The following is a 72,089-nucleotide window of genomic DNA, read 5'->3' as shown; positions in this document are numbered from 1 at the left end:
CATTAATCCATAATTGATGGGAACATGCCACCTGAGCCTTCTAGGTACAATATTCTCTTTAATGTATTAGTATTAGTGCCAGGAAGCTAGCTGTTAGGTAATTTGGACAGGGTAAAATCCCCAAATCCTCACTAAATTTAATAGGTACGATGCCCGGCGGGTGTGGAGAGGCGACTCTTTGTACATCTTGCCGCATGTATGCGTTCCTTGATCATCCGATCGAGGGCGAATACTGCTGTGCAAAATGTAAGCACATTGTTTCCCTGGAAGCCCAGGTTCTGAATCTGGGGAAGCAACTGTCAGCACTGAGAAGTCCCTCCATACTAAAGGTGAGCCAGGAATGTACACGGCAGGTGCCGGCAGGGGCCAGCACAGAGGCGGGTGGAGACAAAGAGGTGCAGGCACTAGCAAAGAGTAGATGGGTGACAGTCAGGAGGGGTAGAGGGGGAAGTGCCAGAGAGGCTGATCCAGGACTGGAGCATCCCAATAAGTACGCTCCATTGAGTGATATTGGTGAAACCAGTCAGGGACCAGCACTGCTGGAGATGAGGGACTCTCCTAGCTGCCAGGGGAAGAACTCCTCCAGTGAGAGTGGGGGGGCAGCAAAGGGAAAGGAAAGACAGATTCTGGTGGTAGGGGACTCAATTCTTAGAAGGACAGAGAGGGCAATCTGTAACCAAGACCTGAAGCGCCGAACAGTATGTTGTCTACCGGGCGCTCGGGTTCGGCACATCACGGATCTTGTGGACAGATTACTGGGAGGGGCTGGGGAAGACCCAGCTGTCATGGTGCACGTTGCACGTTGCCAATGACAAAGTCAGAGGCAGATGGAGTGTCCTAAAGAACGATTTTAGGTTCTTAGGTGCTAAATTGAGGAAAAGGACCTCCAAGGTAGTGTTCTCAGGAATACTACCGGTACATCGAGCCACACCAGAAAGGCAGAGGGAGATTAGGGAAGTAAACAAGTGGCTGAAGAGCTGGTGCAGTAAGGAGGGGTTTGGGTTCCTGGAGGACTGGGCCGACTTCTCAGTCGGTAACCGGTACTATAGAAGGGACGGACTGCACCTAAATGAGGAGGGTGCAGATCTGCTGGGAATGAAGATGGCCAAAAAGTTAGAGGGGTTTTTAAACTAGGCGATGGGAGGGAGGGTCCAGAGACAGAGATAGCCAGCGCAGAAGATATTCCAGAGGGTAGTATTGGGGGCATTAGTGGTAGGTTAACCAAAGCACAAAAACACAAGGTGAGTATAGTAGCAAGTCCTAGTTGCAATCTCGAAACACCCAATACGAGGACAATATGCGACCAGTCTAAACTATGTGGCATGTTCACCAATGCCAGGAGCATGGCGGACAAGATGGGTGAACTAGAGATACTGTTGTACAAGGAGGATTTGGATTTTGTGGGAATTTCAGAGACCTGGTTCAACAGCTCTCATGATTGGCTGGCAAACATTCAAGGGTATACCCTATACCGCAAGGATAGAGAGGGTAAAAAAGGGGGAGGGGTATGCCTATATATCAAGAATAATGTACAAGCGAATGTGAGAGATGACATCACTGAGGGAGCTAGAGAGGAGGTGGAATCCTTATGGGTAGAGCTCCAAAGGGATGAAGCTAAGGGGAAAATAATAATGGGAGTATGCTATAGGCCCCCTAACCTGAGGGAGGAAGTGGAGATGGATCTCCTATCACAAATTGGATTAGCAGCAAGGATGGGAAGTGTTATCATAATGGGGGATTTTAATTATCCAGACATAGACTGGGCGGAGGGAACCGCGCATTCATTTAAGGCTCGCCAGTTCCTTAATGTCTTGCAGGACAATTTTATGGATCAGATGGTAGACGCACCAACTAGAAATAAAACATTACTGGATCTACTGATTACCAACAATACAGACCTGATCACAGATGTGGAAATATGGGGCAATTTAGGTAACAGCGATCACAGGTCAATTAGTTTCAGTATAAATCACACAAATAGGAAACATGAAGGGAACACAAAGACACTGAATTTCAAAAGAGCCAACTTCCCTAAACTACAAACCTTGCTAAAAGGCATAAATTGGGATAAAATATTAGGAACAAAGAATACGGAGGAGAGATGGGTTTGCTTTAAGAGCATATTAAATAAGGGCATTAGCCAATGTATCCCATTGGGTAATAAATTTAAAAGAGCGAACAAAAATCCTGGATGGCTTAACTCCAATGTAAAAATGCATATAAAAGCAAAGGAGAAGGCCTTCAAAAAATACAAGGTTGAGGGATCATCCTCAGCATTCAGACTTTATAAAGAATGCAACAAGAAATGTAAGGGTGCAATTAGGACGGCTAAGATAGAACATGAAAGACACATAGCGGAGGAGAGCAAAAAAAATCCCAAGAAATTCTTTAAGTATGTCAACAGTAAAAAAGGGAGGACAGACCATATTGGCCCCATAAAGAATGAGGAAGGACATCTGGTTACAAAGGATGGGGAGATGGCAACGGTATTGAATTTATTCTTCTCCTCAGTCTTCATGAGTGAATCGGGGGGCTTCAGTAACCAAAACTGCAGTGTTTATCCTCATGACACAACACAGGAAGCACCTCCATGGTTAACAGAGGACGGAATTAAAATTAGACTTGAGAAACTTAACATTAATAAATCACCGAGACCAGATGGCTTGCATCCGAGGGTACTTAGGGAACTCAGTCAGGTGATTGCCAGACCGTTGTTCCTAATTTTTACAGACAGTCTATTGACTGGAATGGTACCAGCTGATTGGAGAAAAGCCAATGTAGCACCAATATTTAAAAAGGGCCCAAAAAACATCCCTGGGAATTACAGACCAGTTAGCCTAACATCAATAGTATGTAAACTCTTGGAGGGGATGATAAGGGACTATATACAAGATTTTAGTAATAAGAACGATATCATTAGCAGTAATCAGCATGGATTCATGAAGAATCGTTCTTGCTAAACCAATCTATTAACCTTCTATGAGGAGGTGAGTTGCCATCTAGATAAAGGAAGGCCCGTAGACGTGGTGTATCTGGATTTTGCAAAAGCATTTGACACAGTTCCCCATAAACGTTTACTGTACAAAATAAGGTCCGTTGGCATGGACCATAGTATGAGTACATGGATTGAAAACTGGCTACAGGGGCGTGTTCAGAGGGTGGTGATAAATGGGGAATACTCAGAATGGTCAGGGGTGGGTAGTGGGGTTCCCCAGGGTTCTGTGCTGGGACCAATCCTATTTAATTTGTTTATAAACGACCTGGAGGATGGGATAAACAGTTCAATCTCTGTATGTGCAGACGATACTAAGCTAAGCAGGGCAATAACTTCTCCGCAGGATGTGGAAACCTTGCAAAAAGACCTGAACAAATTAATGGGGTGGGCGACTACATGGCAAATGAGGTTCAATGTAGAAAAATGTAAAATAATGCATTTGGGTGGCAAAAATATGAATGCAATCTATACACTGGGGGGAGAACCTCTGGGGGAATCTAGGATGGAAAAGGACCTGGGGGTCCTAGTAGATGATAGGCTCAGCAATGGCATGCAATGCCAAGATGCTGCTAATAAAGCAAACAGAATATTGGCATGCATTAAAAGGGGATCAACTCCAGAGATAAAATGATAATTCTCCTGCTCTACAAGACTCTGGTCCGGCCGCACCTGGAGTATGCTGTCCAGTTCTGGGCACCAGTCCTCAGGAAGGATGTACTGGAAATGGAGCGAGTACAAAGAAGGGCAACAAAGCTAATAAAGGGTCTGGAGGATCTTAGTTATGAGCAAAGGTTGCGAGCGCTGAACTTATTCTCTCTGGAGAAGAGACGCTTGAGAGGGGATATGATTTCAATTTACAAATACTGTACTGGTGACCCCACAATAGGGATAAAACTTTTTCGCAGAAGAGAGTTTAATAAGACTCGGGGCCACTCATTACAATTAGAAGAAAAGAGGTTTAACCTTAAACTACGTAGAGGGTTCTTTACTGTAAGAGCGGCAAAGATGTGGAATTCCCTTCCACAGGCGGTGGTCTCAGCGGGGAGCATTGATAGCTTCAAGAAACTATTAGATAATCACCTGAATGACCGCAGCATACAGGGATATGTAATGTAATACTGACACATAATCACACACATAGGTTGGACTTGATGGACGTGTGTCTTTTTTCAACCTCACCTACTATGTAACTATGTACTGCTCATGTGTGGTGAGGTCCCACCAAAGATTTGCTCTTTTCTCCATTAGGTGCCCAAACTTTCTGAAATTCGTATCTAAATCACCTGTGTCCTCAGTGTTATTCGTGGAAAAAGCATTCTCAAGATCCACCTTACGATTCTCAAAAAATGTAAATATTTCCATACCTGCTGCTAGAGTGGTTCTAGATGAATAATGTGAATAGTGAAAAATAGTACTCAAGTGCTGGTGTGGTAAAAAACTAAAATAAATAAAGTGATAAAAGCTGCAAACCAAAAAACGGTGATCTCTCACTGGTGCAGTAGTAAAATTGTTATAAGAAATGGTGCGGTAATATCACAGTGCTATGAATAGAATACAAAAATAGATACTAATCATATTAATTACTGTGAGGTATTGTGATCCCTGTGTATATCACAAGCAATAAGGTGCATAGTGCAAAAACGCAAACCTTGTGTACTAAAACAAATATTGGTATATTATAGCATGTGCCCTTTTCTTTGTGATTTTAGTGTGGACACTCAGCACTTTTAGTGCACATGCTCTAATATACCAATATTTGTTTTGGTACACAAGGTTTGAGTTTTTGCACTATGCGCCTTATATATTGGTTGTGACATACACAGGGATCACAATATCACACAGTAATTGACTGGGGTGTCAGAAGGGCATGATGCTGGGGGTCAGGATGGCATGACACTGGGGGTTTAGGAGGGCATAGCACTGGGGGCTGAAGATGTTTTTCTTTTAATGCAGAGTGGCGCAAGGAAGGTACAGTGGCACATGTCCTGGCTCTGATCCCTGATGGCAATCCTATGTCACCTTCCCACCTGGCATCACCCACAAACCCCCGTGAATCGGGGAGGAGGGCCGGTGGGGATGAGCGTGGAGGAGGAAGAGCTTGGGCATGTTTGTAAGAGCCCAAACCCGCCCGAGCTATTCTGGAGGCTTCCCCCGGCCTGCAGCCACACGTATGCAAGGGGCAGGGGCTGCCTCTGCTGGCTAGGATAGGGTAAGCATGCACCTGCACTGCTCTGGAGCGCTCAATGGAAAACCAGGTCGGCAACACTGGAATATGTGGGCGAGTTACCCGTCACCTATTGGCGGTCGACAGGTAGCTTGCAATCATCGGGTTGCTGCCCCCGGCTATAAAGTCACACATGTGGGTATATACAAAGTGTTAAACGACAGACCACTCCTTCTTGCCTCCTCCATGCCCAATAACCAGCTAAGCACAATGGGGGTGGGATATTACATGTAGATTAATGGAGGCTTCACCTTCCTCTTAATCTAAGACACAGGCTGGAGGGGTGTGACACAGTCTGAATGGCTGAAATCCACCTGCACCATGTTATTGCCAAAAAATAATAATGATTTGATTTCAAATATATATTTGTATGACAATTTAAAACAGTTTTTTGATATTAATCATTTATTTTTACTGTGTATTCCAAAGGATTGTTTGTTCAGTCACCAGCTCTCTGTTCTACCCCCTCTGTTCTAATCCTCTAGTGCTTACTGGAGTGCCAGGCTGTGGAGGTGGTGGAACGGCTAGCTCAGACTCTCAGCAGTGCACTGAGAGGCTGAACCAGCTGCATTATAGTCGAGATCACTCCAGAGTCTGGTCCAGCTGAGCAAAGTCAGACAACAGTGGAAAAGAAGAAGAAAAACCAAGGTATTTCTCTGTTAGGGATTTGGCATACTACCTTTATTTGGATGCTGTGAGTGAACTGCTTTGGGGTGTTTGGAGGACATTTTATATACATGCATACTGTTTGCCTCCCCTCTCCTTTCAGCAGGATTGAACAAGCCTTGTTTTATTGGTTAGTACTTTATCCTACATGCAGGGTTTTCCTGCTCTAGGTATGTGTCCTATTTTATTTAATCTTTAAGATTCTAAATAAAAAAAAAAAAAATTGTGCAGACTTTGATTTTATGTTTTATTATCTGCATTGGCCTGCTCCCATGTCCGCCCCCAGAGAGGGATCTCGCCCGGGTTCCCCTTTTGATTTCTGCATGGGTTCCTGCCATTCAAGCAGTGGGTAAGCCTTATGGCTCAGCCTGGCATTTAATAATATATTGATGTTTTGTGTATATGATTGTTATTATCAATAATGTTTTATTCTGTCTGATTAGATCAACTGTTAAACTACGCCTCCATCTCTGCCTCCTGAGCAAGCAGGTCACACCACGAAACATGTAAAGATTCATATTATGGTTGGCGTTTGTGTTCCCTTGTTTTATGCCTCAACCCAGAATTGGGGTATTAGATCTATACCTGTATAGTTGCCAAGGGAAATGATTGTAGAGGCTGATCTTTTAATAATGCATGTGTGATTTTTAACCTGATTTGTGCAATAAAATGTTAATTTTGCAATAAGTTGTTGTATGTAGAATCAAGCAAAAAAACTCTGCGCTTAGGACAAAAAGAAGGTGTGCAGCCTCCCCTAATAGACCCCCTAGGGGGTTAATGCATGCATGAAATCAATAAAATGGGGTAACTGGCGCTCCCTAGCTAAGGGGGTAAAACTCTAATTAAACACCAACAGTGCTTGCGTAAACAAAAAAGTGATAATCCACTAGTGATAGCCCCCTAAGATATTTAACTGTATCCAATCAAATCAGTTAGTGCTATATGAATAATATTAATAGTGACTCGTCAAATCAATTAATAGTACTAAAAAGTACCATAAAACACTAGAAAAAATAATAATATGACAAAGTGATAAAAATTAGTGATATATCAAATCATGAATAATACTAATGCCCCGTACACACGGTCGGACTTTGTTCGGACATTCCGACAACAAAATCCTAGGATTTTTTCCGACGGATGTTGGCTCAAACTTGTTTTGCGTACACACAGTCACACAAAGTTGTCGGAATTTCCGATCGCCAACAACGCGGTGACGTCAACCACGTACGACAAGACTAGAAACGGCCAGTTCAGAACCAAGCGCGGCACCTTTGGGCTCCTTTTGCTAATCTCGTGTTAGTAAAAGTTTGGTGAGAGACGATTCATGCTTTTTCAGACTCGTGGCTTTCAGATCGTTTTCTGCGGTTCAGTTTGTGCTTGTGGGTTTGTATCTGCTCTTCAGTGCGTGCAAGCAAGTTCCGCGTGACTTATAGTCATTGTGTTCTTGTTCGTTCGTTACTGTTTTTCAGGTCGCTCTTCACAGGCCTTGCTGTTCTTCAGTGCGTTCTGTTACTTCGTTCTGAGTAGCCGACCGGTTTCTAGCCATGTTGCGTATACGTACTCCTCGTAGAGTTCGTGCTGTGCGGGGGCTTGGTGTTGGGGTCCTGACCTTGACACAAGTCCAGTCCATGAACAGGGTGGGGAGGAGTTCATGGACCAAGAATTAGTTGCTTCAGCGTGACCAGTTCTCTCATATGCCTTTGCTCCGTGAGATCCATGAGAATAATCCTGATGATTTCAGGAACTTTGTCAGGATGACAGACCCTGTATTTCACCGTCTGCTGGCTTTGCTGACCCCCTATATCAGCAGGCAGGATACCTGCATGAGGCAAGCCATCACTCCGGAGCAGAGGCTCGTCGCTACCCTGCGGTACTTGGTGACAGGGAGAAGTCTGCAGGACTTGAAGTTCTCGACAGGCATCTCCCCCCAGGCTCTGGGTATCATTATCCTGGAGACCTGTTCTGCCATCATACAGGTCCTGCAGAAGGAGTATATGAAGGTAAGATTTTTATCCTTTAATATCACATTTTATTGTATTGAATGTTTGATAATATATTGTATTTCTTTCCTCATTCCCTAATTACCATGATTGTAATATGCTGTGAATGTCTCCTTTGTCCTCATGCATGCTGGATTTTTCTGGAATTATTTTTTTAGTCCTTCATACAGATTGGCCTTCAATAACCCCCCCAGCATGCTCTCCTGCCCTATATTCACTTCATGTAGTCACTTAATGTATTTTGTCAGCTCCATAGTAGTGCTTTACCCCAAACACCCCCTAAAATGATTTTAAATGTGATTTGTGCTTTAAATTCAGGCAGAGTGCCAGAGGCTTTTTTTGTGGTGTCCCCAAATCATTTTTAGTAACCCTCCCTCCCCCCAACTGCTAAGTCAGCTGATCCCAATTCTCTATCTATCCTCAATCATCTATCTGCTGACTTTGCCAAACCCATACACACTATACCCATCTCTTTTGTGCTCAGATGTATGGATGAATTCCCCAAAGCATGTAGTGCAAGGGCCTGCCTGTATACTTTCAAATGGTACTGTTTAAAGTTTTTGTATCCTATTATTATCTTGACAGGTAATAGCAGAATGTCCAAATGTCCTCAAATGTGTACAGTGTGTATTTATATCTTTGTATTATGACACTTCTTACCTGTCCAGTGGGCTGCCAATAGTGTAACTAAGGAGGGGCTGTTCCAAGTAATACCCTGTATTTAGGCATTCATCTCTCAATGAAGTGGAGAGGGTTACCTGTCCAAGATTTCCCCCCCTATAATGTTAGAAATGGCCCATGAGAGGGGGGGGAGAATCTGATAGGTGTACCTTATACTTGTGTCTAATCTGCTTGCCATGTTTATGTGCAAAAATACTAATTTTTTGTTTTGTTTTCCTCAACAGTTTCCTTCCACGCCACAGGAATGGCAGACTGTGGCCTCCCACTTTGCCCAGTGGTGGGATTTTCCTAACTGCGGAGGGGGCAATTGATGGGAAACACGTCAGCTTACAAGAATAAAAAGAAACTGCACCAAAGAAGAGGACTACCTAAACCAAGCAAGAGTGATTGGGGAAAGATTTAAAGCAAAGGGATATGATGATCAGTGGATAAACAGCCAGATTGAACATGTAAATCTAATGGATAGAAAAAACAATGATTGAAGAGCATCCCAAGAAGAGGTTCCAACAAGAGGCACCCAGCATAATCCTAGACTTCAACACACAATTTAACCACCTCAATACAGGGCACTTAAACCCCCTTCCTGCCCAGACCAATTTTCAGCTTTTGGTGCTCTCACACTTTGAATGACTATTACTCAGTCATGCAACACTGTACCCAAATGAAATTTGTGTCCTTTTTTTCACACAAATAGAGCTTTCTTTTGGTGGTATTTAATCACTAATGGGTTTTTTATTTTTTGTGCTATAAATAAAAAAAGACCGTAAATTTTGTGAAAAATTGCCTTTTTCTTTGTTTTTGTCATAAAATTTAGCAAATTAGTAATTTTTCTTCATAAATTTTGGCCACAATTTATACTGCTATATATCTTTGGTAAAAATAACCCAAATTAGTGTATATTATTTGGTCTTTGTGAAAGTTATAGAGTCTACAAACTATGGTGCCAATCACTGAAAATTGAAAACATCTGATCAGGCCTTCAGTACATCAGGTGAATCTCATTTCTTGAGGTACTAACAAGTCAGAAAAGTACAAATACCCCCCAAATGACCCCTTTTTAGAAAGTAGACATTCCAAGGTATTAAGTAAGTAGCATGGTGAGTTTTTTTAAGGTGTAATTTTTTCCCACAATTCTTTGCAAAAGGAAGATTTTTTTTTTTTTTTTTTCAAAATTTTCATATTAACTGGTTATTTCTCTCACAGAGCATATGCATACAACAAATTACACCCCAAAATACATTCTGCTACTCCTCCTGAGTATGGCGATACCACATGTGTGGGACTTTTACACAGCCTGGCCACATACAAAGGCCCAACATTGAAGTAGCACCATCAGGCGATCTACGAGCATAAATTGCACATCTCATTTCTCAACCACCTATTACACTTTTGAAGGCCCTGGAGCACCAGGACAAAGGAATTGCCCACAAAATGACCCCATTTTGGAAAGCAAACACCCCAATGTATAATCTATGAGGCATAATGAGTCTTTTGAACGGTTATTTTTTTACCAGATGTTTTTGGAAAATGTGGAAAAAAAATGAAAACGCATTTTTTTTTTTTACACAAAGTTGTCCATTTTATAAGATATTTCCAACACATAGCAAAAATGACACCCCAAAATACATTCTGCTACTCCCCCTGAGTATGGGGATACCACATGTGTGAGACTTACACAGCTTGGCCACATACAGTGGCCCAACATCCAAGTAGCACCATCAGGCGTTCTAGGAGCATACATTACATAGATAATTTCCTGGCAACCTATCATTTTTGAAGGCCCTTCATATTTCTAACACATAGCATGTACATACCAAGAATTACAATCCAAAATAAATTCTATTGCGGAAAGGATTAAAAAAAAAGTATTACCTGTGCTTTTAGTAGTGTCCACAGAAGAGAGCACTGGTCCAGGCAGCAGTCAGGGATGTGCTTAGCGACAGCAATAACTATCCAGGCAGCAGGCAGGAATATTGTCTATATTCGGCACAGCACAGTCCATAGGAATTGTCCAGGCAGAGACAGCCAGCACAGCCATAATATTGGTCCTGGTACACTGTTACCTGCAGACACACATTATTGTACCGCTCTCCAGCCCTTCATAAACATACTGCCTCTTGCTACAGCGAATTATTTGCATAGTCCAGGTAGCAGGCAGATGTGTGGTCCGTTCATGCGGCAGGCAAAGGCATGATGGCAGTAAGTCAGCAGAAGGCTGAGGGCCGCAATCGGGTAAGACCTGTGCACAGGGGCACAGGGGTAGAGGCTTCGACCCACCCAAATCTCTATGAAGCCTCCGGACTCCAGACCCTAATCCGGAAATTACAAAACCGGGAGAAAACAAAAAAAATTGTTATCTCCATCCGGAAAAACTTTTCTGGAGCCCCTCACATATGTGAGACCCCTGTGTACTATAGTAGCAGGGCAACAGATCAGTCCAAGTGGTAGGCAAAAGCATAGTCCATAAAACAAGCCAGGGTCAGTTAACGTGCAAGCAGTCCAAGCGGTAGGCAGAAGAGTAGTCACAAAACAGGCCAGGGTCAGTTCACGAGCAAGCAGTCCAAACGGTGGGCAGAGGCATAGTCAAAACAGGCCAGGGTCAGTTCATGTGGAAGCAGTCCAAACGGTAGGCAGAAGCATAGTCAAAAAGCAGGCCAGGGTCAGTTCACATTGAAGGCAGTGGCATGGTTATTTTGGGGAAGCATGGAAAATGATCAGCGAAAATGGGGAAAATATGGGCTAATAACTTGGGGATGTATGATACAGTTCGAAGCATTCACCAATGCAAAGGCCAGGTTGGGAGGGACACTGGGGACAATGGTAGCTTGTATCTTTTCGAAAACCTCTTCTGCTGCACACACGACATTTTTTTTGCCGTCTTCGGCCTGTTTCCGATGGTGGAATGTTGTACTGGAAGTGGCGTTCATGAAGTCGGCTAACAGCATCAGAACGAGGTAATTCTGGGAGGGGTCTTTGTGGATAGATGAGGGACGTGACTACTTCTATGAATTTTAGGAAGGAGGCGGGGCTTTCTGTGGATTTTGTGTAGATTATGTAGGAATTGTAAATGGCCAAATGGATTAGATATATTGCTACCTTCTTATACCAGAATCGGGACCTCCTTATTGACAAATAGGGCTGAATCATTTGGTCATTGAAATCCACCCCCCCCATGTAGAGATTATAGTCTTGGACACGTCGGTTTTTCAATGGGACCTCGTCTTCGCTGAACTACAACTGCAGTGTCATCATGAATGGTGGACATCATGTGCACGTTCCTGTTATCCTTCCACCTCAAGGCCAGCACTTCATTACATCTCAGTGTTGCTCTTTCCCCCTTTTTCAGCCTTTTGTTCACAATGGATTGTGGGAAGCCCTTCCTATTTTTTCTTGAAGTTCCGCAGGCCAGGGTTTTTTCAATATAAAGGTGTCTGAAAAGGGGCAGGCTGGTATAAAAGTTGTCCAGGTATATATATGATAGCCTTTTTTTAGAAGTGGGTAAGCCAGGTCCCATACAATTTTTCCAGTTGTGCCCATGTAGGCCGGGCACTCAGGGGGCTGGAGCTGGGAATCTCTTCCCTCATATATGCGGAATGCATATAGATATCCCGTGGCTCTCTCACACAGCTTGTAAAATTTGACTCCATATTTGGCTTTTTTGGTAGGAATATACTGTTTTATTCCTAGCCGGCCTGAAAATGGTACCAGGGACTCATCCACACATATAATCTTCTCGGGGACATAAAGTTCTGCAAATCGTTGGGAAAATGAATTTATTAGTGGGCGAATCTTGTACAGCTTATCGGAATTTGGATGATTGCGGGGAGGGCACTGGGTGTTGTCGTTAAAATGAAAGAATCTCATAATCATCTGATATCGGGACCTGGACATAGCGGCAGAATACATGGGCATATGGTGTATGGGGTGGGTGGACCAATAGGTATGTCCTTCATTTTTTTTTGTAAGCCCCATATTTAGGGTGAGGCCCAAAAACAATTTGAACTCCTCCATATTCAAATCTCTCCACTCAAACGGACAGGCATAAGATGATTGGGGGTTGCTGGCAATATACTGCTGGGCATACAAATTTGTCTGGTCCACAATGAACTGCAGCAAAGTGTCGGGCAAAAACAGGTGAAAAAAATTGATCTCTGTAAAATTTTGGGTGTTGGCCTGCACACCTGGCTGTGCTGTGAAAGGGGGAATATTTGGTGATCCCGAGTTGGAAGGCAGCCATGTTGGGTTGGCAAGACCATCTGGCATATAGGTAGCGGCCCTGGCTCTTGGGGGACGTGACACTCCAGTGGTTGGGGGAGTTGAATTTCCTGTGCTGGAACTCAGGTGTGATGTGGCAGCACTGGTACTGGGCATTTGTGCGAGGGGCCTATCTCTGGTGGCAGCACTGGTACTGGGCATTTGTGCGCGGGGCCCATCTCTGGTGGCAGCACTGGTACTGGGCATTTGTGCGCGGGGCCCATCTCTGGTGGCAGCACTGGTACTGGGCCTTTGTTCCTGGGGCCTATTGCTGGCGGCAGCACTGGTACTGGGCCTTTCTTCCTGGGGCCTATTTCTGGCGGCAGAGCTGGTACTGGGAATATAATCCCGGTTGCTGGCGACTTCCTGGGTTCCAGAGTGTCGTGCCCCGTGTTGAATAACATCATTGATTTTTTTCTTGAGGTTTTCCAATTCTAAATTACACCCCATGATCTCCCCGATCAGCATCTGGGCACTTTCTGATGTGAAAGGATCTCGATCCACAACATCACGATCACCTAAAAAGAGAGAAACCAAACAAAAACAGGTATCAAAAATCTGCCGGCATCCATCTCTTACCTGAGTCTGTGGTCGCAGACACTCACCTGTTGTGGTGCCAATTTCCACCACATTTTCTTCCTCCTCCTGCTCAGCTTGGGTTGGGGGTATTTCCCCTTCTTCCAGAGGTGGGGGGTCTCTGGTCTCCTCGGATGAGGGGTGTCCGAGTCTTTTCTCCCCTATGTAAAACAAAAATGGTATAATTAGCACACAGATATTTGATGGCAGAACTATAAATAGGAAACATTGCTTGGAAGTGGGGTACAATTGTCTATTTGGGCAGAGTTCCAAGATGTAGCATTTTTATTGTCCTTTGTCAAGCTTCAATATTTTACCTGTCTTGTACAAGCTTCACAGATGGAGACCCCCCTATAGTATACACTGAAGCACCTGTGTGGGCCCCCTAATAAAAAGGGTGTTCTTGTGTCCCACACTAGTGCTCCAGCGTCCAGATGTGAAAACAGCTGCTGAGTGTCCTCTCCTTACACAGAATTTAGTTTGCATTTCATTCTAGTAACAAACCCATCTACACAACCAAATATTTTTCATACAAGTAGGCCCTAAAAAATGTAGGAAAATGCATATGGCCTAAACAATGGTGTTTTAGAGGCCGAAAGAAAAATGTTCGATACGAACGAATAATGGGCCCATGAACATTAAAGTTGCCATTTTAAACTGTACAACAATTAAGAAAAGCATATGGAGCAGCACAAATGTAATAAAGACAAAAAGAATAGGAACATAGCACAACTACTTACTTTTTTGCAGCACTCTCCGGATCTTTCGGTACTGCTCGGGCTCTCTTAATTTCAGGTCCGAGCACCACTTCCTGAGCTGATCGTCGTACCCCGAAATTCCGGTGCAGACTTTTGACCACTTTCGCAATGATCTTGGCCTTTCTGATATTGGGGTTGGGGTAAGGCCCATACTTTCCATCATAGTCGGCCTTCTTCAGGATGTCGACCATCTCCAACATCTCCCCAAAGGACATATTTGTGGCCTTAAATCCTCTCCTTCTGGATCGGGACGTGTCCGGATCCGGGCTTTCCTCCTCCTCCTCCTCGTTCCTGTAATTAGCACGCACCTGCTGTGTATCCGCCATGCGCTCTTCCCCCACTGCGCAGAACGAAAAGGGGCAGGGAATAGACTAGAAAGAACGTCAGGGGCGGGTGGAGTTACACCCATGCGCAGTGTGTATAAAGCGTACCACACGTGCGTATTACGTACGATCTGTAAGCGGAGGAAGAAGCATTGGAGGCGCCGATCGATAGAACGAAGGTAAGAGACATACTTGTGCCTATACTGCTTCTACATTGAGGCCTTGTTATGAGAGGGTTTACCCGTTGGTGGCGCTATCAGTCTCTTGGGTCGCAGTACCAGTGTCCACCAGCGGCTGTCTTCCAACACTTAGGACCTGTAGTAAGAGGACTCTCCTGCTGGTGGCACTGTTGCATCCTTGGGCCGTAGTACCGGTGTCCACCAGCGGGTGCACTCAGGCAGTGTGGATCAAACAGCACCCTCTGCGCTCAGCTGTAACATGAGGCAAATTACTACAGCCTTATAAATACCCGGCAAGCCCTCACAGGCTGGCATTGGTATCTTTCTTCCTTGCGCCCTGACCTGTATCTGTAACCTGTACCCGTACCTGAGCCTGCTTCTGAGCCTGTATCCGATCCCATCCTGATCCTGTCCCTCCTGTGTTCCTATTCCCTTGTATCCATATCCCATCCATTATCCCCCTCGCCTATCCTGCCCTTGTTCAGTTGCTGATCCCCTGTGTATGACCCTGGCCTGGCTTATGTGTTTGATTTTGGTACTTCCCTTTGGCTGTATATGTTATCTGTTTGTGGGTTTCTGTTGGTTGGTTGAGCACTATTTATATTTGGGGTGTTTGTTTATTTATATCACTTATCTTAAATAAACATTATTCTTATTTCACTTTACATGCGTTTTGGTTTCCTCTTTGCAGTCCACACAATCTGGTCACACCTGTTCATGACAGTATACCAAGGCCATCTCTGACCAGAAGTGGCTGCACAGGGGAACCATCTCGGTTCTGTTTCACATTGCTGGGATGAATTCAGATATAATTGTTTATTATGCTCTGCTGGCAACAGAGAGTTCTGAATATCTCCGCCAGACATTGAAAGGGTGGTCCAGTGATCAGCTGCTGGAAATAATCCGTTTAGCTCACTCTGTGGTCGATCAGGGCAGTATACTGTTTGAGGATGTTCAGCCTTTGATTGGAATGTGTACAGAGCTGGCTCTGCCTTGTATCCCAAAGGGCCATGTTGACTTTTCTCCCCCCTTCAGCATTAACCAGGTTGCGTCCTTAGTATGGCTGTTGGAGGATGACTCTGCATCCTTTTTTGAGCATTATTTGGTTTGTCCCAAACAGTTGTTGAAATATTGTATATATGAAGTGCAGTCGCTGGTCAGACAGAGGAAATGTGAGCCCACTTTTGTGCTACTTGTACTTCAGGCATGGTCAGACCTGTTATGCCCAGCTTCTGTCAGCTCTCCACAAACCAGACCTGCTACTAAACACCTGCCTGCTCAGATGTCCTTTCTCCCATCACCCCTGGTAACCTCAGCTGCAGTCCAATATACCCTGCTCCCCACCAGGTATCAATGCCCTGTTTCTACTTCCTGCACCTATCCTGCCTTTAACCCACCTGCCTCTTCTCTAATACCTGCAACTTCCCCACAAGAACTTCCTCCGGCCGCTGTTCCCCCTTCCTTGCCATATCCGAGCCCTTCCTTTCAGTATGCCTCACCTCCTGTCTACAGTCCTACAGCCAGCAGTTAAGCCAAAGAAGAAACGGAAGTTCTTCCCCACTCACATGATCCTGCCAGTAACCCAACTTGCTTCCACACCAACCAACCTGTTCCAGCCTGCGTTCATGCCAGTTGAACTTGATGACCCACCTAAACCTGCCAACCCAGTGCCTGCTTCCCAGTCTGATGTCTTGATGCCTGCCTTCCAGCCCAAAGTCTCGGTGCCTGCCTTCCAGTCTGATGTGCCTGCCTTCCAGTCTGATGTGTCCACTTTCCAGTCTGATGTACCCGCTTTCCAGTCTGATGTCCCGGTGCCTGCCTTCCAGCCTGATGTGCCTACCTTCCAGCCTGATGTGTCCGCTTTCCAGTCTGATGTCTTGATGCCTGCCTTCCAGCCCAAAGTCTTGGTGCCTGCCTTCCAGTCTGATGTGCCTACCTTCCAGTCTGATGTGCCTACCTTCCAGTCTGATGTGTCCACTTTCCAGTCTGATGTGTCCACTTTCCAGTCTGATGTGTCCACTTTCCAGTCTGATGTGTCCACTTTCCAGTCTGATGTGTCCACTTTCCAGTCTGATGTGTCCACTTTCCAGTCTGATGTGTCCACTTTCCAGTCTGATGTGTCCACTTTCCAGTCTGATGTGTCCACTTTCCAGTCTGATGTGTCCACTTTCCAGTCTGATGTACCCGCTTTCCAGTCTGATGTCCCGATGCCTGCCTTCCAGCCCAAAGTCTCGGTGCCTGCCTTCCAGTCTGATGTGCCTGCCTTCCAGTCTGATGTGTCCACTTTCCAGTCTGATGTCCCGATGCCTGCCTTCCAGCCTGATGTGCCTACCTTCCAGTCTGATGTGTCTACCTTCCAGTCTGATGTGCCCACTTCCCAGTCTGATGTTTTGATGCCTGCCTTCCAGCCCAAAGTCTTGGTGCCTGCCTTCCAGTCTGATGTGTCCACTTTCCAGTCTGATGTACCTGCTTTCCAGTCTGAAGTCGCGGTGCCTGCCTTCCAGCCTGATGTGTCTACCTTCCAGTCAGATGTGTCCGCTTTCCAGTCTGATGTCTTGATGCCTGCCTTCCAGCCTGAAGTCTCAGTGCCTGCCTTCCAGCCTGATGTATCTACCTTCCAGTCTGATGTGTCCGTTTTCCAGCCTGATGTCTCGATGCCTGCCTTTCAGTCTGATGTGCCCACTTGCCAGTCGTGCCCGCTTTCCAGTCTGATGTGCCTGCCTTCCAGCCTGATGTCTCCGTGCCTGCCCTCCTGCCGGATGTCTCGGTGCCTGGCTTCCAGCTTGATGTGCCCGCTTCCCAGTCTGATGTGCCAGCTTCCCAGTCTGATGTCTCAGTGCCTGCCTTCCAGTCTGATGTCTCAGTGCTTGCCTTCCAGCCTGATGTCTCGATGCCTGTCTTCCAGCCTGATGTGCCAGCCTCCCAGTCTGATGTGCCAGCTTCCCAGTCTGATATGCTCACTTTCCAGCCTATTGTCCCAGTGCCTGCCTTCCAGCCTGATGTGCCAGCCTCCCAGTCTGATGTGCCAGCTTCCCAGTCTGATGTGCTCACTTTCCAGCCTATTGTCCCAGTGCCTGCCTTCCAGCCTGATGACTCAGTGCCAGCTTCCCAGACTGATGTGCCTGCTGCCCAGCCTGAAGTGCCCGTGCCTGCTGCCCAGCCTGAAGTGCCCGTGCCTGCTGCCCAGCCTGAAGTGCCTGCTGCCCAGCCTGAAGTGCCTGCTGCCCAGCTCGAAGTGCCCGTGCCTGCTGCCCAGCTCGAAGTGCCCGCTGCCCAGCTTGGTGTGTTCCTGCCCGCTGTCCAGTTTGATGTACCCGATGCCCAGCCTGATGTGCCCTCATCTGTTGTTTGGTTTGAGGCCATGAGCTTTGGACAATTTTATCTTGTTGGAGCGTCCGGAGGCCGCTCCTTTGAGGGGGGGGTACTGTCATGAGAGGGTTTACCCATTGGTGGCGCTATCGGTCTCTTGGGTCGCAGTACCAGTGTCCACCAGCGGGTGTCTTCCAACACTTAGGACCTGTAGTAAGAGGACTCTCCTGCTGATGGCACTGTTGCATCCTTGGGCAATAGTACCGGTGTCCACCAGCGGGTGCACTCCGGCAGTGTGGAGCAAACAGCACCCTCTGCGCTCAGCTGTAACATGAGGCCAATTACTACAGCCTTATAAATACCCGGCAAGCCCTCACAGGCTGGCCTTGGTATCTTTCTTCCTTGCGCCCTGACCTGTATCTGTAACCTGTACCCGTACCCGAACCTGAGCCTGCTCCTGAGCCTGTATCCGATCCCATCCTGATCCTGTCCCTCCTGTGTTCCTATTCCCTTGTATCCATATCCCATCCATTATCCCCCTCGCCTATCCTGCCCTTGTTCAGTTGCTGATCCCCTGTGTATGACCCTGGCCTGGCTTACGTGTTTGATTTTGGTACTTCCCTTTGGCTGTATATATTATCTGTTGTTTGTGGGTTTCTGTTGGTTGGTTGAGCACTATTTATATTTGGGGTGTTTGTTTATTTATTTATATCACTTATCTTAAATAAACATTATTCTTATTTTACTTTACATGCGTTTTGGCTTCCTCTTTGCAGTCCACACAATCTGGTCACACCTGTTCATGACAGGCCTATATTGTAACAAGATTAGGAGAGTTTGGCCTGACATTAGGGTTTGTCTTGTGTTGTGTCTTGCAGTGAAAATGGATATCTTTCAAGATACTGACTTCATGGCAATATTCATTGACATGTTCAGGGAGCTGCCTTGTCTGTGGGAGATCAACCACCCACATTATAGGAACCAAACAAAGAGGAAGGCAGCGCTGGATCAACTGTTGGAAATTGTGAAGCAGGTGATCCTCACGGCAGACATCAGGAGGAGGAGTGCCCTAGAGGAGGCTGCCATAGGCCTCTTTTGGAAGGCTACAGAGGCCCTGGGAGCACCACACCATGGAGGATGACTTCACTGCCATCATTGCCTGTAAAATGCAGAGGATGGAGGAGGGACAACAACTCATGTGTGAGTCCTTAATGTTGGAGGCTCTCAATAAGGGGTTGAGGGCCCAAATAACATCTGATACACACCTTTGTGACCTCACACATGGTCCTCCTCCTCCTCCTGCAGGTCCTCCTCCTCCTCCAGGTCCTACTCCTCCTCCTGCCCCATCTCCAACAGCAGAGCCACAGCGTGGAAGGAAGACCAGAGAGTGATGACCCTGGATCCAGTCTGGTCTGGCAAAAGATGCAGCCTCTTGTGGTACCACAGCCTGGGGCCACAGATGTCATCTGCTGCTTTTCTGGATCTCTGGGACTTCTGGACCAGACTGCACTTCCTTACATATGGTCTCCACAGGCCACCAATTTTGATGTTCAAGAATTCATGTCTGCCCTGGGGGTCAAAGGCTTCACTAATTTCTGCTGTTTATCCAGCGTTGACTCCCTCTTTGTTTGGTTCGGAGCTCTTAATAAAGGAATTTTGGTTTGAATTATACTTGCCTATGTGTGTTTTACTTCAAAAAGGACAGTTTGTTTGTGAGGATTCAGGTACATTTCAAATATATAATGTGAAATTAACAAGGGACACCAACACCAAACAAACAAACAAACAAACAAACAATCTCCTTGAGCTTCAATAATAAAAGATATCAATGGTGTTGTGGTAACTTGACACACAAAACACACACAAAAATATTCTGGAGTAAAACTAAAAATAACATTAAAACAAAGATCAGCCTTTGAAAAAATACAAACATAAAATCTAAAATAAAAATGGCTTTAAATAAAAAAAATAAATAAATAAATAAAAAATATTTATGTCAGATGTGACAAATAACAATATATTCAGGTAATCCCAATAAAAAAAAAAAAAAAAAAATAATAAGTTTGTGAGAAGTGTGTGTGAATATGAGCAGCAAAACTACTTAATTCTTCTCACATTATAAAGAAGAAGAGAGTGCGCTGTATTAAACCATTTTTAACATTGCAGCGTGACAAAAGTGCTGTACCCATTGCGAACACTAATTTTACCAGACCGAGCTGTTCGTGTCTGAATTTCTTCTGAGCATGCGTGGCACTTTGTGTGTCGGAACAGGCTACACACGGTCGGAATTGACGCGATCGGATTTTGTTGTCGGAAAATTTTATAGCCTGCTCTCAAACTTTGTGTGTCGGAAAATCCGATGGAAAATGTCCGATGGAGCCCACACACGGTCGGAATTTCCGACAACACGCTCCGATCTGACATTTTCCTTCGGAAAATCCGACCGTGTGTACGGGGCATAAGTGTGTGTTCAAAATTGCACCAATCATATCTCAGAATATGTGCATCATAACAAGTCCAACAGTAAAATATCCCCCCCCCCAAAAAAAACGTCCAAAAATGATGTTAAAACGAAAAAAGAAAAATGGTGAAGCTTCCTGCTCAGCTTCTCCCGGTGACTCCGAGCCGCCACCTGCTGCCTAGCTCTCCGCTGACCTCGCGGTTGCTGAGCAACCGCGGAGTGAGAGCGAGGCGCGGCCGGGTGGAGAGGTCAGTGGAGAGACACCGAGCCAGGCAGCAGGCGGCGGCTCGGAGTCACTGGGAGAAGCTGAGCCCTGAAGAGTTGTTGGACTAGTTTCTATATATGGTGGCGGAGGTTGCGCTGAGTGGATGACTGGTCCAGACGTCTTGTTTTGGTGTAAGCACGGGCCTTTGACAGAGCTACCAAAAGGAGACCATCCACGATTATCCATACATGCCTACCACCCCTGTAGGGGTATAAGGAGCTGGTGAGTGGGGACCCATAAGGGGGAGCACAAGAGTCAGATTGTTTGAACACTTTTGCCATTTTGGAGCTTCACCATTTTTCTTTTTTCGTTTTTAACATCATTTTTGTACGATTTTTTGGGGGATATTTTACTGTTGGACTCGTTATGATGCACATATTCTGATATATGATTGGTGCAATTTTGAACACACAATAAGTCCCCACCCTGTTCATGGACTGGACTTGTGTCAAGGTCAGGACCCCAACATCAAGCCCCCGCACAGCATGAACTCTACGAGGGGTACGTATACGCAACATGGCTAGAAAACGGTCGGCTGCTCAGAACGAAGTAACAGAACGCACTGAAGAACAGCAAGGCCTGTGAAGAGCGACCTGAAAAACAGTAACGAACAAGAACACAATGACTATAAGTCACGCGGAACTTGCTTGCACGCACTGAAGAGCAGATACAAACCCACAAGCACAAACTGAACGGCAGAAAACGATCTGAAAGCCACGAGTCTGAAAAAGCATGAATCGTCTCTCACCAAACTTTTACTAACACGAGATTAGCAAAAGGAGCCCAAAGGGTGCCGCGCTTGGTTCTGAACTGGCCTTTTCTAGTCTAGTCGTACGTGGTTGACGTCACCGCATTGTTGGCGATCGGAAATTCCGACAACTTTGTGCGACTGTGTGTACGCAAAACAAGTTTGAGCCAACATCGGTCGGAAAAAATCCTAGGATTTTGTTGTCGGAATGTCCGAACAAAGTCCGACCGTGTGTACGGGGCATTAGTATTATTCATGATTTGATATATCACTAATTTTTATCACTTTGTCATTATTATTTTTTCTAGTGTTTTATGGTACATTTAGTATTATTAATTGATTTGACCAGTCACTATTCATTATTCATATAGCACTGATTTGATTGGATACAGTTACATATCTTAGGGGACTATCACTAGTGGATTATCACTTTTTTGTTTACGCAAGCGGTGTTGGTGTTTAATTAGAGAGTTTTACCCTCTTAGCTAGGGAACGCCAGTTACAACAATTTATAAAATAAATAAAATGGGGTATGTATCTATGGGGTACCAAGAAAGTCCATGTATGTTTTTTCTTCAGTTATATTTTTAGTGATAGGACATGGTATCTCCCATCCTTCTGTTTTTTTTATTTGGTGCTAGCCCAAGGTCTAAAGTAACAATTAATAAAATCCGAAGATATTCTTATTTCAACCAATCAGATTTTACATTAGTTTTGTAAAATATTATTTATGAATGTTTTCTACAACTAGTTTTTTTTTTTTTATTACTAAACTGACTTTTCATATTTAAAAAATGTCCAGTGATACAAGGAGCAATGGTGTTTTACCTTAAAGATCACAATTCAAGAGCTTGAACTTCCAAAAAATTTTAACCTGCCATTTACTTTTTATATACTGTATCTTTAACTGTTCTAATTAGCTTTAACGATAGTTTGTTCCTAGGATAGTTTCCCAGCTACACTGACTGACTAGTTGTAGTTATTAGGTATATCAAAATGCTAGAAAATGAATTGGGAAGGACCTTATAAAATGTGGAAATATAGCTTACATTAAAAGAACATTATATTCAGTTTCTATATTTCCTGTTCTTCAACTCTGCTCATTCCAATTTTATTCATACAGACTCTACATACAGCAACATTCAAAACAGAATACACCCCTTTAGCAACATGGCTCTGGACCTACAGTGAGACAGCCCTTATGCTGCCCAGACATTTTGTTTAAATTTCAACCTCTTTCAAACAGCTTTCATTCACAAAATGACTACATTAGTAAAGTTAAATGTAACACCAACGATCTCTATCTATATATAACACCAAGCAGGCAAAACCTTGATCTGATGTGGTGAATAAAAGCTGCTTAAAACAGACACATAATTGCTTAGTTTATAGCCAGCATAAGGGTCTGGTAACATGTTTCTAGGGCAGTCTTTTTTAACCAGAGTACCCAGGCACCCTGGTGTGCCTTCAGGTTTCTTCAGGGGTGCCTTTGCAAAATGCCTAAAAATTGCCAAACAAAAATTCTATACAAGCCAGCGGGTGGATCAAGCCTGGCTTTTAGTTACACTAAGCCCCAGGTTTTCATTGTGTACCATGTGTATCAACCTTTCAGCTGCAGGTGTCCTAAAAGTCAATAATGTTGATAAGGAAGATGTCAGGCACCTGCACAGCATCCTTGTCTGAACTTCCACTGCCCCTCTCCGTCAGCACTGGAGTCACATTAGCTGAAGGAGGGAGAGAAACATTTTAATATTAGTCAGTACCAATGCAAAAGTGTATTTGCTTTGAAAGACTAAATCACTTCAAATGTTGGATGTCCTATGTGTGTGGATGTTGCTGTGTTATGTAAAACTTTTGGTTGAGTTTTTAGAATGGGTGCCTCGAGAGGCAAAAATTTAAAGGGTGCCTTCCCTGAGTAAAGGTTGAGAAACGCTGTTCTAGGGTGATTGCCTGTATTTAGTGGTTGTTTATTTAAGAGGATACAGCATTAACAGATACCATTAATCACGTCTTTCAAAAAGTTTGTGGCTAATCCTTACATCCCACACATGTATGAAATGGATATGGAGTGCCATATTCTGCAGATCATATCAACAAAATGGAAGACCACAAACACTGTCAGCAATGTACATGTGACCAAATGGAAAATCTTTACATCTCTGATATACATAAATTTGCCATGTTTTATGTGGTGATAACACCACATACGCCAACTAGCAAGGCTGCATATTGTTTTTGTGGTGCCGAAATTAACAGTAAAATATTTTTGAAAGGTCACTGCTTACACATACACAATCAACTCCAACCTATGATGTTTTATTACAAATGGTTCCAGTGTCAAATATTTTCTTTTTTAATCAACTATGAAATTCAAATAATACGGGATATGTAATTGTACCTAGAAACATTTACATAGCAATTATGCTAAGTGAAAAGTTGTGGAATTGTCAGAAACTAGAAAACTTTATTACCTAGTCATCAAACTGTGGAAATGTTGCTAATGTCTAGCAACATATGCTAACTGCAACAGGGGAAGGAGGAAGTCCCCATCTTGTGCTATGTTCTAACAGTTGCTATTTTGCTAAATCTGGGGAATTTACAAGTAGAGATAATAAATCTGTCTGGGTTCAATTTAGGGGAGTTTGCTGCATCCTGCTTGAAAAGCCAAACTTAACAGCGAACCCCATTAATGTCTATTGGGTGGGGGCGTGGTCAAGCTGGGGACCTGATCGGACATGTCTGATCGAAGCTGTGCTTCTACCTGACTATTTTATCTGGCTCAAACGGGATCTACCTCTGGTGACCTCTGGGTATGAAAAGGGGCAAATCCGGCTCTGGACGGAGAAGCAGCTCCGCTCCTAAGGCGTGCCCACAGCAAAAGAAGCAGACTCCCATAGGCCACTCGCACATGGCGACCCAAACTGCATCAGCGGATCCGGCGACGGTGGAAGAGGATCGCTTCCAAGCCCTCATGTGGGCCATCTCCAGCTGCAAAACTACCCTTATGGCCAAGATTGATCTGCTTCAGATGGATTTTGTGCTGATGTGGAGGGACATGGACAAATTTTGTGGCCGTTTGGGAGAGGCTGAGCGCCACGTGGGGAACTCTGAGGACTCCATCCGGGATCACTGCACCTCTATCCACACCCTCCTAGATAAAATGAAGGCCTTAGAGTCCCGAGCGGAAGATAGTGAGAACAGGAGCCGCCAGAACAACCTGCGGGTGGTGGGACTGCCGGAGGGAGCCAGGGGAAAGACCCCACGGCCTTCACAGAGAATCTCCTTCGCACTCTCCTTCCTAGGGCAACTTTCTCCCAGCACTAAGCTGTGGAAAGGGCCCATCGAATGCCGCCTGTCTGGGGCCAGCCGGGGGCCCCTCCGTGCACCTTCATCTTTCGGCTGCTGAATTTTCGGGACCGGGATCTGGCACTCCGAGAAGCGCGTAAAGTGGAAGAGCTTTGGCTTTTCCCAAATTATTCTGTTGACACTCAGAGACTCTGCAAAACCTTCGACCATGTCAAAGCTCAGCTTCGCACCAGAGGGCTAAAATACTGTATAGCATGCTGTTCCCGGCCCACCTACGTGTCAGATGGTGAGTCCACTCGCTATTTTACCTCACCTGATGACGTTTCCCAGTGGCTGGACACCCTGCCCAGAGCCTGGTAAATATGTGCTCTCTCATGTTCCTACCCTGTGGGTTATACCTTCTCTCCGTCAATCTGACATCCTCCCCCCCGAGATGTTACCCGCCATGATCTAGACTATGCTATCTGTGTGACTCGTTTACCCCTGTTCACTTAAAGGGGGCTGCATCTTACAGACTTTTCCTGAGCCACTCTATTAACAGCTAAGTTGTCTGATCTGCCCTGCGGAATTTTTCCTGGCAAGGTATGACACTACCGCTTCTTGTGATATGGAACTGTGGGGGGAACCTGTCCTCCTATTAAGTTGTCGCACTGGTCTTGTTTTGGCGAGTGAGTCTACAAGTTTTGAAGATGGACACAGCCCAAGTATTGCACTCCTGTTTCTTCAGTGCTCATGGCAGCCGGGAATACTGTAACAGGTCATTGACCTCCTGGGTCACTTAATTTCCCATTCCGCTGCTGCTTCTTCCCCATGGTCAACCGGAGGATACACAGGGAGACTTCTTTGTGGAGAGTTCTCAGTCTATAATGTTCTAATGTTACATTTTACTAATTACAGTTGTGCTCATAAGTTTACATAACCTGGCAGAATTTATGATTTCTTGGACATTTTTCAGAGAATATGAATGATCACACAAAAACTTTTCTTTCACTCATGGTTAGTGTTTGGCTATTAATCATAATCAATGGTGTTTACTATTTTTATTATTATTTCATAATGGCAACAGACACTACCCAAACGACCCTGATCAAAAGTTTACATACCCCATTTCTTAATACCGTGTATTGCCCCCTTTAACATCAATGACAGCTTGAAGTCTTTTGTGGTATTTGTGGATGAGGCTCTTTATCTTCTCAGATAGTAAAGCTGCCCATTCCTCTTGGCAAAAAGCCTCCAGTTCCTATAAATTCTTGGGCTGTCTTGCATGAACTGCACGTTTGAGATCTCCCCAGAGTGGCTCAATGATATTGAGGTCAGGAGACTGAGATGGTCACTCCAGAACATTCACTTTATTCTGCTGTAGCCAATGACAGGTCGACTTGGCCTTGTGTTTCGGGGGTGGTCACCTGCACATCGGCACCATGTTGTCCATGCCCATACACTGACGTTTCCCTGACGTAACTGAGGTGTGGGCTGTGTGGGTCATCCTGAACGGTTGGGTGGTTGTTGCATCTGTGCACCCCCTTTGATGGTGGACATCTCATGGACGCCCATGCGTCACCGCCCGTACATGACGCTGGGGGCGTAGCCTTCGGGCCCTTGTGGGTATATTTGGACGTTCAGCATGGCTGGGATTCTGATTCACAACTTGATGATTGGATAGAGCGGTCACATCTCTAAGAACAAACTGACAACCATTGGATATTTTTCACTCCATTGAGGTACAACTTTTTTACTTTCTTGACACCTATTGGGTTTGTTACATTGTCTTTATACACATGTAATATATATATATATATATATATATATATATATATATATATATATATATATATATATATATATCTCTCATTTCTATATTGCCCCATAGTCTCTCAGCCCATACCAGCTTTATAACCATGTTAGTCTGCATTCATGCATTTACCATATTCCATATCTCAGATAGTCCTTCGTACCAACATACTCTAATAAGCTTAATTCACCTATCTACATCTTTATGTATATATAAATAAAATTTTAGAACCTTATACATTAAGCTCGTTTTGCAATCATGATGCCCTCTGATATATGTGCATTCTTGCAGACATTTTCCAGACATGATTTTAAGAGGCTAAGTGGAGACCGCAGTGAGAAATACCCCTATCCAGACCGTGCTGATCCTCCCGATGTTCCCCTGTTGTGGTCTTTGTTTGTTCCGCCTCCCCAGCTCCCAAGCTGGTTGCACTACACAGCTGCCATCTTAATATCCAGCATTTGGCGATTTATCTCAGACCTTCAGTAAGTATGAGGTCTCTGTTCCAGACCTCTCTTGCCAATTACTCAGCCTGCCCCCATTTGTCAACAACATACATTTATTGATCTTATTACATACATTGCAGATACAACATTCATGCATCTGCCCCTGAAGAAGAGAGCAGGGTCTCGCAAAATGTATAGGGCTTTATTGATGCTTGTTTTATGCCAGTACATGCTGGGTATTAGTGATCTCTGCATTATGTTTACATACTTCCCTGTCCACATGTATGTACATTTTATTTTCTTATTGTGTATGTGTGTTTACTGACCCAGCAACTTTCTGTCATTGTTGCTCATTGATGTATAACATTTGTAATAAATCTTTGTATATTTACTTTCATCTGTGTTGTGTACATTGGCTATTATGCCGGGTAACTCACAATCATTGTTGTTGCCGCTCCGTTACATAACATTTTGAAACTAATAAATTGATTTTGTCTCAGTGTTTGCTGTGGACATTGGCTAAACCTCTCTCACCTCATCTAAAGTCCCAGGGCTATTTTTCTTGTTTTTTTTGTGCACTATTAGGGATGGAGTTGTCAGAGGGGTCACACCAGACCTTAATCTCCTTTCTGTGTTTTGGATCATTGTCATGTTGGAATGTCCAACATGACAATAACTTTCACCTGAAGTTATTTGTGGGTTTTTCTTTGCATCCCGAACAATTTTCCTGGCAGTTGTGGCTGAAACTTTAGTTGGTATACATGACCGTGATTTGGTTTCAACAGAACCCCTCATTTTCCACTTCTTGATTAGAGTTTGAACACTGCTGATTGACATTCTCAAATTCCTTGGATATCTTTTTATATCCCTTTCATGTTTTATACAGTTCAACAACCTTTTCCTGCAGATCCTTTTGACAATTCTTTTGCTTTCCCTATGACTCAGAATCCAGAAACGTCAGTGCTGCACTGGATGAAAGATGCAAGGGTCTTTCAGGAGTCCAGAAACTCATTGACCATTTATACACACACACACACACACACACTACAAGCAAACAGATCACAGGTGAGGATGATTACCTTTAATAGCCTTTCAAAACCCTTTGTGTCAACTTGTGTGCATGTTATCAGGCCAAAATCACCAGGGTTTGTAACGAAACGTCCCACACTCCGCTTGAGTGCTTTTCATCATACACCGCTTCCTTCCAGTCTGAATATAGATATCAGATATTACAAACTGCTGACAACCACAAACAAAGCAATACTTGTTTTGTTGCTCACCATGAACTGTTTATTAGAACAAGAATACAGTCTTATATACATTTGAAGAGGAGGTTCCCTCCCTCCTGCTCATATTACTCTAACAATACACATGTAACCAGAAACATAAATTAACATGAGGTAATTAACTAGTCCCTTAAAGCAGCCAAGGTAACTCCATGCCCACCTGGCCATTGTTGTGAGTAATCAGGATTTCACTACAGGTCAGACTTGTTACCGAGCTTCACACAATAGATTATACATTATCATAAGTATAAACACAGGGCACCTTCTCACAATAGCAGGAGCTCCAGTAGGAGTCGGCCCATCTTCCACATTGTACAGATGCCAATGTGATTAGCTCTTTCAATTAACATGTCGAGTTCAGAATCAAACAAACTAAGAATAGTCTTTATATATATCCTGGGACATATTGTGGATAAATATTACTGTCCCATTATAAGTAATCCAAGCCACATTTTCTCAGTCACTTTGTGCCACTAATGGACACAGGGTGACTTAGACACAGGAGGTGCATGGGGAGCTGAAACAAGGGTTTCCCAACCTCTCCAAGGGATTCTGGGTTCCACGGGCCTTCCCGTCACATCTCTCCCCTTTTGGCAGAAGACTAACACAGGAGGAGACCCCAGACAGGTTGACTCTGAAGTTAGTCCATAGTTCCAGTCCCCTAATGTCTGTACCCACACAGTACCCCAAACAAATTGTTCCAAACAGAGCATTACTCACCCAGCCAACCTCTGCCTCTCTCATAGAACATACCCACTGCTGGGGGGGGAAGTGCGGACTGGTCCTTCCCCCTGGAGTCCCTTTAGCCGCTGGAGAGAAGACAGGGTGGCTGGGCTCAGTCTGTCATGCTGTTGGGGATCTGGGTCAACTGCCCAGCCTCCCTGGGGTATACAAGTGGAGACCATAGTCCCATCCACTTTCACAGGAAATCCATCCTTTGTTAGTGGAGGGCAGAGGTCACCAGCGCTCTGTCCTGTTGCCAGTGGTTCAGCTGAGCGTCAGAGCTTTCATACATCATCTACTTCAGCTAACTGATGGGGAGACAGGCTGACTGCCCCGGCTCCCTGGAACTCCGAAGTACTTGCCGGTGCTGGGCAGGGGTTGGTAGCACTCTGAGCTGTTGCCAGCACTTCTGCTGGTTTTCTGTTAATGGAGACTGCAGGCCCATCCGCCGACACCAGATCAAGGTGCAGTTGTGAGGTGCCGACTGCATTCTCTCCTTGGATCCTGATTTGCAGCTTGGGAGTGACTGCCACCTCCTCACCCTGGGCCTCCAGAACTGCCGCAGGTGTGGGGCAGAGGTCTTGGACATTCTGTCCAGTTGTCAGTACTTCAGCTGGGTTGGTGTCATAATTGTGGGGAGCCGTCTGCTGCTGAAACTCCCTTTCTCTGTTATTGTCTCCCAGGTGCACGAATCCTTGTTGGGGAGGTGAATGGCAGCTTCCCCTCCCTGCATCTCTGAAGTCCACTGGGGAAGAAGAAACACCACCTCCTCACCTCGGGCCTCTGGAAATGCCACGGGTGTGAAGCAGGGGTCTGCAGTACTCTGTCCTATTGTCAGCACTTCTGCTGGGGGTTTGCTAAGTGGTCCCTCCTCTACAGAAACGTCTATTAAATCTCCAGTCTCTGGAATTTCTAAAAGTCCAGAGCATGGGCTGGTGGCCCTTGGGCCCAGTGCCAACAATTTGGCAGGTGACTTATCATTAATAACATCCTCTTATAAAAAGAAAATTAAATCCATTGCTGACACTTCAGTTGAGATTTCAGAGCTGTCTACTTCCTGATAGTCCCAGGCAAAGGGAGCCCAGCCCTGGAGCTGTGCAGAGTCTAGAAGCCGTCTGTAGGCGATCTCCAGCTCCCATTCCTGAACGGCCAGAAACTCTATATCTTCCAGTGCCCAATGCACATTCAGTATCTCTCCTCTGAAATCCATGATTTCATCCAACTTCCAAATCGCTCCTAAAGTTATGGTCCCATGTCAGCTTCTTCTACAACAGTCAAATCGTAGTAAAAAAACGCAATGGGTGGGGTCCTGATGACCAGTATCTTTGGTCAATTCAGGTAACAGGTTACTGGCTTACCTAATAGGGTGGTTTCCTTGTCAGAACAGGAGAAGTAGTCAAAATAAACGGGGAGTGGGAATAGGACCCAAGGTGTCCTTACCTTCAGTGAAGGAAAAGGAAGAAACTGCGGTTTAACCTGATATAACTTTATTAGAACAATTAGTAGAAAAACATTTTAATCATTAAAAGGAAAGCATAAGCAATAAGTGATTGCATAAGGTAAAAACTGACAACGTTGTCACTTAAAAACGCATGCCCATGAGCTCAGCTATATCCCAGTCATCCACACATGTCAATCATCTCAATAAGTGTGACTTAATATATAATGCTTATATATGTTTAGGTGAGGTGAGTTCAGGGAAACCATGGTAGCACAGGTCAGTACCCGTATTGTGCTTAACCATGGACCTCCAGACTCCCTATATGCCTATAGAGCTGCTGCATTAAGTCTTTACAATGTTGAAGAAAGCATTGGTTATCTCAGACAAATAAATGCAATTCTGGCTAGAAAGTATTCCTGATAGTTAGTGAACAGGACAGGTTTGATTTCTGGATGTAGAACTGTCAATCATAAAGATAATATATATAAAAAAAAAAAAATGCAGCACGCTCTGATGCAAGCATGCAACTTGAGTCAAGGAGAAACAATAGATCCACAACAAGCCTGTTAGTCATTCAACACCATGTTTCCATGAAACATTAAAGATAGCACCGCATATAGTTTGGATAGGAAAATATAGTTAGCTGACTCAAAACACAGAGCCTCCAAAAAAAAAAATGTTCAGGCTGTGATTGCTTGCTGGATATACCAGTTGAAAAGGGACTCACTGTTTAGATGATATTAGATTGGTCCTCAATTGCAGCGACAAGGTGGTGAATCCAGAGTCCTTTGTAGGGGTCCACAGGTGTGCAGGATGCAAATCTCTGTATTCCTAGTCCTGGTGACACGCACAGGATGTTATCCACTCAAAACCAGCATGGGGCCGCCTGGCCATTTACTTCCAGTTTTCGGTTGTTTGTGGATTTCCAGTTTGCGGAGATAGGATGAGGGCTAAAGAGTGATGAAAAGCCCAAGCTATCGGCAGAAGGCATGTGAAGGCACACACACCGACATGCTTCACTCACTTGTGACATGGGTTTCTTCAGGATGAAGTGTTTGCATGGACAGAATCCTTTTGTAGGCAGAGTGACACTCAGTGAATTACTTCCTTTTACATCACTTCCTACCTAGACATGGTCATGTTAACCCCATAGGTGAATTCAGATTGCTGTAAGGAAAAAGTGTTTTTACACCGCTGCCATCTTGTGGCAGTATATGACTATTGCAGTTCTTAGTATATAATCATTGATGTACAGTATAAGGTAAAATCGCCATTCATAACTTGACATATGCTTTTAATCACATCTATTAAATTCAATAGTAGTTGTAATAAGATGTGAATGTAAAGCTAAATACAGATAGATACATTTGTACAAACTGAGGCTTAGTATGATATTTTGACAATCGATCAGTTCAGTGGGGATCAACTTATGGAATCAATAATACCTGTTAATTCAACTCAGTGTTTAATCCATTCGGCGTGAGCGTCCCCAGCCGAAAAATCCACTCCTTTTCTTTTTGAAAAAGTATCAGGTCGAAGTCACCTCTTCTTACTGGGAGTTTTAAGGCATAGAACACCTTAATTTTAAATCCGTTTGTTTCCCTATTGTGATATTTTGAAAAGTGTTCTCCTATGGGGGTATCGTCATCTGGTGAACGAATACTTGAGAGATGTTCTCCTATATGGACCTTTAAAAGGATGCTTTGTTTTGCCTATATACAGTTTATGACAGGGACCTTCCAGCATATACTGTACTCGTGTAGTATTGCAGTTAATGAAATGTTTAATTTGATACACCTTTCTTCCTGTTGCATCTGTAAATGAGTCAGATCTATCTACAAATATGGCATTTTCCACAAGCATATATCCCTCGCAATGGAGGCAGGTCCGTGAGCCAATTACAAGGATTGGGTCTGGTATATTCAGATCTGACGAGTTCATCAGTCAGATTTTTGGCTCTTCTTGCTACCATGAAGGGTTTAGGGCCAACGGAGCTCGATCATTCACACATCTTTCCACTGTGTACCATACGTTGTGATGATTTTCACTTGATCAGAAAGGCTCTTGTTGGCATCTTGGTCATTCTTTGGTACTAGCAGTTCTTTCCGGTCAATTGCGGATGCTCGTTTTCTTGAGTTCTTTAAAGATCTATGCGGGTTTAGAGAGTCGCTTTGATTCAGACTGATAGTCTTGATCCAGTGAGCAGTTGCGTCTAATTCTCTGAAACTGGCCTGTTGGTATACCTCTGACCAAGGACTTAGGATGATGGCCGTTTGCCTCAAGAAGGGTGTTCATGGTCTAGATAAGGTTCAGAGCAATAAACAACTTCCTCTTCCCAATAACCAAGATGTAAACATGCGTAGGAAGGTGCCCAAGGGGCCCCCATGTAGGTGCCTTGTATTTGTCTATAATAGACCCCTAGGAATTCAAAACAGTTGTTAGTCAGGGCAAACTGCAGCATCTCAAGGATGAACTCATTCTGAGGTCCCATACGTGGAAATTTCTGGTCAAGAAAGTGTGCCACTGCTGCCAAGCCCCATGCATGGGGTATAGATGTACAGTGGGGGAAAAAAGTATTTAGTCAGCCACCAATTGTGCAAGTTCTCCCACTTAAAAAGATGAGAGAGGCTTGTAATTGTCATCATAGGTATACCTCAACTATAAGAGACAAAATATGGAAACAAATCCAGACAATCACAGGCCAGGCCACTCCAGGACCTTGAAATGCTTCTTACGAAGCCACTCCTTCGTTGCCTGGGCGGTGTGTTTGGGATCATTGTCATGCTGAAAAACCCAGCCACGTTTCATCTTCAATGCTCTTGCTGATGGGAGGAGGTTTGTACTCAAAATCTCATGATACATGGCCCCATTCATTCTTTCATGTACATGGATCAGTCGTCTTGTTCCCTTTGCAGAGAAACAGCCCCAAAGCATGATGTTGCCACTCCCATGCTTCACAGTAGGTATGGTGTTCTTTGGTTGCAACTCAGCATTCTCTCTATCCAAACACGACGAGTTGTGTTTCTACCAAACAGTTCTACTTTGGTTTTATCTGACCATATGACATTCTCCCAATCCTCTTCTGGATCATCCAAATGCTCTCTAGCAAACCTCAGACGGGCCCGGACATGTACTGGCTTAAGCAGGGGGACACGTCCGGCACTGCAGGATCTGAGTCCCTGGCAGCGTAGTGTGTTACTGATGGTAGCCTTTGTTACGTTGGTCCCAGCTCTCTGCAGGTCATTCACTAGGTCCCCCTGTGTGGTTCTGGGATTTTTGCTCACCGTTCTTGTGATCATTTTGACCCCACGGGGTGAGATCTTTTGCGTGGAGCCCCAGATCGAGGGAGATTATCAGTGGTCTTGCATGTCTTCCATTTTCTAATTATTGCTCCCACAGTTGATTTCTTCACACCAAGCTGCTTGCCTATTGCAGATTCAGTCTTCACAGCCTGGTGCAGGTCTACAATTTTGTTTCTGGTGTCCTTCGACAGCTCTTTGGTCTTCACCATAGTGGAGTTTGGAGTGTGACTGTTTGAGGTTGTGGACAGGTGTCTTTTATACTGATAACAAGTTCAAACAGGTGCCATTAATACAGGTAATGAGTGGAGGACAGAGGAGCCTCTTAAAGAAGAAGATACAGGTCTGTGAGAGCCAGAAATCTTGCTTGTTTGTAGGTGACCAAATACTTATATTCCACCATAATTTGCAAATAAATTCTTTCAAAAATCAGACAATGTGATTGTCTGGATTTGTTTCCACATTTTGTCTCTCATAGTTGAGGTATACCTATGATGACAATTACAGGCCTCTCTCATCTTTTTAAGTGGGAGAACTTGCAGAATTGGTGGCTGACTAAATACTTTTTTGCCCCACTGTATAAAGAGACTCTACATCAATGCCTACCAGGAGAGTTCCAGGAGATACGGTTACCTCTTCAATTTTTGCTAATACATCAAGGGTATCTCTAATGTATGAGGGTAACTCAAAGACCATTTCTTTCAGTAGGGCATCTAAGTATCTTCCAATTTTCTCCAGAGGAAACTTCACCGCTGAAACGATTGGCCTGCCTGGTGGGTTCGTCAGGGATTTATGGACTTTAGGAATGATGTAAATTGTAGGGGTGTTAAACTCCTTCACTTTCAGATACTCATACTCATTTCGAAATGAGAAAAGGCCGGCTTCCTGCGCAAACCTAAGTTTAAAATTCAGTTGATTGATTATAGAGGTAAAGGGGTTAGCAGGAAGTTTTTCATAGGTGGATCGGTCATTTAACTGTCTTTTTATCTCGTTTTCATAGTATTCTGTTGAAAGCAATACCACATTACCCCCTTTGTCGCTTTTCTTTATCACCAAATTTGGTGCCTCCTTCAGCTCTCGTAAAGGCCTGGCGTTGTTCAGGATCCAGGTTGTCTTTTCTTCCTCTTTGCCAATTCACCTTAGTAAGGTCATCAAATTAAACATTTCATTAACTGCAATGCTACACGAGTACTAAATATGCTGCAATGTTCCTGTCATAAACTGTATATAGGCAAAACAAAGCGTCCTTTAAAGGTCCGTATAGGGGAACATCTCTCAAGTATTCGTTCCCCAGATAACCATGTCTAGGTAGGAAGTGATGTAAAAGGAAGTAATTCACTGGGTGTCACTTTGCCTACAAAAGGATTCTGTCCATGCAAACACTTCATCCTGAAGAAACCCATGTCACAAGTGGGTGAAACATGTCGGTGTGTGTGCCTACACATGCCCTCTGCCGATAGCCAACTTGGGCTTTTCATCACTCTTTAGCCCTCATCCTATATCCGCAAACTGGAAATCCACAAACAACCGAAAACTGGAAAGTAAATGGCCAGACGGCCCCATGCTGGTTTTGAGTGGATAACATCCTGTGCGTGTCACCAGGACTAGGAATACAGAGATTTGCATCCTGCACACCTGTGGACCCCTGCAAAGGACTCTGGATTCACCACCTTGTCGCTGCAATTGAGGACCAATCTAATATCATCTAAACAGTGAGTCCCTTTTCAACTGGTATATCCAGCAAGCAATCACAGCCTGAACATTTTTTTTTTTTTTTGGAGGCTCTATGTTTTGAGTCAGCTAACTATATTTTCCTATCCAAACTATATGCGGTGCTATCTTTAATGTTTCATGGAAACATGGTGCTGAATGACTAACAGGCTTGTTGTGGATCTATTGTTTCTCCTTGACTCAAGTTGCATGCTTGCATCACAGCGTGCTGCATTTTTTAAATTTTTTTTTATATATTATCTCTATGATTGACAGTTCTACATCCAGAAATCAAACCTGTCCTGTTCACTAACTATCAGGAATACTTTCTAGCCAGAATTGCATTTATTTGTCTGACATAATCAATGCTTTCTTCAACATTGTAAAGACTTAATGCAGCAGCTCTATAGGCATATAGGCAGTCTGGAGGTCCATGGTTAAGCACAATACGGGTACCGACTTGTGCTACCAAGGTTTCCCGGAACTCACCTTGCCTAAACATGTGTAAGCATTATATATTAAGTCACACTTATTGAGATGATTGACACGTGTGGATGACTGGGATATGGCTGAGCTCATGGGCATGCGTTTTTAAGTGACAATGTTGTCAGTTTTTAACTTATGCAATCTCCTATTGTTTATGCTTTCCTTTCAATGATTAAAATGTTTTTCTACTAATTGTTCTAATAAAGTTATATCAGGTTAAACCGCAGTTTGTGCCTTTTCCTTCACTGAAGGTAAGGACACCTTGGGTCCTATTCCCACTCCCCTTTTATTTTCATGTACAACAGTCCCAGGCCACTGTAGCCAAAGCCTTCCATTGGGCTGTCATCTGCTATCTAAGGGCATGCTTAGGATATATGCTACCGCAAGGCTCTGTAGCTCCCATCCAGCCCCATCTCTGCCCAGACCAGCCTGCTTAAATTGGCTGTCTGTTCCTTGTGCATTTTATTTTCTACCAAAAACAGCACCCGCAATCCATACTGTGACCAGCCAGTAACTTTCCTGGATGGAGGGGAGAATTTTTCCCTGGTGGCGCTGCTCACGGGCTAGCGTTTCTTTCCAGAGTTCACAGTAGACAGAATCATACCATCCCAGCAGCAGCTGCTCTGATACTGGTTCCCTGTGCTGTATCTGCATCTCTTGCAACCTCCTTTCGAATTCCTCTTCCATAACTTGTATCTGTACCTCTTCTCTCCTGCTATCCGGATCTTGGATCCAGGTGGAGGTTTGGATGTCCCAGACTGCAGGAAGCATCCCACTGTTGCCACCAGTGTAACAAAATGTCCCACACTCCGCTTAAGTGCTTTCGCCATACACCACTTCCTTCCAGTCTGAATATAGATATCAGATATTCCAAACCACTGACAACCACAAACAAGGCAATACTCGTTTGGTTGCTCACCATGAACTGTTTATTAGAACAAGAATACAATATAAAAGTGGATTGCGCCAACTTCTGTGTATAATACCACTGCTGAAATATGCAAAAATAGAATATCTATCCTAGGTAGCATGCTTTTCTGTATCAATTAATATTGTGTCAAAGATATGCTGTCCACATAGTGTTACTAGTGACAAAATAATATTCCAAGAAGCTACCCAAAAACTGTTTAAAGTGCTAGTGCTAAAAAAATGACAAAATATTAAAAAATGTGCAATGTGCCAATATTACTTAGTGACCATCAAATATCACGTATCACCATGCATATATACTACATGCTGCAAAAAATGTCCTCAACATATGCATAAACACTACAGCACACTAGATGTCCTCAGTTGGTGATCACTTCTGTGCAATGACGTTAGGTGCTACCAAAAACTATTTAAAGTGCTACTGCTACAAAATATCAAAAAATGTGCAATGTGCCAATATTACTTAGTGACCATCAAAATATCACATATCAACATGCATATGTGCTACATAGTGCAAAAAAATGTCCTCAACATATGCATAAACATTTTTTTTCCACTTTTTTTTCACTCACATATGCATGTTGATATGTGATATTTTGATGGTCACTAAGTAAAATGGGACATTGCATATTTTTTGATATTTTGTAGCACTAGCACTTTAAATAGTTTTTGGTAGCACCTAACGTCATTGCACAGAAGTGATCACCCACTGAGGACATCTAGCTTGCTGCAGTGTTTATGCATATGTTGAGGGCATTTTTTGCAGCATGTAGTATATATGCATGGTGATACATGATATTTGATGGTCACTATGTAATATTGGTACATTGCACATTTTTTAAAATATTTTGTCTTTTTTTTTTTTTTTTTTTTAGCACTTTAAACAGTTTTTTGATAGCTTCTTGGAATACTATTTTGTCACTAGTAACACTATGTGGACAGCATATCTTTAACACAATATTAATTGATACAGACAAGCACGCTACCTAGGATAGATATTCTATTTTTGCATATTTCAGCAGTGGTATTATACACAGAAGTTAGCGCAATCCACTTTTATATTATATTATTGATACTCTACCATTTTTGTGTAGGCTTACATGATTGCAGCAAACTAGTATATTTTTAGTTTTGCGCCGGTAGCACATCTGGTCGGAGAACAAGAATACAGACTTATATACATTTAAAGAGGAGGTTCCCCCCCTCCTGCTCATATTACTCTAACAATACACCTGTAACCAGAACATAAATTTACATGAGGTAATTAATTAGTCCCTTAAAGCAGCCAGGGTGACTCCATGCCCACCTGGCCATTGTTGTGAGCAATCAAGATTTCACTACAGGTCAGACTTGTTGTCACCGAGCTTCACACAATAGATTATACATTATCATAAGTATAAACACAGGACACGTTCTCACAATAGCAGGAGCTCCAGTAGGAGTTGGCCCATCTTCTACATTGTACAAACCAAGAATAGATATATATCTATATATATCTATATCTCTATCTATCCTGGGAGATATTATCGATAAATATTACTGTCCCATTTTAAGTAATTCAAGCCACATTTTCCCAAGGGCTTCCCAACCTCTGCATGGGATTCTGGGTTCCACGGGCCCTCCCGTCACAAGGGTCATTTGAGTAGATTCTGTTGCCATTAGGATTTAAAAAGAGTAAACACAGTTGATTGATAATAAATGGCTTCAGCCAAACACTATTCATGAGTGAAAAATGTTTTTGTGTTATCATTCATATTCTCTGAAAAATGGCCAAGAAATCATAAATTCTGCCAGGGTATGTAAACTTATGAGAACAACTGTATGTTCCCCTAGCTTACACTAGGTGTTTTTTTATTTTTCATAATTATGTAGATCCCTATTACCCTTTTTTCTATTTACAGGTTTCAAATGCTGTTGCCTGCGGACTGATCTAATAGTATAAACCACCTCTATGTTCAGAGGTCGCTGACTTTTCCATTAGCACCGTAGGAGACTTTCCTGATGTGGGAGGGGTTTGTTGTTGAACTATGGTTCTGGGTCTAAGCACTCCGAGTTCCCTAACGGATGTGCGCAGTGGGACTCTATGTTTGTTTTGTTTTTTTTTCTGTTCTTTTTATTTTTCTGTGTTGGTTATTACTCACTGCAGTGGTCTTCCTTGGATGTCTAAACTAGCCATTGTACTGACAACTTCAATTGATGTAGTTTATGTACTGAGAGCTGCATGCCTCGCTCCGGGTTGGATAAGTAATTGTTCCCCTAATGATTATACTATGATAATTCTGTCTTGGCCCCCATAAGATTCCTTTCCTGGAATGTCCAGGGACTGAATGATCAGATCAAGCGCTCCCGAGTTATGGCCTACCTTAAAAAATACAGTCCTCATGTCTGCATCTTACAGGAGACACATCTAGTAGAAAGCAAGGTTCTAAGCCTGAAAAAACCATGGGTGGGACATTATTATCATGCCACATACTCTGGGTATGTCTGAGGGGTTGGTATATTAATACATGAGTCCTTATCTTATGCTCTGTTAGATGTCAAGATTGACCCGGAGGGTAGGTATATGCTACTCCATGTAGTTATTGATGCTGTTGAAATGTTGATTCTTGGGTTATATATACCACCACCTGCTACAGTGTCCCTCTTGAAATGTCTGACCCCCCTTCTTTCTGTATACCCTACTGAAAAGCTTCTTATTGCAGGTGATTGTAATATGATTCCGTACCCGTATCAAGATAAGCTGTCCCCAGGTGCTAGTACAGACTCTCCCTTGTCCCAATGGACTTCTCTCTATGATCTAACAGATGTTTGGTGCTGGAAATATCTGGGGGATAGGGCTATATATACCACCACCTGCTACAGGTATAGACCTGTCACTCCACATACTATTGCACAAAGTCCAGAATAGATTTGATTTATGTTAGTGGTGGGATGCTACCCCGGGTACGTGAGGTAACTATACTCCCAAGGGGCATATCATGCACCTGTGGTCTGTTGCCTGCAAACGCAGACACCCCCATCGGAGAGGCTGTGGCAGCTGTCTCGCTATTGGATCTCTGATGAAACTATAGAAATTGAAATCTCCAAGTGTATATCCGACTTTTGGTTGACAAATGCCGGGTCTACCTCCCTAAATAATCTGTGGGATGCCTTTAAAGCATATGTCAGGGGTTGTTACCAATCCTCCATCTCTCAGGCTAGTCATAATGCTGCAATCACCATTGAGGAAGCTGAGGTCAAGGCACAAAATCTTGAGTCCCAAAATTTCTTATCTAAAAATCCGATTACCTATCTTGATATGCAAGTGGGCTACCGAGAAGTGATGCTTTTTTGGGTGGCGAAAGCAAAAAAGCAGCAACTAGCACAAACGCAGCGTATCTTTAAACAGGGGGAGAAAACCGGACGGCTTTTGGCTTGGCTATCCAGGGAACAACAACCACTAGCCTTCAATGCTCGTATACAGGATGCCAACGGTGTACTCGTGATGGACCTGGTAGCTATTAATGCCCGTTTTGCCTCATATTATGGGGCTTTATACTCCTCCAAGGCGGACTACTCGGGGGAGGAACTGGATTCCTTCCTTGGGCAGATCACCTTTCCCATTCTTACCGATGAGGTATGTAAATGTCTAGACAGCTCCATTACTATTAAAGAGGTACAGCAGGCTCTCTGTGAACTGCAGGTGGGTAAAACCCCAGGGGTGGACGACTTACCCCCGGAGTTTTATGAACAATATGGGGAACAGTTGTCACCTAGACTGCACAAGATGATAGTTGGGACTTTTAAAAGTAGAAACCCTCCCGGCTTTGATGGCTGAAGCATGCATAGTTGTAGTCCCTAAACTGGGTAAAGGGACATAAATCTCCGGAGATTGTACATGGTCCTGGGCTCAAAGAGTCTCTCACCCAGTTTGATGCAGTGGCCTCCTTAGATGCTGAAAAAGCATTTGACTCGGTGGAATGGAACTACCTCTGGGAGGTCCGGCATCGCTTTTATTTTGGCCCTAAGTTTATCTTGTGGGGTCACCGAGTTCTAGAGTTCACACTGGATCGATTCTTTCCTTGCCCTTCTATGTTCACAGGGTACCAGGCAGGGTTGCCCGCTCTCCCCTGTACTCTCTGCGTTAGCCATAGAGCCAATGGCGATCCTTTTGCGCTCTTCCCTGATGGTCTGTGGTATCCCGCTAGGTTCCGTTCAGGAAAAAATATCCCTCTACGCCGAAGATACCCTTCTGTATCTTAAGAACACAACAAATTCACTGGGGGCTTATCAACATCTTTGGTAGATACTCAGGCATATGTTTTTACTGGGAAAATCTTTTATATTTCCATTACAACCCTCCGATGCAGCGATCCCTGCATATAATATATTATATACTTAAAAGACCTAGACAGGAGGGTGGGACTTTGAAAGAGGCGCAAGGTGTGTAGGGCCAGGCGCCTCCATCCTCAATAATTTGGACAAGGAACAAAAAAGGTGGGACTTTAAATGAAACATGCACTCCAGGAGACAACACCGCCACCATGAATATGGCAGGTACCCAAAAATAGAGCAGAACCAAAGACGTTAAGTAGAAGCATCACATGACATCGATTGGCATAAAATGATTTAATAATATAAGATTGTAGAAAAGGTACACATTGTAACATGGTCCATAGTGGTACTATAAACAACCTGGATCTAAGAGAGCCGAGTCTTACATCATACATAAAAAATATCATAAATACAAAAATAGTTTTATATTGTAAACATTGTATATTGTAAACATTGTAGAAAACAGTTTCATAGATAACAGGTCTCAATAACAATCCATTGTATTCTTAGTTGGTAAAAAATATATCCAGTTTAAATGTAGAGTAGGAATAAAGATAAAAGCTGATGCAATTATAGACAACGGGGGGGCCAAGTAAGATGGGGGGGGACAGAAGAAGAAGCTTCTTCTGTCTTCTCCCCTCCTCCACACTTACACAGATTAAATATACAATATTATTTTAGATGTTTTTTAATATGGATGTTCTTTAATACTCATAGACACCTACCTCATACTTGCTCCTGAAGAGTGGCGTTCGCCACGAAACGCGTTGAGCCAATAGATGCCCCTACGTTTATACCATATTACCCTACTACTATATATATACTAATTGGACTACACCAATCAACGATGACTATAATCACCTACTATGGAGACACACCTCAGTGAATTTGGCTATCTACATTATTTATGGCATGAACCAATTAAGTTGTTCTACTATGGGAGTACGAGCCATTACTTGGCCCCCCCGTTGTCTATAATTGCATCAACTTTTATCTTTATTCCTACTCTACATTTAAACTGGATATATTTTTTACCAACTAAGAATACAATGGATTGTTATTGAGACCTGTTATCTATGAAACTGTTTTCTACAATGTTTACAATATACAATGTTTACAATATAAAACTATTTTTGTATTTATGATATTTTTTATGTATGATGTAAGACTCGGCTCTCTTAGATCCAGGTTGTTTATAGTACCACTATGGACCATGTTACAATGTGTACCTTTTCTACAATCTTATATTATTAAATCATTTTATGCCAATCGATGTCATGTGATGCTTCTACTTAACGTCTTTGGTTCTGCTCTATTTTTGGGTACCTGCCATATTCATGGTGGCGGTGTTGTCTCCTGGAGTGCATGTTTCATTTAAAGTCCCACCTTTTTTGTTCCTTGATCCCTGCATATACCCTGTTACAGCGGGTCTCCCAGTTTTGGTATTTAGGCGTTATAATCCACAGGGGTCACAGTTTATCCCTCTTAATCTAACTTCTGTGGTCTCCCTCCTGACTTAAAGATGTGCTGCTTGTAAAACGTTGCCCCTTACCCCGGTTGGAAGGGTTAACCTTATCAAAATGTCCGTGCTGCCTAAATTGGTTTACATTTTTTGACAAACATGTATTTTAATAAACTGGATAGCTTAATTATCTAATTTCTATGGAATGGTAGCATACCTAGAATAGCCAAATCTACACTGCAACTGCCTATCACACTGGAAGGTCTTGCTCTACCCTACCCTGCTTCATCAAATACTACTGGGTTGCTGTACTAGTCACAGTCCGATGGTGGCTGTTGAAGGAACTGGCCAACCCCGCATCCACATTGGAGACGGTGCTGCTTGTATCCTACTCTGAACTACGAAACTTAAAACACAGGGGGCCCTGATCCAACCCTAATGTCACTTCCTCAATGCGAACCACACTTAGGGTTTGGGAAATTGTTAGAGCCAAGGTAAAGACACCTAACTGCTGGTCCCCATACACCCCGCTCTGGGGTGGCACTTTCAATCTATTCTGGATCTGGTGTTACGGGCCAGATTCGAAATTAAGACACTGGCAGATATTATCTCCACTGATGGGTTAATTATGTTTCTGCGATGATCTAAAAAGGCAACGGGATGTACCTAATCATATGTTTATTAGGTACCTACAACTCCGTCATGCTTATTGGTCCCAATTCCCCCAATCTATCATGGTAGAGGTCAATGGTATAAAACGCCTGCTGAGTATGTCGGAGGAGGCTAAACCTCTCCGCTCTATACTTCATCCTAGCTGGACTGGTCAGCTCCAAGGTTTCTCAGCTGTTCTCAGTGTGGTAGGCAGATAAACCCACATTGGCCGATGATGACTGGGAAGAGGGTATCCAGCAATATCTCGCTCTGGTGATCTCCCAACTTAAGTTTCTACATCGAGCATATTACTCCCCACAACGGTTAACTAGGATATACCCTGATAGAAGCTAAGTCTGCCCTAATGTGCCTCAGAAGTTGGCAATTTCTTTTAAGTTGTCTGATCCTGCCAGGAAATACAAATTTTTTGGAGGCGAGTTGTCAGTGTCATTAATTCTATCGGCAAATTCAGAGTCCCCTGCGACCCAATATCTCTATTACTTTAGTATAGTTGACACAATGGGGGCTCCCCAATTCAAAAAACTATTTGTAGTCTACGCAGCCTCCTACTGATTAGTGGTTTCAAATTAAGTAATAACTACTGCAGTAGGGAACAGACAAAAGATACACTAAGCATGTTTTCAAATAACTGTTCTGTTTATTCAGTATGTTGTAAAGCGATGCGTAAAGTGACGGCGCTATATAAATCCTGTATAATAATAATAATAATTCAACACAATTTAATTTTTTTAAACACATGATTACGTAGATATCACATTCATATTACAATTGTACTTTTATGGTAATAAGGGGCATAACATAGGCAGGCTAATTCTAATCAGGACTCAAAAGAATGCAAACATGTAATAAAAACATTATTAGTGCCGTGTGCACAATGAGTACAATGCATAGGCAAACTATCACGTCCCTGGTGCTAGAGGCCAATGGAGAGAGAGGGCTTCCCTTGCGGCTAAGTTCCAGACCCCCCTGAAGGTGTAAACAGGAGAGGTCAGGCTCAAAGTACCCATGCAAATTGGCCTAACTCCTCAAGAGAGAGTACACAGACGACAAGGTAACTTTTGTATCTACTGTGGAGCTTCGGCCACTTCCTTCTCAGTTGTCCTGTTTGCCCAAGTAAGTCCAGCCTTCCACGCCCCTCGTACCTCCATTTTTCTGGGACTGTATCTACTCATATAATTCTCCCCATTTCTCTGCAGGTGGCAGGAAAGGAAGTCAAGCAGCGGGCCATCGTTGACTCTGGAGCCTGTAGTTGTTTCTTGGATATCACCCTTGCCAAGAAGTTGCTTATACCCTTGACACAAAGACTTGACGTACATTTAGCAGATGGTACTGCTCCCAGTTCTGAACCTGTCACTCAGGAGACTATACCTCTCCTTGCCACCATGGATGCAGATCATCAGGAATTGCTCCGCTTTGACGTCATCAGGTCTCCTATATTCCCAGCCATCCAAGGGATACCGTGGGTGCAGGCCCACAACCCGAAAATCGAATGGCCCAAGGGAGAAATCATCTTCTCATCTCCCTACTGTGGCGTCCCCAGGCCTGTGAACCCTTCAGTGTGTCTTTCCGTTCAGCCTACACCAGATCCCTGTCATGCTGTCCCTTCGGCCTACCTTGATTTCCTTTATGTCTTTGACAAGAAAGGTGCTGATGCCCTGCCCCCGCATCGGTCCTACGACTGCCCAATTGAGTTGCTACCTGGAGCAGAAGTACCCTTCAGGCGAATCTTTCCTTTATCCGAGCTGGAGCTGGAGGCCCTCCGACAATATATACAGTATCCCACAAAAGTGAGTACACCCCTCGCATTTTTGTAAATATTTTATTATATCTTTTTATGTGACAAAACTGAAGATATGACACTTTGCTACAATGTAAAGTAGTGAGTGTACAGCTTGTTTAACAGGGTAAATTTGCTGTCCCCTCAAAATAACTCAACACACAGCCATTCATGTCTAAACCACTGGCAACAAAAGTGAGTACACCCCTAAGTGAACATGTTCAAATTTGGCCCAAATTGTCAATATTTTGTGTGGCCACCATTATTTTCCAGCAATGCCATGGCCTCTTGCTCATGGAGTTCACCAGAGCTTCACATGTTGCCACTGGAGTCCTCTTCCACTCTTCCATGATGACATCATGGAGTTGGTGGATGTTAGAGACCTTGCGCTCCTCCACCTTCCATTTGAGGATGCCCCACAGATTCTCAATAGGGTTTAGGTTTAGGAGACATGCTTGGCCAGTCCATCACCTTTACCCTCAGCTTCTTTAGCAAGGCAGTGGTCATCTTGGAGGTGTGTTTGGGGTTATAATCATATTGAAATACTGCCCTGTGGCCCAGTCTCCAAAGGGAGGGGATCATGCTCTGTTTCAGTATGTTACAGTACATGTTAGCATTCATGGTTCCCTCAATGCACTGTAGCTCCCCAGTGCCGGCAGCACTCATGCAGCCCCAGACCATGACACTCCCACCACCATGCTAGACTGTAGGCAAGACACACTTGTCTTTGTACACCTCACCTGATTGCCGCGACACACATTTGACACCATCTGAACCAAATAAGTTTATCTTAATCTCATCAGACCACAGGACATGGTACCAGTAATCCATATATAAATAATAAACAAATTCTTGCGAGCTACCATATAATTATCTAACTTGATTTTGTAGACAGCTGCTAACACTGATCACGTCCCATATGCTCGTGCAAATCCAGTATATAATCCAATAAAGCGCTGCGCTATCCAAATAATGTGATGCGACCATTGCATGCACTAGTGCTAGTGTTACCTTGACCATATAAAATCCTATAAATATGGTGCAATCCCATGCGATTATATCTCATACCAGCATAAGAAAAACTACATAAATCCATATAAAGTGCATCCTTATTAAATAAAAAACATACTCTAGGGGGAATTTCCCCCTGAGGAAGATATGTCATTTCCCGGTATCAACACACATTGGGGAGGGGACAGGAACGGTGTGTAAGACGGCAGAGCCTTCTCAGTATAAGAAAGGACACATCAGCGCAGCTTTTTATGCTATCTGGTTTTAATATAGTGGTGCACTGTAGCACCTACCAAATGTAAGTACCCTAATAAAGGGAAGTTTGTTATCTTCTAATAAAGTTGTGAAACGTTATCACACTATCCAGTTTCCTTTTTTATATTTTATAAGGATAAATGCACAGACAACCAGCCAAGGATCTGAATGCAGGCATTGAACCCAGAGGTGGTTTAAAAAGCATGTTTTGACCAAGCTTAGTTGCGAGGTCACATGCTCTAAGGTGAGCGCATATACCAAAGGGGAGCACAAGAGTGGACACGAGCACCTGTTGTTGTATCATCTTTATTATGAAGTAGAAGAAAAGACTAGGCTTGAATGAACTTTATGTTTCATCTTATTAAGGGCACATTAATGCATGAAACATTTTGCACAAGAGCTCTTCAATGCACTATATTAATTTGTGTACCACAGTAGCACTTTAATACGGTTTATGTATTTTATGTGGATGTACTTTATATATATTTATGTACAGTTTCTCACATGCTATCACGGGTTTAATCGCATAGGATCGCATTACACTCAGAGGTTGTTGATGTTTTTTTATCTAATAAGGATGCACCAGTAATCCATGTCCTTAGTCTGCTTTTCTTTAGGAAACTTGCGGGCCTTCTTGTGCATCATCTTTAGAAGAGGCTTTCTTCTGGGATGACAGCCATGCAAACCAATTTGATGCAGTGTGCGGCATTAGGTCTAAGCACTGACAGGCTGACCTCCACACCTTTAACCTCTGCAGCAATGCTAGCAGCACTCGTACCTCTATTTTCCAGAGACAAAGACCATGCTGTAGCTCAGTTTCATGTTTTTGGCAATCTTCTTATAGCCTAGGCCATCTTTATGTGGAGCAACAATACTCTTTTTCAGATCCTTAGAAAGTTCTTTGCCATGCGGTGCCATGTTGAACTTCCAGTGACCAATATGAGAGAGTGAGAGCAATAACACCAAATTTAATACACCTGCTCCCCATTCATACCTGAGACCTTGTAACACTAATGAGTCACATGACACCAGGGAGGGAAAATGGCTAATTGGGCCCAATTTGGACATTTTCACTTAGGGATGTACTCACTTTTGATGCCAGCGGTTTAGACATTAATGGCTGTGTGATGAGTTATTTTGAGGGGACAGCAAATTTACACTATTATTCAAGCTGTGCACTTACTACTTTACATTGTAGGAAAGTGTAATTTCTTCAGTATTGTCATATGAAAAGATATAATAAAATATTTACAAAAATGTGAGGGGTGTACTCACTTTTGTGAGATACTGTAGCTAAAAACCTAGCCGAAGGATTCATCTGCCCCTCCTCCTCGCCTGCTGGAGCCAGCATCTTCTTCATGGAGAAGGATCATTTTCTCAGACCATACATTGACTATAAGGACCTTAATAAAATGACCATCAAGAACAGATAACCATTCCCAATTGTTCCTGAGTTATTAAAAAGGTTCTGAACAGCTCGGGTTTTCATAAAGTTGGACTTACGGGTGGGCCTACAACCTGGTTTGTGTTAGGGAAGGTGATGAGTGGAAGACCGCCTTCGAAACATGCGTTGGGCACTTTGGTAACACCCCGCGACATTCCAGCATTTTATGAATGACATTTTCAGGGAATACCTTGACCTGTTCTTATTTGTCTATCTGGACAACATACAAATTTTCTCAGCCTCACTTTGAGAGCACGTCAGAAAAGTGTTAAAGACCTTAATAACCCATAGCTTATACACCAAAGCAGAGAAGTGCGAGTTCGAGAAACAATCTATTCAGTTCTTAGGGCTCATAATCTCCATTGAGGGAATCTCCATGGATCCTCAGAAGGTCTCAGCAATTTTGGAATGGCCTGCACCTTCTGACGGGAAAGGGGTCCAGAGGATTGTGGGCTTCGCTAACTTTTATAGGAAATTCATTAGAAATTTATCGACTATCATCGCCCCGATCACCCAGCTTACTCGCCTACACTCACGCTTATCCTGGAACCAGGATTCTCAAACAGCCTTTGAACACCTCTGCTCCTATGTTGCAACACCTGGACCAAGCTTTTCCTTTGTCCTCGGTGGCCGCATCCGAAGCAGCTACGGGAGCCATGCTCTCTCAGCACCAGGCCCCAAAGGCCTTGCTTCACCCAGTAGCCTTTTGCTCCAGGAAGCTGAATCAGGCTGAGAAAAACTATGATGTGGGTGACAGAGAATTCATGGCAAATAAAGTCGCCCTCAAAGAATGGATGTACCTGCTGGAGGGTGCTAACCACCCAATTATGATTTTCACAGATCACAAAAATCTGGAATATCTAAGATCTGCAAACCGCCTAAGACCGCGACAAGCCAGAGGGGCCTTATTATTTTCAAGATTACATTTCCACCTGACATACCACCTGGGTTCCAAAAACGGAAAAGCCGATGCTCTGTCCAGTGTCCAGGATGTTCCCCCGAATCTACTGAATGTGCTCCTCCAAGCACTATCTTATCTGCCCAAAATGTTTTGCTAATTCAACCCAGCCAAAAGACATCCATTGAACAAGCTTCTGCAACTTGCCCCGAATCCGAACATGAGTCATTAAGGAGCCTGGATGGATTACTTTGGCACCAGGACAAGATCTTCCCACCGCAGGAAGCAAGGTCTCAGGTTCTCAGGATATTCCAAGATCACCAACTTTCAGGGCACTTTGGGGCCCGTAAAACAAGCTCAATCAGTGGTCCTTTTGGTGGTCTAACCTCAGTCGGGACTGCAGAGCCTAAGTCAAGTCATGCACGATATGTCTACGTAGCAAAGGTGACAAAGCCAAAGCCTGGGGGTTATTGAGACCCTTGCCTATCCCTAATCACCCTTGGGAGATGATCTCTATGGATTTTATTGTTGGACTTCCTCCCTCTGAAAGATTCATGATAATCCTGGTTGTGGTAGACAGACTATCCAAAATGGCCCACTTCATACCAATGAATGGTACTCCCTCTGCGGCCGAAACAGCTCATACTTTTATCAAGGAGATCATCATACTTCACGTACTCCCAAAGAACATCGTTTCGGACTGGGGGGGTGCAATTTAACCTCCAGGTTTTGGAGAGCCCTGTGTAAAGCCTTGGAAGTGGAACTCATCCGCCTATCATCCCCAAAGTAATGGGCAAACGGAAAGCACAAACCAAACCCCATGATTGATGCAGAAAAGACTCCTAAAAATAAAATTGATAGAGATTGTAAAAAATATACAGTGGGGACAGAAAGTATTCAGACCCCCTTAAATTTTTCACTCTTTGTTATATTGCAGCCATTTGCTAAAATCATTTAAGTTCATTTTTTCCTCATTAATGTAGACACAACAACCCATATTGACAGAAAAACACAGAATTGTTGACATTTTTGCAGATTTATTAAAAAAGAAAAACTGAAATATCACATGGTCCTATGTATTCAGACCCTTTTGCTCAGTATTTAGTAGAAGCACCATTTTGATCTAATACAGCCATGAGTCTTTTTGGGAAAGATGCAACAAGTTTTTCACACCTGGATTTGGGGATCCTCTGCCATTCCTCCTTGCAGATCCTCTCCAGTTCTGTCAGGTTGGATGGTAAACGTTGGTGGACAGCCATTTTTAGGTCTCTCTAGAGATGCTCAATTGGGTTTAAGTCAGGGATCTGGCTGGGCCATTCAAGAACAGTCACAGATTTGTTGTGAACCCACTCCTTCGTTATTTTAGCTATGTGCTTAGGGTCATGGTCTTGTTGGAAGGTAACCCTTCGACCCAGTCTGAGGTCCTGAGCACTCTGGAGAAGGTTTTCATCCAGGATATCCTTGTACTTGGCCGCATTCATCTTTCCCTCGATTGCAACCAGTGGTCCTGTCCCTGCAGCTGAAAAACACCCCCACAGCATGATGCTGCCACCACCATGCTTCACTGTTGGGACTGTATTGGACAGGTGATGAGCAGTGCCTGGTTTTCTCCACACATACCGCTTAGAATTAAGGCCAAAAAGTTCTATCTTGGTCTCATCAGACCAGAGAATCTTATTTCTCACCATCTTGGAGTCCTTCAGGTGTTTTTTAGCAAACTCCAGTGCTGGCTTTCATGTGTCTTGCACATAAAGCCCCGACTGGTGGAGGGGTGCAGTGATGGTTGACTTACTACAACTTTCTCCCATCTCCCGACTGCATCTCTGGTTTGGCTGGATGGCCAGCTCTAGGAAGGGTTCTGGTCGTCCCAAACATCTTCCATTTAAGGATTATGGAGGCCACTGTGCTCTTAGGAACCTTAAGTGCAGCAGAAATTTTTTGTAACCTTGGCCAGATCTGTACCTTGCCACAATTCTGTCTCTGAGCTCTTCAGGCAGTTCCTTTGACCTCATGATTCTCATTTGCTCTGACATGCACTGTGAGCTGTAAGGTCTTAAATAGACAGGTGTGTGTCCTAATCAAGTCCAATCAGTATAATCAAACACAGCTAGACTCAAATGAAGGTGTAGAACCATCTCAAGGATGATCAGAAGAAATGGACAGCACCTGAGTTAAATATATGAGTGTCACAGCAAAAGGGTCTGAATACTTAGGACCATGTGATATTTCAGTTTTTCTTTTGTAATAAATCTGCAAAAACGTCAACAATTCTGTGTTTTTCTGCCAATATGGGGTGCTGTGTGTACATTAATGAGGAAAACTTGAATGAACTTAAATGATTTTAGCAAATGGCTGCAATATAACAAAGAGTGAAAAATTTAAGGGGGTCTGAATACTTTCCGTCCCCACTGTGTGTGTGTGTGTGTATGTGTATATGTGTATATATATATATATATATATATATATATAATTACTGTATTCAGTTTAGCTAGATCCGTTCCTGTTATTCTCTTTCTAATATGCTGGCAGGTGTTTTTACAGTATTTACAGTTAGTGTACTGTGTACTCTGCACAGTTGAACCTATAGCTTACCCGAAGACAAGTGCTGTTGTTCTTCTTCTGATCCTATTAATACCACAGGCAGGCATTCTGCTAGCTGCAGTATAATCAGTATATATATACATCCAGTTTTGTGCAGCTACATCTCACTGCAGGCCATTAATATGTCTGGAAGGCCAACAAGGCGAAGCAGACAGTCACAAGCCAATAAAAAAGGGCAAGCAGGCTCTGTGTCTAGAGGCAACAGTGCTGGTTGTGGACACGGTGCATCCCCATCAGCACGTGGCCATGGGACACGCTTGTCCTTTTTTTTTTTCGGCAGCTGGCCGTGTTGAGCCGCAACATGCGCAAGACTTGGTAGAGTGGATGACCAAACCGTCCTCATCCTCCTCATCCTCTCTCATCCAGGCTCAGGGTACTTTGGCAAAGCAGCTGCCAACGCGGCCTCTTTCCTTGGCTCAAGGGCATCAGTCACTCCTTCCCTAGCCCCACCATGTCCTCCTGAGGAGTCCCCCGAACTGTTTTACCACAGTGTTGGGTACATGCTCCAGGAGGATGCCCAGCGTTTTGAAGGCTCCGATAATGGTACTCAGCTAGAGGAAGGCAGTAAGGTGTGCCCAGACAGAGGGGGTGCCCAAGAAGGACAGCAATCTGACAGCCATGTTCCCCCCCAGCTGCAGCATACTGCCAGGTTTGCTCCAGTGATGAGGAGGGAGGGGATGATGAGGTCACTGACTCCACGTGGGTGCCTGATAGGAGAAAGGAGGAGGAGGCACATCTACAACGAGGCAGGATGCCCTCCAGGGGCCAGCTTAAGGGCAGCACACCGACTGCATCACACCGCAGAGCTCCACATGTGCAGGGCGCTGCTGTCTCTGCGCATTATTCCAAAAGTTCTTTGGTGTGGGCCTTTTTTGAGACGAGTCCATCAGATCCCACCACTGCTATTTGCAACATATGTCTCAAGCATATCTCGTGTGGCCAAAACATCACCCGCTTGGGCACCACATGCTTGACCAGACATATGTTGACCTGCCATGCAGTTTGTTGGCAAGCGTGCCTAAAAGACCCACACCAAAGAACAAAGAGGACCTCTCCTTGCTCCTCATCAGCTGGGATCTCCAACCCCACTATACTTCAGTCCTCTCTGAGACCTGCACTGAGAGGAATGAAGGTGTAGAATTAGGTGTGTCACAGCCAAGTACCTGCGAGCAATCTGCTATCCGTACACCAACGTCAGATTGTACCAGGCAAATTTCCCTGCCTCAGCTGCTGCACCGCCGAAAGAAGTTCACTCCAAGCCATCCATATGCCCAGCGTTTGAATGCTAGCTTGGCTAAATTGCTAGCACTTCAACTGCTGCCTTTTCAGTTGGTAGACTCTGCCCGCTTCCGTGAGTTTGTGGAATGTGCGGTTCCTCAGTGGCAGGTTCCCAAACACCACTTTTTCTCATGGAAGGCGATTCCGGCTCTCTACCAGCATGTGGAAGGCAATGTCTTCCTGGAATGTCTTGCTGGAAGAGGAGGACTTCCTTAGCTCTCAAGGCCCCCTTTTATCCAGACAGTGTTCCTGCGTGCCCGCCGATCACACAGGAAGAGGAGGAGGAGGATTGTGTCAGCATGGAGCTGGAGTCTGGCACTCGACATCAGCAGCAGTCTTTAAGGGATCATTTACAGTCCCAAGAAACCCATGGACTTGTACATGGCTGGGAGAAGGTGGCTGCGGATCATGTCGTCCTTAGTGACCCAGAGGACTCCGGACGGAATGCCTCAGCAAACTTACGCTGCATGGCCTCCCTGATCCTGCAAAGCCTGCGGAAGGATTCTCATATTCGTGGTATCAAGGAGAGGGATCAATACTGGCTGGCAGCCCTCCTTGATCCACGTTACAAGGGTAAGGTTGCGAACCTTATCTTGCCGATGCAGAGGGAGCAGAGGATGAAACCTCTTCGGGAGGCCTTGCAGAAAGGTCTGTGCAACGCGTTCCCAGAGACTGGGAGGTTACAAACTCCTGTTCCTGGACAACGTGTTGCTGAGGCTTCGGTCAGTCAAAGAAGGAGCAGTGGAGAAGGTGGCCGTCTGACCGATGTGTTCAGACAATTTTTTTAGTCCGCAGCCCCAAGGTATGATCGGGTCCAGCAACCATCGCCAGCGTCTGTTTTACATGGTGCAGGAATACTTAGGGGCAAGATTTGACTTGGACATCTTTCCAACCGAAAATCCTCTGGGTTACTGAGTCTTGAGGATGGATCACTGGCCAGAGTTTGCACAGTATGCAATTGAGCTACTGGCCTGTCCTGCATCCAGCGTTCTTTCGGAACGCACATTCAGTGCTGCTGGAGGCTTTGTAACCGATCACAGGGTGTGCCTGTCCATCGACTGACCTTCATAAAAATGAATCAGTCTTGCATCACCACCAGCTACCAAGCACCTGATGCTGATGTAACCGAATAATTTTTTTTTAAATGTCAGATCCCTTCAAGACTGCCTATGCTGATGCTGAGTGACTATCCTGTTATGCTGAGTGACTATCCTCTTCCTTCTCAATGATGATGCTGATAGATTGTAAGAATATTTTTGGTTCTGGGCACCTCCAACAGTGACTAAGGCCCAATTTTTAAGCCCCTGTTTAACAGGGGCTTGTAATTAAAATTTTTGATGCAATACTTTGCAGCAGGGTTCGTTCCTGCGCTCCAACTAGAGTATCTGTGAGGAATGCAGTGTTGTGGCACCAGCACCACCACCACCACCACCAAAGGCCCAATTTTTCTGCCCCTGTTCAACAGGTGCATGTATTTACAATTCTTGATCTCATATTTCACAGCAGGGCCCGTTTCTGCGCCCACCAAGAGTAACTGTGATGGCTTACAGTGTTGTGGCAACACCAACACCTAAGGCCCCAATTTCTGCAGAGTATATAGGGCAGGCCCCTACTTTCAAACATCCAACTTACAAACAACTCCTACTTGCAAACAGAAGGAGACAATAGGAAGTGAGATGAAATCTACCCCTAGGAAGGGAAATTCTCACCTGTAATGCCCCGTACACACGGTCGGATTTTCCGATGGACAATGTCCAATGGGAGCGTGTTGTCGGAAATTCCGACTGTGTGTGGGCGCCATCGGACATTTTCCATCGGATTTTCCGACACACAAAGTTGGACAGCAGGAGATAAAATTTTCCGACAACAAAATCCGATCGCGTCAATTCCGACCGTGTGTGGCCTGTTCCGACGCACAAAGTGCCACGCATGCTCAGAAGAAATTCCAACACGGGACAGCTCGTTCTGGTAAACTTAGCGTTCGCAACGGATACAGCACTTTCGTCACGCTGCAGTGTTAAAAATGGTTTAATACAGCGCACTCTGTTCTTCTTTATAATGTGACAAGAATTAAGTCGTTTTGCTGTTCGAATTCACACACACTTCTCACAAACTTTTATTTGTGTTTTTTTAGTGGCATTCCCTGAATATATTGTTATTAGTTGTCACATCTGACAGTTTGATATTTTTTAATTTTTTTATATTTTGGATTTTAAGCCTTTTTTTTTATTTAATGTTTGTATTTTTTCCAAGGCTGATCTTTGTTCAATGTTATTTTTATTTTTACTCCAGAATATTTTTGGGTGTGTTTTGTGTGTCAAGTTACCCCAACACCATTGATATCTTTTATTATTTAATCTCAAGGAGATTGTTTGTTGTTGGTGTCCCTTGTTCATTTCACATTGTATATTTGAAATGTACCTGAATCCTCACAAACAAACTGTCCTTTTTGAAGTAAAACACATAGGAGAGTATAATTCAAAACAAAAATCCTTTATTAAGGGATCAGAACCAAACAAAGAGGAAGGCAACACTGGATCAACAAGAGAAATTAGCGAAGCCTGGGACCCCCACGGCAGACATCAATTCTTGAACATCAAAATTGGTGGCCTGAGGAGTCCATATGTAAGGGAGGGCAGTCTGGTCCGGGATTCACAGAGACTTGGATAGCAGCAGATGACATCTGTGTCCACAGGCTGTGGTACCACAAGAGGCTGCATTTTTTTGCCCAACAGACTGGATCCAGGGTCCTCACTGTCTGGTCTTCCTTTCACGCTTCATTCCCGGCTGTGGCTGTGCAGTTGGAGATGTGGCAGGAGGAGGAGTAGGACCTGGAGGAGGAGTAGGACCTGCAGGAGGAGGAGGAGGACCATCCCAAAGCTGTGTGTGAGGTGTAATTTGGCCCCTCATACCTTTCGCCAGAGCCTCCGATATGAGGGCCTCACACATGGCTTTTTGGCCCTCCTCCATCCTCTGCATTTTATAGGCTATGAATGCAGCAATGTTCTCCTGCCTGGTGTGTGGTGCTCCCAGGACCTCTGTAGCCCTCCAAAAGAATCTGATAGCAGCCTCCTCTAGGCCACTCGTCCTACTGCCACTTTCTGTTTTCGGGGGGGTGGAGGGACCTTGATATCAGCCAGCCGGCTCAGCCCGGCCACCTCCTGGCTGAGACTTCCCTGTGTATGAAAAAGGGACATAGTTGTAATGTTTTGCATCATCAATCACAATCCTTAATTAGTACTCCCAAATAACATATAGTTCACATCATTGATTGGACAAGCAGAAATATTTAGAGGAATGCTATACCTGGCTCAATCTGGGCTCCTCCACATGCGGCCTGGAAGGCCCAGGTTGGGCGTCTGAAGCCTCAGCCGGGGGCGAAGGAAGCGTGGAAGGAAGACTGGAGAGGGATGGCCTGGGTTCAGTCTGGCCTGCCAGAAAGTGCAGCCTGTCGTAGTACAACATCCTGGGGACATAGATGTCACCTGCTGCTCCGGATCTCTGTGAATCCAGGACTTTATTGCGCTCCCTCAGATATGTGCTCCTCAGGCCACCAATGAAAATCTTTAAATAAGTGATGTCTGCCGTGGGGATCACCTGCTTCACAATTTCACACAATTGCTCCAGTGCTGCCTTCCTCTTTGCTTGGTTCTTGTAATGGGGGTGTTTAATCTCCCACAGACAGGGCAGCTCCCTTAGCATCTCTATGAATACTGAAATGAAGTCCTTATCTTTGAGTACCATATCCATGTTCACTGCAAGACACAACACAAGACAAAGCCTAATGTCACACTAAACTCTCCTAATCTTGTTACAATATAGGCCTCAATCTAGAAGCAGTATAGGCACAAGTTTGTCTCTTACCTTCGTTCTTACGATCGGCGCGTCCAATGCTCCTTCCTCCGCTCACAGATCAAACGTAATACGCACGCGTGTTACGCTTTATATACACTGCGCATGCGTGTAACTCCGCCCGCCCCTGACGTTCTTTCTAGTGTATTCCCCGCCCCTTTTCGTTCGGCGCAGTGGGGGAAGAGCATGATGGCGGACATACAGCAGGTGTGGGCTAATTGTAGCAACGAGGAGGAGGAGGAGGAAAGGGCGGATCCAGGCACGTCCTGATCCAGAAGGAGACGTTTTAAGGCCACAAATATGTTGTTTGGGGAGATGTTGGAGATGGTCGACATCATGCGGAAGTCCGACTATGACGGAAAATATGGGCCTTACCCCAACCCGAACATCCGAAAGGCCAAGATCATGGCGAAAGTGGTCAGTAGTCTAGAGCGGAATTTCGGGGTACGAAGGTCTAAAGACCAGCTCAGGAAGCGGTGGTCGGACCTGAAGTTGAGAGAGCCAGAGCAGTACCGAAAGATCCGGAGAGTGCTGCAAAAAAGTAAGTAGTTGTGCTGTGTTCCTATTCTTTCTGTCTTTATTACGTTCGTTCTGCTCCATATGCTTTTATTAGTTGTAACGTTTCAAAAGGTCAACTTTAATGTTCATGGGCACATTATTCGTTCGTATCAAACATTTTTCTTTCGGCCTCTAGAACACCATTGTTTAGGCCATATGCATTTTCACACATTTTTGGGGGCCTACTTGGATGCCAAATATTAGTTTGTGTAGATGGGTTTGTTACTAGAATGAAATGCAAACTAGATTGTGTGTAAGGAGAGGACACTGAGCAGCTGTTTTCACATCTGGACACTGGAGCACTAGTGTGGGACCCCAGAACACCATTTTTATTAGGGGGCCACACAGGTGCTCCAGTGTATACTATAGGGGGGGCTACATCTGTGAAGCTTGTACCAAACAGGTAAAGTATTGCAGCTTGACAAAGGGCAATAAAAAATATACATCTTGGAACTCTGCTAAAATAGACAATTGTACCCCACTTCCGAGCAATGTTTCCTATTTCTAGTTCTGCCATCAAATATCTGTGTGCTAAGTATACCATTTTTGTTTTACATAGGGGAGAAAAGACTCGAACACCCCTCATCCCAGGAGACCAGAGACCCTCCCCCTCTGGAAGAAGGGGAAATACCAACACAAGAAGAAGAGCAGGAGGAAGAAGAAGACGTGGTGGAGATTGGCACCACAACAGGTGAGTGTCTGCGACCACAGGCTCAGGTAAAAGAGATGGATGGTGGCAGATTTTTGAGACCTTTTTTTTTGTTCTTTATCTCTTTTTAGGTGATCGTGATCCAGAACGCTTTACATCTGAAAGTGCCCAGATACTGATCGGGGAGATCATGGGGTGTAATCTCCAATTGCAAAACATCCAGCAACAAATCAGTGATGCTATTAAAAAAAATAATAACATCATTGATGTTTTGGGGCGAATTTAAACCCCACAAAATCACCTGTTTTATCGTACCAAAATTTTTTCAATGTTTAGAAAAGCCAAATTTGGAGGATGCACACAGTGTGCCAACATGTGCTATCTGCCATCACGGGAGATCAATGGACGCGTTTTGGGGGTGCAACCCCTTCCTCAATTATAAAGTAGCGTTGAGGAAGGGCTTGCTCCCCCAAAACACGTCCCTTGATCCCCCCTGATGGCAGATAGCACATGTTGACATTCGTAAATTGGTGTGCATCTTCCAAATTTGGCTTTTCCAGGGGTGATTTCCCCCCATCTGAACGCTATATCAAACACAGTTCATAAATACTCATGTCTGATATAGCCTTCAGGTTTTACCATATGTGAACTTTGTAAGTTCAAGTTTTTTGGCTTTCTTGTTGGTTTTACACAGGCCTGTTTTATCTGAAATGGATATTTCGATTTTTGATAATGCTACTGCAAACATTGTTATACAACAAACATGTTGGTTTGTTTTAAAAACCTTTGGGAAATGCACATGTGATTGTGCAGGTATAAAAAAGTGCCTTACTCAAGAATGTGTGGATTATTGTCTCTACACTACAACACTTTTGGGGTGATGTAATTGCTGTTTTATGCAAAAATGGGGGTTGTTTCCTAAGGGCAAATCCTCTTTGCACTACAAGTGCAGGTTCAGTGCAGTTGCAAGTGCACTTGTAGTGAAATGTGTTTTTGCATTTAGGAAGTACCAGCCAACACTGTTTTTTATAAGGTTACCCAATTACGACATTTTCTGCACTCAACACATTTCTGTCAGGGTCAGCTAAAACAAACACAAGCAGTAAATGTCCACAAAGAATTTCTTTTGGTTGTTTTTTATTTGAAAAAGGTGTCACAGATTGTCTGGCATATTGATAGCCCCCCTACCCACAAAGAACTCCAGGTAGCGTAACTGGACATCACGGGCATTCAGGGAGGGCAAGCCAGGACGGCCACTTTCAAGCGCCGTCAGTGTTGATGGATTAGGGATTCCGGCCTCAGGCCCAACTGAGCCAGCATAGTTGGCTGAATGTTTTCTTAAAAAATTATGGAGAACACAGCAGGCAAGTATTATATGGTTCAGTTTATACTCCGCCATATGGATGGGTGTCAGAAATAATCGGAACCGGCTAGCCAGGATTCCAAATGTGTTCTCCACCACTCTTCGGGCTCTGGCCAGCCGGTAATTAAAAACCCTCTGTTCCGGGGTGAGGTTCCTCATCGGGAATGGCCGCATCAGGTGGTCCCCCAGCGCAAATGCTTCATCAGCAACAAACACAAATGGGAGACCTTCAACATTGTCCTCTGGAGGTGGCAAGTCCAAGCTGCCATTCTGGAGACGCCTGTAGAACTCCGTCTGGGCGATCACTCCACCATCGGACATCCGGCCATTCTTCCCCACGTCCACATACAAGAACTCATAATTAGCCGACACCACCGCCAACATCACTATACTATTAAACCCCTTGTAATTATAATAGTACGACCCCGAGTTGGGTGGTGGGACGATGTGGACGTGTTTCCCATCAATTGCCCCTCCGCAGTTAGGAAAGTCCCACCGCTGGGCAAAGTGGGAGGCCACAGTCTGCCATTCCTGTGGCGTTGAAGGAAACTGTTGAGGAAAAAAAAATAAACATTACTATTTTTTCACAGAAACATGGCAAGCAGATTATACACAAACATTATGATGCAACCTCCAGATAGCATTTACTAAGGGGAATTTAACAACAACAAAGTATAAGGTACACCTATCATATTCCCCCCCCCCCCTCTCATGGGCCATTTCTAACATTATAGGGGGGGAACTCTTGGACAGGTAACCCTCTTCACTTCATTGAGAGATGAATGCCTAAATACAGGGTATTACTTGGAACAGCCCCTCCTTAGTTACACTATTGGCAGACCACTGGACAGGTAAGAAGTGTCATAATACAAAGATATAAATACACACTGTACACATTTGAGGACATTTGAACATTCTGCTATTACCTATCAAGATAATAATAGGATACAAAAACTTTAAACAGTACCATTGGAAAGTATACAGGCAGGCCCTTGCACTACATGCTTTGGGGAATTCATCCATAAATCAGACCAGTAAAGAGATGGGTATAGTGTGTATGGGTTTGGCAAAGTCAGCAGATAGATGATTGAGCATAGAGAATTGGGATCAGCTGACTTAGCAGTTGGGGGGAGGGTTAAAAAAAATTTGGGGACACCACAAAAAAAAAGCCTCTGGCACTCTGCCTGAATTTAAATCAAAAATAACATTTCCAAACATTTTAGGGGGTGTTTGGGGTAAAGCACTACTATGGAGCTGATAAAATACATTGTTAAGTGACTACATGAGGTGAATATAGGGCAGGAGACACCATGCTGGGGAGGTTATTGAAGGGCAAATATGTATGAAGGACATAAAATAATAATTACCTAAAAATCCAGCATGCATGAGAACAAAGGGGACATTCACAGCATATTACAATCATGGTAATTAGGGAATGAGGGAAGAAATACAATATATTATCAAACATTCAATACAATAAAATGTGATATAAAAGGATAAAAATCTTACCTTCATATACTCCTTCTGCGGGACCTGGATGATGGCAGAACAGGTCTCTGGGATAATGATCCCCAGAGCCTGGGGGGAGATGCCAGTCGAGAACTTCAAGTCCTGCAGACTTCTCCCTGTGGCCAAATACCGCAAGGTAGCGACCAACCTCTGCTCCTGAGTGATAGCTTGCCTCATGCAGGTATCCTGACTGCTAATATAGGGGGTCAGCGAAGCCAACAAACGGTGAAACACGGGGTCCGTCATCCTGAGAAAGTTCCTGAAATCATCAGGATTATTCTCACGGATCTCACGGAGCAAAGGCATATGACAGAACTGGTCACGCTGAAGCAACCAATTCTTGGTCCATGAACTCCTCCCCATCCTGTTCATGGACTGGACTTGTGTCAAGGTCAGGACCCCAACATCAAGCCCCCGCACAGCACGAACTCTACGAGGAGTACGCATACGAAACATGGCTAGAAAACGGTCGGCTGCTCAGAACGAAGTAACAGAACGCACTGAAGAACAGCAAGGCCTGTGAAGAGCGACCTGAAAAACAGCAACGAGCGGGCAAGATCGCACAGAAAACTCCGATATGAACTGACTGCACGCACTGAAGAGCAGATACAAACCCACAAGCACAAACTGAACGTCAGAAAACGATCTGAAAGCCACGAGTCTGAAAAAGCGCGAATCGTCTCTCACCAAACTTTTACTAACACGAGATTAGCAAAAGGAGCCCAAAGGGTGCCGCGCTTGGTTCTGAACCGGCCTTTTCTAGTCTCGTCGTACGTGGTGTACGTCACCGCGTTCTTGGCGATCGGAAATTCCGACAACTTTGTGCGACCGTGTGTACGCAAAACAAGTTTGAGCCAACATCCGTCGGAAAAAATCCTAGGATTTTGTTGTCGGAATGTCCGAACAAAGTCCGACCGTGTGTACGGGGCATAAGAGTTAATATGGGAAAAACATGTCTCCTCTCCACGGATGCTTTATCACCAATCCTTATTTCACTAAAAAACCCAAATTGTCAAAAAAACATTTGTCATTGGGACAGAAAGTGAGGTGAAATCTTCTGAAGAGGTGCACAGACAGCAAAACAAATGTCAGGGGGTGATAACCCTTCCCTATGTTTTCCAAAAAGCTTAAAATAGATTTTTTGGCTGGAGCTATACTTTAAAAATGTACCAGTTCAAAATTACAAACAGATTCTACTTAGCAACAAACCTACAGTCACTGTCTTGTTTGCAACGCCTGTATACCGCTGTTCAGAGTATATAAGGCCTGGGGGCTCCACGCCTTTCCTTTTTTTAAATTGGGTGCAGGGTTCCCCTTAATATCCACACAAGACCCAAAAGGGCCTGGTAATGGACTGGGGGGTACCCATGCTGTTTATCTCACTGATTTTCATCCATATTGCCGGGACCCGACATTACATTAAAGCCACAAGCAGTTTTAAATGACTTTTATTCCTTTTAAAAATGTCATTTTGTGCAGGGACTGTTCTAAGCACGGGAAACACGCACCACTTTACAGGCATACTATAGACACCCCCCCCCCCAGGTACGATATTTAAAGGAATATTTCACTTTTTTTTCACTTTAAGCGTCATTAAAATCACTGCTCCCGAAAAAACAGCCGTTTTTAAAACTTTTTTTTTGCATTGATACATGTCCTCTGGGGCAGGACCCGGGTCCCCAAACCCTTTTTAGGACACTACCATGCAAATTAGCCTTTAAAATTAGCACTTTTGTTTTTGAACGTTCGAGTCCCATAGACTTCAATGGGGTTCTAAAGTTTGCGCAAATTTTCGGTCCGTTCGCAGGTTCTGGTATGAACTGAACCGGGGGGTGTTCGGCTCATCCCTACTGCTGGGACTGTATTGGACAGGTGATGAGCAGTGCCTGGTTTTCTCCACACATACCGCTTAGAATTAAGGCCAAAAAGTTCTATCTTGGTCTCAAACCAGAGAATCTTATTTCTCACCATCTTGGAGTCCTTCAGGTGTTTTTTTAGCAAACTCCATGCGGGTCTTCATGTGTCTTGCACTGAGGAGAGGCTTCCGTCTGGCCACTCTGCCATAAAGCCCCCACTGGTGGAGGGCTGGAGTGATGGTTGACTTTCTACAACTTTCTCCCATCTCCCGACTGCATCTTGGCGCTCAGCCACAGTGATCTTTGGGCTCTTCTTTACCTCTCTCACCAAGGCTCTTCTCCCCCAATAGCTCAGTCTGGCCGGAACAGAGGGGACCCGAAATTACGCATTACGTAGCACCCCAGCTCCTCTCCGGCTCCACGGACCAAGATGGCGCTGCCACGAGTTTCCCCAGGCGAGTGCCACAGCTCCAAGTAAGAAAAACACACAGGCAGGAGCTGCCGCTGCAGAGGAGGACTTTCCTCCTCTCACTCACAGGGCACCTTCTCCCATACAGTCCCCTGCCTTGCCCCAAACTGACTCACAGCTAAGCACAGATAATGCAAGGGGGACAAGTGACCACACAGAGGGATCCCTAAGGGACATAGTATCAGGTCTGCCCACGAAGCAAGATTTACATGCCATGGCAGCCTCAATCGTGAATGCTCTTACACGGAAGCTGCATGATCTGCGACAGCAAGTAGACACAGTGGAAGAGAGGGTGATGGTAGTTGAATCTGGGGTGAGTTCAGAGGGTGGTGATAAATGGGGAGTACTCAGAATGGTTAGGGGTGGGTAGTGGGGTTCCCCAGGATTCTGTGCTGGGACCAATCCTATTTAATTTGTTCATAAACGACCTGGAGGATGGGATAAACAGTTCAGTCTCTGTATTCGCAGACGATACTAAGCTAAGCAGGGCAATAACTTCTCCGCAGGATGCGGAAACCTTGCAAAAAGACCTGAACAAATTAATGGGGTGGGCGACTACATGGCAAATGAGGTTCAATGTAGAAAAATGTAAAATAATGCATTTGGGTGGCAAAAATATGAATGCAATCTATACACTGGGGGGAGAACCTCTGGGGGAATTTGGATGGAAAAGGACCTGGGGGTCCTAGTAGATGATAGGCTCAGCAATGGCATGCAATGCCAGGTTGCTGCTAACAAAGCAAACAGAATATTGGCATGCATTAAAAGGGGGATCAACGCCAGAGATAAAACAATAATTCTCCCACTCTACAAGGCTCTGGTCCGGCCTCACCTGGCGTATGCTGTCCAGTTCTGGGCACCAGTCCTCAGGAAGGATGTACTGGAAATGGAGCGAGTACAAAGAAGGGCAACAAAGCTAATAAAGGATCTGGAGGATCTTAGTTATGAGGAAAGGTTGCGAGCGCTGAACTTATTCTCTCTGGAGAAGAGACGCTTGAGAGGGGATATGATTTCAATTTACAAATACTGTACTGGTGACCCCACAATAGGGATAAAACTTTTTCGCAGAAGAGAGTTTAATAAGACTCGTGGCCACTCATTACAAGGAAGGAAAGGGCTCCCCCCAAAGCACCCACCCCCCATGTTGAGGGCATGCGGCCTGGTACAGTTCAGGAGGGGGGGCGCTCGCTCATCCCCATCCCCTTTCCTGACCGGCCGGGCTGCGTGCTCGGATGACGGTCTGGTATGGATTTTGGGGTGTAGGGGGTTCCCCTTAAAATCCATACCAGACAACATTGTCGCCTCTTTCTTGCGCTCGCTGCAATAGGAAAATGTGTTTTTCCTATTGCAGCAAGCGCAAAATGATACCCTGTCGCCAAGAACCAGCGTGACAGGATCGCGCTGGAAACATTCTCGCGGGCAGGTGCTGTAGCTGCCCTTGCATCGTATTTGGTCCGTCAGACCAGCATACAGACGAACGGGCTTCCCGATAGGAACTGGGTCCGGCGGAGTTCCGGTGGAAATATTTGAAGCATGTTTCAAATCTAAAGTGCGGGAGCCGCCTCGGTCCTGGAGCCTCGGGGCGGGGGGCTGGGGTTTTGTGCGTGCATTGCGCGGGTGGGTGCTGCATGCGCAGGGCCCCAATCCCCGGTGGATTCCCCCGGCGCATCATTGCCATACGGTTCCGAATGTTAGACCTCATTTTTTACTGCATAAATCCCGGTTGTCAATAATTGTTGTTCTTAGATATTAATATGTTGGCTCTTATGTTATCCTTTATATGGTTCTCATTGCCCATATCTCTTGCACCTCCTAACGTAATGTTTCTTTTGTTACCGTTCTCCTGTTGACCTACAATTGCTTGGTTTAAAGCAACCCCTCACGCTCTAACCACCTCCCAATAGGGCGGCCTCCCGTGTGGGTACTACCAGTGCCCACCGGAGGTCCATAGAGTAAACACATTTGAAGACCAAATTCCCTGTTCTTCTCCCACCCTCCCCCCTCCCTCTCTACCCCCCGCCTCTCTCTCCTCTTGTACCCCTTTCCTCTGCTTGGCGTGTTGCCCCTCGACTGGGGGGGATTCTTGGAGCAAGACTTTCACTTGTTGGTAGCAGTGGTTGCCACCATATTAGACAGCAACATGGGTCTCCTTAAGTTCACCTCCCTCAATGTTCGTGGCCTCAACGCACCAGAGAAGCGCTCGCAACTTCTAGCCGACCTGCGCAAAGGCAGAACTCAAGTTGCTTTTTTACAGAAAACGCACTTTCACGGTGAACGTATTCCGAAATTGACCAATGGGGCTTTCCCGAGGGCATACCACAGTACATCGCCCATCTCTAAGTCCAAGGGGGTTAGCATCCTCCTGGCTAAGTCAGTACCATGGACGTTTGGGGTGCAGCAGATACACACAGGGCCATTTTCTTCTCCTAAAAGAGAAGGTGCTTGATGTGCAGGTCACCTTTGCCAACATATACTTCCCCAACGTAGATCATCCGCATTCTGCAATTTTTGCAGAAGCTGCTGCCTTATCTGGTGGAGTTCTCGGAATGGATGCTCATCTTTGGGGGGGACCTCAATTTTACAATGAACCCATCACTAGACCCTTCACGTGGTGCCTCCCATCTCTCGTATGCGCGTCTTAAGCGGATAATGGTGGATCTCCATGCCCTACATCTGATAGATCCTTGGCAGTTGTTATATCCCCAGGACCGGGATTATTCATTTTTCTCCCAAGTCCATCATTCTTCTTTAAGACTGGACTACCTGTTGTTATCACATAAAGACCTGTTAGAGAAGGACTTTTTCTACCCTTGCGCGCCATGCTCCTGCGTGCATGCGCAGAGGATTGGCGCTCTGGCGCATACACATGGTAGCGCACGAGTGTGCGTAATGGCGCACGCCAGGGCGCACGCTATGGCGGGGCTATTTCAGACGGCTCTGGCGCCCAGACGGGTTGCTGGTTTGTTGTCAGCTTCCTGTTTGTGCCTGTTTCTAGTTTGCTATACCTGACTACCTGCTTTGACCTGGACTGTTCCTGACTACGCTGCTGCTCTACTTGATCTGACCCTCGGCTTGCTTAATGGACTTTGCTTGATCTGCCTACCAGTGTTTGACCCTAAGCCTGCCTACAGACTTGCTTACCTGCCTTACCCGGATTTGGCCTCTGGCCTGTTTCACGAACTTGTTTACTTCCTCTGGTACCCGATTCCTCTGTCCTGCACCAGACCTTCAGCCAGTAACTGAACCTCAGCTAATCCTCCATACAGTTCTTCCGTGGTTCCAAGGAACTCACCCCTGCTGGTGGCCCGTGCCTCCGCATGCCACCTGTTCCCTGTATCACCTTTGGGGGACGGGGTGCACGTGGTCGCAAGGGCGAGCCGCTCTCAGCATCTCGGCCTCAGTAAGTACTATCCATGACAGTACAAACCAACCAGATGTCAGAGGCCGACAGAGCATGCTCTCCTCTGGAGATATTGTGCCAGCAGGTCTCAGCTCTTACTGATGCCGTCTACAAGCTTCAAGAAGGATATACTCAGATTGATAGCTGCCTTCAGCAATTCACAGGACCACCTTTACCTGCAGCCGCAGCTCTCGCACCTACCAGTGGGGTCTCCTCCTCTCAGGCTACCACTAACCTTACTGTAGTAATGGCGCTCCCGGAGCCTAGGGTCCCCACACCTGAGTACTTTGCAGGAGATCGCAAGAAGCACAGGGCTTTTAAAAACGCTTGTTCCCTTTATTTAGCCCTTCAGCCCAGGACTTTTTCTTCAGAAATATAAAAGTGGGTTTTGTGATCTCCCTTCTGGCCGAGGAACCCCAAGCTTGGGCCCACAGTCTGATGGAACAAAGGAGCCCTGTGCTGAACTGAATCGATTCTTTTTTTGAGAGTATGTCTCAACTTTACGACGACCCTCAGCGCACGGCCACAGCTGAAGCAACCTTGCATAGCTTGTCACAAGGAAGAAGACCAATAGAGGACTATACGGTGGAATTCCATAAGTGAGCGGCTGATACTGGCTGGAATGAGCCTGCCCTGAAATACCAGTACTTTCAAGGCCTGTCTGAGGTCCTTAAGGACCAATTAGCCAGGATGGAAACCCCAGCTTCTCTAGAGGAGTTGATCCAATCAGCCACTAAGCTGGATAGGCACTTGCGTGAGCAACGCTTAGAACGTTTCCAGGGGCCACGTTCGGCTTGGACATCATCCAGGCCAAATCCAAATCATGTACCATCTCCGGCTGTAGTCACCTCTTCAGCTCCTGAGGTCGAGCCTATGCAGCTCGGTTTGGTCCGTGCTTCTCTGACCCCTGAGGAAAGGTAACGCAGACGCCAATCCAACCTGTGCTTATACTGCGGGGGTACCGGACATTTTCTACGCAGCTGTCCAGTAAGGCCTAGTAAGTCCTACCCACAAAACGCTGTGAACTATGAAGCCAGTGATGTGCCTAAGACATACACTATTCTGTTTTGTCTCTTTACAGCTAACAGAAGGGGAAACTCGCATGCCCGCTATAATTTACTCTGGAGCTTGCAGCTGTTTTCTAGATGTTACCCTGGCTCACAGTCTACATATCCCTCTTCAAACCAAGGCACAGAGTCTCCAAATACATCTGGCTGAAGGGTCTCTTCCTCGCTCTGGACCCATCACCCGGGAGACCCAACCCATTCTACCACGGACTCTGGCCATCAGGAATGCCTGCGATTCGATCTCATCCATTCTCCAATCTTTCCTATTATAATAGGTCTGCCCTGGCTCCAGGCGCACGACCCTCAGATAAACTGGAGTACCAAGGAAGTATCTTTCTCGTCTCAATACTGCTCCCAGCACTGCCTCTCCCCAGCTCCTAGTGTCTGCTCAACCATCACAACCACGCCTGACAACATGCAACATGTACCCTCTGTATACCTTGGGTTCCAGGATGTGTTTGATAAGGCCAATTGTTTACCACCACATCGGTCGTATGACTGCCCTATCGACCTGCTGCCTGGCTCGGAAGTTCCGTTCGGTCGCATCTTTCCACTATCAGAAACTGAGCTAAAAGCCCTCAAGCAGTACATTGATGAAAACCTTGAAAAAGGTTTCATCCGCCCCTCTTCTTCACCAGTCGGAGCTGGTATCTTTTTTTGTGGGGAAAAAAATGATGGGTCCCTAAGGCTGTGTGTGGACTACAGACAACTTAATAACGTAACTATCAAGAACAGATACCAGTTGCCACTCATTCCAGAATTATTCCAACGATTCAGTTTGGCCCGAATTTTCTCCAAGTTGAATCTCAGCAGCGCTTACAATCTCATCAGGATTCGGGCTGGGGATGAGTGGAAAACTGCCTTTAGGTCCAGGTTCGGACATTTTGAATACCTGGTGATGCCGTTTGGGCTCTGCAATGCCCCGGCCACCTTTCAACATCTGGTGAACGATATTTTTCGGGAATACCTTGACGACTTCTTAGTCGTCTATCTGGATTACATTTTCATTTTCTCCGCCACCATTGAACTGCACAGAGGGCATGTTAAAAAGGTTCTCACCATACTCGGGTAGCATAAGTTATATCTCAAAGCTGAGAAATGTGAGTTCGAGAAGTCTGTTGTGCAATTCCTGGGATTCATTATTTCTACCAACGGGGTCGCAATGGACCCACAAAAGGTCAAAGCAATTCAGGAATGGCCAGCACCATTAGATAAGAAGGGGGTGCAACGATTTATAGGGTTTGTCAACTTCTATAGGAGATTTATTGTTGGATTTTCTTCTATCGTGGCACCCATTACTCAGTTGACACGCCAACACAGCCATTTTCAATGGTCTCAAGCAGCACAGGAAGCCTTTACCAAGCTAAAGGCTTTATTCACCTCCGCACCAATTTTACGACACCCTGATCCAACCCTACCATTTGTATTGGAAGTGGACGTGTCAGAAACCACTACGGGGGCCATTCTTTCCCAGAGACATGGACCCAAGGCCATTCTACATCCTGTAGCCTTCGCATCCCGGAAGCTCAGCCCACCAGAACTAAACTATGATGTAGGTGATAGGGAGCTGCTGGCCATCAAGTTCACCCTAGAATGGAGGTACTTATTGGAAGGTGCACTTCATGCAGTTATGATCTTTACCGATCATAAAAATTTAGAATACCTCAGGACAGCGAAATGCTTGAAGCCCAGACAAGCCCGCTGGGCTCTCTTTTTTTTCTAGATTTAATTTTCACATATCCTATAGACCAGGCTCAAAAAATGGAAAGGCAGATGCACTTTCTCGGATGTTCTCTGCAGATCCCCAAATGGCTGAACCCAGTACTATCCTCTCTTCACAAAACTTCTTGGACTCACCCAAGCAGACTTAATAACTTCCATCAGGTCCTCATCCAGTCACTGCTCCAACTCAGGAATACATACCTTAGAGAAACATGACGATCTGCTCTGGACCCAAGGAAAATTTTTTGTACCACGTGAAACACGGCCTTTAGCTCTCAAGAATTTTCATGATCATAAATTGGGAGGTCACTTCGGAACAAGAAAGACTGCTGAGTTGATCTCCCGTTCTTTCTGGTGGCCAGGGCGGAGACTAGATTGTAAGGATTACGTCTCTTCCTGCCCCCTTTGCCAGTGTAACAAGGGTCAAAACACCAAATCCTGGGGTCTACTCAAACCCTTGCCCATCCCGGAGTGACCATGGGCAGAAGTGTCCATGGATTTCATTGTGGACTTGCCTGCCTCAGAAGGGTTCACCACCATCCTGGTCATTGTTGACCGTCTCTCCAAAATGGCTCACTTTTTGCCCATGATGGGCACCCCTTCTGCCTCTGATACAGCCAATATTTTTCTCAAGGAAATAATCAGACTACATGGTGTGCCTAAAAGTATCATGTCAGATAGGGGCGTTCAATTTACTTCCAAGTTTTGGAAAAAGCTCTGCAAAACCTTGGACATTAAGATTTGCCTCTCCTCGGCGTATCATCCCCAGGGCAATGGCCAGAGGGAGAGGACAAATCAAACCTCGGAGCAGTACCTCCGTTGCTTCTGTTCTGGCTCTCAAGATGATTGGGCGACTCTCCTCCCATATGCCGAATTCGCTTACAATAACTCCATCCATTTCGCCACTAATCAAACACCCTCCTGCTCAAACTTTGGGTTCCACCCCACCTTCCTCTCTAACAACATCCCTGAAATGTCCGTTCCTGACGTTCAAGACTGAATAACTTCCATACAGTCCAACTTTTAAAGGATTCAGGATACTTTACAAAAGGTTCAGGATAGCTATAAGAGACCGTATGACCGAGAGAAGAAGAACCCAATCTTCAATGTTGGCGAGGAGGTCTGGTTGTCAACTGCAAATCTTAAGCTACCCCTGCCCTCATGGAAACTTGGGCCAAGGTTCATTGGGCCCTTTCAAATTAAGAGGATGATCAACCCTGTGGCATTTGAGCTGGCATTACCGAACTCTTATAGTATACACCCAGTTTTTCACGCATCCTTGCTAAAACCTGTTGTGTCCGGCTCTTTTCCTAGGAGAAGGGAACTTCCTCCCCCGCTAGTCTTAGTAGATGGGAAGAACGCGTTTGAAGTGGAGTCCATTTTGAATTGCAGAAAGAGGGGCAGGCAACTTCAGTACCTAATCCAATGGAAAGGATACCCTCCTGAGGACAATTCCTGGGAGCCCGCTAGGAATCTGCCCCACGGTTAATTCAAGCCTTCTACCAGGAACATCCAGAACTGATGTCCAGTTTGGGCATCCAGTGTCCGCCCCTAGGGGGGGCACTGTCAGAGAAGGACTTTTTCTACCCTTGCTCGCCATGCTCCTACGGGCTCGCGCGGCAGATTGGCGCTCCGGTGCACACACGTACGGGGCCGATGGTGCGGCGCGTGCCTGTGCACAACAGCTCGCGTGTGTGCGCAGTAGCTCGCGAGTGTGCACGGTAGCGCACGAGTGTGTGTAATTGCGCACGCCAGGGCGCATGCTATGGTGGGGCTATTTCAGACGGCTCTGGCGCCCAGACGGGTTGCTGGTTTATCAGCTTCCTGTTTGTGCTTGTTTCCAGTTTGCTATACCTGACTACCTGCTGTGACCCGGACTGTTCCTGACTACGCTGCTGCTCTACTTGATCTGACCCTCGGCTTGCTTAATGGACTTTGCTTGATCTGCCTACCAGTGTTTGACCCTCAGCCTGCGTACGGACTTGCTTACCTGCCTTACCCGGATTTGACCTCTGGCCTATTTCACTGACTTGTTTACTTCCTCTGGTACCTGATACCTCTGTCCTGCACCAGACCTTCAGCCAGTTCCTGAACCTCAGCTAATCCTCCATACAGCTCTACAGTGGTTCCAAGGAACTCACCCCTGCTGGTGGCCCGTGCCACCTGTTCCCTGTATCACCTTCGGGGGCGCGTGGTCGTAAGGGCGAGCTGCTCTCAGCATCTCGGCATTGGTAAGTACTATCCATGACTATCCTCTTCCATCGCCGTTATCTCCTTTTCGGACCATGCACCGATACACCTGACACTTCAGTTTGGCCCGGTGACCCGGACTCCTCCCCTCCTCGTGTAGACTGAATGAGGCACTGCTCCAGTCGGAGGAGACTCACTCAGAGATACTGGCCAGGCTGCAGGAGTATTTCTCCATCAACGAAGCCTCAGTCACCAATCCCTTGATGGTCTGGGAGGCCCACAAGACAGTTGTCAGGGGCACCCTAATTAGAATAGGGGCCTGCCTCAAGAGCGAGAGAACACATCGTATGGAAGAACTTCTTACTCAGATCTGTACCTTTTGAGTGCTCCCATAAAGCCAGTCTCGCACGTTCTACCCATCAGGAACTCCTCAAAGCTTGCGAAGAACTTCGGTCGCTTCTATTTCACAAAACGAAACAAAAACTGGCATGGGCACACCGTACGATGTATGAATTCTTCAATAAACCCAGTACAATGCTGGTTAGAGCACTGCGAGGTCTGAGCACTAAAACCTACGTCTTCCACCTCTTCTGGCCAAAAAGTGACTACATCCCCTGATATGGCGGCGGAGTTTCGGTCATTCTATGAAGGCCTCTACAATGTAGACAAGCCACCTCCTGATGACCCCAACTCTGCTGGGGGATTTACCCCACAGTCATATCTAGTCATGTCTGGCATGCCCTCAATCCCCCCTGCGATCCAGGGGGAGCTGTAAGAGCCTATTACAGCGGAACTGGGAGTGGCACCAGCAAACTCTAAACCAAAGAGAGCCCCTGGGCCCGACGGCTTCACCCCGACTTACTACAAAGTCTTCTTTGAGA

The sequence above is a fragment of the Aquarana catesbeiana genome, linkage group LG03 (genome assembly GCF_042186555.1).
Source record: "Aquarana catesbeiana isolate 2022-GZ linkage group LG03, ASM4218655v1, whole genome shotgun sequence".
NCBI classification, from domain to species: domain Eukaryota; kingdom Metazoa; phylum Chordata; class Amphibia; order Anura; family Ranidae; genus Aquarana; species Aquarana catesbeiana.
This window is presented reverse-complemented; position numbering follows the sequence as displayed.